General features: G+C 39.5%; 1 protein-coding gene and 1 pseudogene across 1 annotated transcript; one reads left to right on the top strand and one right to left on the bottom strand.

Moving 5' to 3' along the window:
• Positions 1 to 12,331: 12,331 nt before the first annotated feature.
• On the bottom strand, positions 12,332 to 13,045 carry LOC141500771 (ATP synthase peripheral stalk subunit OSCP, mitochondrial-like; annotated as a pseudogene).
• A 31,259-nt stretch (positions 13,046 to 44,304) lies between these two features.
• On the top strand, positions 44,305 to 62,808 carry BST2 (bone marrow stromal cell antigen 2). The gene is made up of 5 exons (XM_074204236.1): positions 44,305 to 44,909; positions 45,642 to 45,717; positions 48,890 to 49,004; positions 50,167 to 58,556; positions 62,367 to 62,808. The coding sequence occupies exons 1-3, from the start codon at positions 44,679 to 44,681 to the stop codon at positions 48,988 to 48,990; spliced, it is 408 nt and encodes a 135-aa protein (XP_074060337.1). The 5' UTR covers positions 44,305 to 44,678; the 3' UTR covers positions 48,991 to 49,004; positions 50,167 to 58,556; positions 62,367 to 62,808.
• The last annotated feature ends 9,281 nt before the right edge of the window (positions 62,809 to 72,089 follow it).

Genomic DNA, 72,089 nt, shown 5'->3' with positions numbered 1-72,089 from the left:
TGGGATCTCTTTCTCTGGGGGATCGGTGGATTCTCTCCATTTCTATTTTGCCCTCTGCTTCTAGAATATCAGGGCAATTTTCCTGTAGTGATTCTTTGAAAATGATGTCAAGGTTCTTTTCCTGATCATGACTTTCAGGTATTCCAATAATTTTTTAATTATCTTTCCTAAGTCTGTTTTCCATATCAGTTGTGTTTTTCAATGAGATATTTCACATTTTCTTCTAATTTTTCAATTTTTTTTTTGGTTTTGAAGTATTAATTCCTGATTTCTGGTAAATTCATCAATCTCCCTGAATTCTATTCTTTGTCTGAAGGATTTGTTCTCCTCAGAGTTTTCTTATCTCTTTTTCCATCTGGCCAATTTTGCTTTTTAAAGCATTCTTCTCCTCAGTAACTTTTTGAACTGTTATATCCATTTGACCTAAGTTGGTTTTTAGCATGCTATTTTCTTCAGCATTTTTTTGGATTTCCTTGACTAAGCTGCTGACTTCATTTTCATGTTTTTCCTGCATCTCTCTCATTTCTTTTCCCAGTTTTTCTTCTAACTCCCTCATTTGATTTTCAAAGTCTTTTTTGAGCTCTGTCATAGCCTGAGCCCAATTTCTGTTTTTCTTAGAGTCTTTAGATGCAGGAGCTTGTGCTTCCTCTTCTTCAGACTGAGTATTTTGATCCTTCTTGGGCTCATTTGCAAAATATTTCTCAAAAGTGTTCCTCATTTCTCTGCGTGCTCATTTTCCCAGCCTGGGCCTGGTTTTGGGGTGCTTCCTGAGCCTTTGGGACACTCCCACAAGGATCCCAGTGTGTGAGGCTCTGTCCTCCCTCCTGGTCTGTGAATGACCATATGTGCCCCCCTCTGCCACGGGCTGAGGTGGGGGGGTGGCCTGCTGTTATATGGGGGGGCCTAGACTGCGATCAGGATCTGAATGTGGTCAGAGTCCCAGAGTCCTGTTCCAGGGGTAGAGGACAGAGCTCTGCAGTCTCTCTCTCTTCTCTCCCCTCCCTAGGTTCAATGGGCTCATACCCTGGGGGCTCCTGCTTACTGGCCCTGCCTGCTTCTGTTTCCTGGATCTGGACTGCCTTAGCCATGCTGCTCGCTGTGTGCCCTGAGGGCTGGGTTTCATGTGCTCGCTGTGGCAGATGTCCCCCCACTTTGTGCTTGGTGCTCCCCGGGGTGTGGCTCAGGAGACTCCCCCTCTGCTATGAGCCTCAGCTCCCAGCACCCTGGGACTGCCTCCAGGAGGCTGAAGTTCTTTTGCTCTGGCGGGCCACCCCTCTGGTGGGCTGCCCCTCTGACCCCAACCCCGGGGAGCAGAGCCTTTCTGCTCTTTTCCAGGTTACCTTGAGTAGGAGAACTGCCTCACTGGGTCCCTCTGTGGGTTCTGTCTCTCAGAAGTTTAGTTAGAGTCTTTAGCTTATGAGTTTTATGAGAGAGCACCTAAGACACTATCCTTTCTTGTCACCATCTTGGCTCTGCCCCCCTTGCCATCTTGGCTCCAAACCCCCCCCACCCTGACTTAATCTTAATGATCTTAAAAGGGAGATTTTTATGACAAGATTACTCTATTCCTCTGAAGTCCCATGACTTCTGTAAATATGTCTATGATTTGAAGAGTCATGTGTAATTGAGGGACTTCCCTTGAAGGATAGCCCATTAACTTTGTGTGGTATAAGTCAAATTCTGACTGAATTTAAAACCATACAGGCACAAAAACCAGAGTTTGATAGTTTTGGTTATGTTCTAATCTCATTAGTATAATGATCATTGACAATTCAGAGAAAAGGTATGATTTTTTACAAGTTTAAAACACCTTAATAATCTTAACAATATCAAATTGAAAATGGTACACAGAATAATCAAAAAACATCTTTCCCTGCCTCTCTTCCCCATCATCCACTAATTTTCCCCAAAAATGGAAGCTATAAGCAAATGTAAACAAAAGGGAAGAAATTTAATTGCAGTGTGGAATTACAATTGCTTTAGTTTTCTACTGGATTACTTTAGACACCAGAATCTTGAAATTTTTTATGCAGACTTGAATTAAAACTATCAGAAACTTCATTTAAATGAAGGCACTAAATAACTTTAGATATGACTCCTATCTACTATCATTTCCAATCAGGTCTGGAAACTGAGAAAGAAACATCATAGCATAGTTGTATTTTTGGAAATGTTTTGTTAAGCTTAACAATTTTGTGTTTGTGACCATCTCTCAAACTGGTACAATAGTAATAACTTCTTTATCCCAAACACTATGATTACCAAGGATTGGTTCTAAGTGTAATTCAAGAAAGTCCAATTTTGGAGAAATGAAGAAAATCATTTGGAGAAAGTCCAGCTCATTTCCATTGATCTCATGCTGTTAGAATAGAGAATCTCTTCTGACATTAGCAATAATGTTAAGGATTGAGACACATCATTTGTCTACTACATTAAAAAATTAATTTGCTTGAAAAAAGAAAAAAGACTGGTAGTAAAAAAAATAATAAAGGATGACTATAAGGAAATTAAAAGGGGACATATGAAAAATAGTGCTCTAAATTAATATTGATTGGAGAAATGCAAATTAAAACAATTCTGAGGTGCTACCTTATACTTATTAGATTGGCCAATAGGACAGAAAAGGAAAATGATAAATGTTGGAGAGGGTGTGGAAAATATTAAATATTAATGCAATACAGTGAACTAATTCAATCATTCTGTAGAGCAATTTGGAACTGTGCACAAAAGGCTTTAAAACCATGCATACCCTATGACCTAGCAACACCACTATTAAGTATGTATCCAAAAAGAAATATAAAAATGACCTATATGTACACAAATATTTATAGTAACTCTTTTCCAGTGGCAAAGAATTTGAAAGTGAAGGGATGTCCATGTACCATTGATGTCCGTGATAATGATGATGATGATGATATTTGTCCTTTATTCTCAAAGAAAACCATGACATCAGAGAGGTGATACCATGATAAGCACATGAATCAGATTTGAGTGAGAGGGTGATATGCTAAGTCAACAGCCTCACTTTCTCCTCCACAGACCTCTGTGTCCAATAGCCAGATATGGAACAGGACAACTAGAGATGGCCCTGGATGTGAGGCAGTCAGGGTTAAATAATTTGCCCAAGGTCACACAGCTATTAAGAGTAAAGTGTCTGATTCTGGATTCAAACTCTCATCCTCCTGACTCCAAGGTCAGTAATGGTTGTATCCAGTGCACCACCTAGAAAGTGAAACTGGTGACTTAGCCTGGCGCCCCTCACTCAAATCCAATTCATGTGTTTAAGATGGCATCACCTTCCCTGATGTCATGATCTTGTGATTGGGATTGCATATTTTTGTGCTATAAAAAATAATCACATCAGGCTGCTCTCAAAAAACCCAGAAAGATTTACAGAAGCTGATATAAAAGTGATCAATACTATGTAAAAAGTAACAGTCATATTATGCAATGATAAGTTGTGAATGACTTAGCTATTCTCAGCAATATGATGATCCAAGTTAGCTCTGAAGGACTTATCATGAAAAATGTCCAATGAAAGAACTGATGGCGTCTAAATATAGATTGAAGCATACTTTTTTATTTTATTTTTCTTGGGTTTTTATCTGTTTTCTTTTATAACATGACTAATATGGAAATATATTTTGTATGACTATATATGTATAAACTATATCAAATTGTTTGCCTTCTCAATGAGGATATGGGAAAGGAACAAAGGAGAGAATTTGGAACTCAAAGTTTATAAAAAGTGATAAAAATTATTTTTATATGTAATTGTAGAAAAATAAAATGCAAAAAAAGGAACATTTTACTGGTATGGGGAATAAAAGGCCAGAAAGAATAATCTTTCATACAATAAGATGAAATCAGTGAGTATATACACCTTGACCCAGCAATATTACCACTAGGTCTAAATCCAAAAAAGATTACAAAAAAGGATAAAAATCTTACATGTACAAAAAAGGATAAAAAACCCACATGTACAAAAATATTTATAGCAATTTTTTGTAGTGGTAAAGAATTGGAAATTGAAGAGATGCCCATCAATTGGGGAATACTTGAATAAATTGTGATATGTGAATGTGAAGGAACAATATTGTTCTATAAAACATCATGAGGTATGGGACTTCAGAATAGCCTAGAAAGATTTGCAGGAATTGATGCAGAGTGAACTGAGCAGAATTGAAAGAACATTATTCACCCTAATAGCAACATGGGGTAATGATTAACTATGATGGACTTGTACATTTCAGCAGTATAATAATCAAAGACAATTCTGAAAGACTTGTGATAGAAAATAATCTCCATATCTAGAGAAGGAACTGTACCTCTAAATGCAGATCAAAGCTTACTATCTTCAATTTTTAAAAGCTGTCATATGTATTTTTTTCTTTCTATTGCCTTTTTTCTCCATTTGGATTTGATTCCTCTTTCACAACATGATAAACATGGATCTAAGTTTATCATGGTTATACATGTATAACTTATATTAGACTGCTTTCTGTCAGGGGAAGAGAGGGATGGAGAGAAATGTAAAACTCAAAACATTGCAAAAAAATTATTGTTAAAAACTACCATTGCATGTAGTTGGAAAAATAAATAAATAAATATTAAAAAGAAGGAATCAGTGAGCCAGACAGTGTTTTATAGTACAAACATTAAATTTTATAGCTGGAATATCCAAACTTAAAGAAATCCTAGAACAGAGAATGTCAAAGACCATAAAAGATTTTAAAATGTCAGTCTGATTAATGGGTGAAATGGAAGATTCTTGAGCAAAGAAGTGATAGAGTGAGTTTTATGCTTTACCAGTATCATTATGGCAGCTGTGTAGATGGATTGGAAAGGGGATGGGGAAAAGTTAAGTGTCCAGTTAGATTGTTGCAATAGAAAATGAAAAGTCATTAAGGCCTAAAGAATCACAGTGGTCATTTGCTTGGAAGGAAGAAAATGGATTATAGGATACTAATTATGGAATTGGCACTAATTACAGGGGAGTAGTCAAGAATTTAGCACATCTCTAAGGTTGTAAAGGTGTGTGATCAGGTTAAGAGTGGGGTAGAACCCTCAAAACAATAAGTGAATTTAGAAGATGGGCAGGTTTAGGGGGAAATATAAGGAATTTTGCATATGATATACTGAATTTGAGGTGCTTCTAGGATACCCACCTGGAAGAGTACAGCAGGCATCTGGTAAGTTCAGTGGGAGACTGTGGCTAAATGTGAAGATCTAGGAGTCATCTTAGTGGGCAAAAAGAGGGAGATAGACTTAGTGACCTTTCAGGATTTATCCTATGATCCTATCACATACAGGCACACACAGAGACACAAACACCAACATACCTGGATAAAGGCACACACATATATGAGATAAGAGGTCTAGAAAGAACATCCTAGAACATTCAATCACTGTCTCAGCAAGAGACATGGTTAAGTATGTCTCCATATGTGTACATTCATGTGTGTAACATCTACCATTGCCCCCTCCCAGTCTAAAACCTGGAAGTCTAAAAGAGAGGAGATCACTAGGAGTTACACTCTTCCTTTTATCCCCAGACTCTCCTCTTCTCCCCAACCTCAACTACTATGCCACTTTTAGAGAAACTCTGGAAAGGATTACATTGGAAGTGATCTCAGCTTCCTTCTTTTGGAGGCAGCATGTTACATTGAAAAAAGTTCTTAGTTTTGACTCAAAAAATATAGGTTTAATTCTTAATTCTGCTATTCCAAAATTTTGTTTTCAGCAAAATGTGTTACTTAATCTATTTGGACCTCAGTTCTCTAATCTGTAAAATGAGGCAGATGGACTAGAAATTACTTCTAAGGTCTATGACCATCCCAGACATGAGCTCAAGGCCCACACCCCTCCTCCAATAGAGGAATTCACATTTGGACTATTTCTCCAAATATTCTTCAGCCAATAGCATGCAGTGGAAGAAAAGGTCCTGCTTTTTTCCCAAATCCCACAGCTTACCTCTTCCTTACTCAGAAGAAAGAGCCCTAGGCTAGGACACAAAACACCTGTCTTCTAATCTTGATTTTGCCATTGACACCCTGTGTAAAATTGGAAAATGAGTGCTAGAGAGTCTATGGTGTTTCTGTGTAGCCAAAAGAGGGTTCTGCATGCTGCTAACCTGATCCTAATCATAATAAGCTCCAGATACTAGGCAAGATTGCATCCACAATGGTATTTAATCATCTACCCCATGCCAGAGAAAACTCTGGGAAAGATCAAGTTCTCTATGACTCCCAGAGAACAGATAACTACTTTCCCCCAACTATGCCTCTTTTGATTACCAGCTGCTTGCCTCTGTGTCAGAGATGAGATCAATATAGATATATCCTATCAGAATAACATCTACTCCAGGAAAACTCCCTTAATCCATTGCATTTCACTGAGCTCTAGTCACAGGAACAAAAGATAAATGAGTTAACCAAGAGAGCAACCAGAAAAAATACATGGAGCTTCTTTACCAATAGACACACCACCAATCAACAAAAGGAAAAAAAATTACAACCTACTTAAACTACTCTGTGGCCACTTCCTAAATCAGTTCTCAGTCCCTGACCACCTGAAACATTCATATTAGTTCTCTGAGACTAGAAATTTTAGGAAAGTCATAATTTATATGTTTTAGGCTCACTGAACCAGAAAGGAGCTCAAACAATAAAATACAATTCCAAAATTGCAATTCACAGCTGTCACAATCGAGTTAGTGAAGGAATTCAGAAAAAACAAAATCCTCTTCCTCAAGACATGAGGTCATGGATTGGGAAGGATGGGAACCCTTAAAGCAGCTTATGTTCCTGTCAGCTCTGCTCAGACAATACCTCCAACCAGCTCATTCCTGTCTCTCACCTCTTATATCAACTCCTGCTCCAAAGCATTGCAGTCTCATTGAAGGAACATAGTGTATGAGTGGAGTGGTCCCACTCTGACTCAACTACCATCTTTAATCCTCTCCTTCCTCTGTGTTCTTGGTGGGGAATATGGTATCCTTATTACCCTCTGAGAATATAGATTAGTGCTGGAATAGTGTTGATCCTAGAAACCATCGAGCCCAATCCCCTCATTTTACAGAAACTGTGGCCTCAAGAGTGTGCAGGACGAATTTACCCACTTAAATAAAATTCGGAGATTTCTCAAGATATGAAAATTCTTATTCAATTCTTGAGAATCCGACCTCACTCTGCCTTAAAACAAGGAGAATGAGGTAAAGGGACATGAACCATAGGGGCAATATATATATATCCTAACACTATCCCCCCCTCCACTGACCCATCCTCATTAGTTAGGAATGTGGTCTTTACAATCTAAGTTCATAAACTAATCTAAAGAAAAAGCATATAATTCAGAGACAGGTTCCCCCGCTCCAGGACGAGGAATGTAGAAACATCTGGACTTCAATCCAGATAAAGACAGGGTCAGTTTATTCTTTACATTTTGGTCAAGGTAACATTAAGTTGTTTGTCAGGGGAGGACAGACAGAAGAGACAAAACACAACTATTTCTAATCTATAATATTCTACTGAAGAAATCTCAGCTTTATCCCATTGAAGAGCCAAAGTGATTTGCTCAAGGGCATTTAGGTAACTAAATGTAGAGCTGGGGTTTGGGCCTGGTTCTGCTCCATTCCCTTTGCTCTTTCCATTCTACTATATTGCCTCTTCAATTTCTTTCACAGACATTTGGTTTCATCACTACCACATTCAGAGGATTCATGAATGGAGGTCAACTCAAGGAGGGGAGCCTGACACCCTCTTTTCCCCTTTCACCCACATAATCATGGCATGAAGAACCAGATTAAAGGGAGTTAGCAACATGAGAGCAAAATACAAATGAATTGACTCTCCCACTGAATTAACCCTTTCCTTTATGCCCCTCCCCTGGGTCCTCATATCTTTTTATTGTAGAGGAAACATCAGTAAGAAGAGATAAACAGATAAGTTTCACTAAAGGAGATGAAGGTCTTTAAAGTCGCCTTGGGTGACCTCAATACCAATCTCTGGACCTCAATACCTTCCACAAAGATCCAGCAGAGTATTTAAGTATAACTTTAATAGAAGTCTTAAAAAAAATCAAATAGGAAATGGGAAAGAAATTCCTACAACTCAAGGAAGGAACTATTTCTGTTATTTCCACTCCTTTGTTACTTCAAAGACAGGATCCTGCCTTCCTCTCCCTCCTCACTAACAGAAATCTGCTTACACATGATGAGTCTCTCTCTCTTCACCCCCCATCTCTCTATATCTCTCTCTGTCTCACACACACACACACACACACACACACACACACACACACACACACACACGAGTCCCAGAAAGGCCTTCAAGTAATGAATGTTTTCTCTTTCCCTGAGCTTCTTCAGTATTTGGTTTACAATCCCCCTCTCCAGCCCAACCCCTACCCTTAAACTTAATGACTTCTATTGATGTTTCCCCAGGTCCCCTGGTCTCTCAACTCACCAACCTGCTTGATTTCCACATCCATACCTTTCCACTCAGCCAGACAAAGGGATGGTCACACACACTGGTTCTCACCAATGCCCATGAGTGCTCTTTCCACTCCTCCATGTGCATTCCTACTCTCTCTTCACTCTCTTTCTTGATCAGTCGTAGCACTATAGTTAATCATTTTGAATATATCTGATCTTCTGCTTTCAAATTCCTTTCTCCATTGTCCTATCACCATTAATTTCCTGTCAAACCACAACCCTAGTAATCTCCACCACAGATGGTATCTTTATTTTCATGTGTTGCTGAACATCTTTAGAGAAAGTCACACAATGATTCTCAGTCCTATTCATAACTGAGTACCCCATCACCCCCCACAAGGACTTTAATATATATTTAGACTAGTCCTCAGTTTTTCCACTTAGGGAACAAATGATGCCAATGACCAACTGAAATCTTTCAGACCTATTAATTCTCCCCAAATTTATGTCATATACTATCAAACTACTTTGGTATCAATAATTAAAAGAACATGCACATTATAGGACTCTAGAAATAGTCATTGATTTTGATGTATTGATTCTTGTGTGTCTCTTGAAAAGGGAAAATAGAGAAGAATGGGAGAGTAAGGAAGAAAGATGCAATTAAAGGAAAAGAAATGGGAAGAATAATATAAAAGAATAGAAACCCAAAACTGGAAGATAACTGAGGGACTATTCTGTTTAACCTCACCTAAAGGAAAACTCCCATGTGACATTTTCAACAAATGTGCATGAAGCTTTAACTTCCAATGACAGGGAAATCATACCTAAAAAAGCAGTTTATTCAGAACTTTATAAATTGTTAAAAATGAAAGGGGCCTCAGAAATCATTTAGTCTAACATTCAGCTAAAGTTTGAAGGCAAAGGAAAGAGAACAAACTGAAGGGACAAAGAATAAAGATAATGGAGAAAGAATGAAGGAGAGATTGGATATGGAAATTAGTACAAATTTTCCTTATAATTGATATAAATTGTTCTTATTGAACATAAAAAATGTTAGCTCCACAGGTTATGCTAAAGATTTATAATTTATATGTTGCTTATATATGATAATTAAAAATATAGTATCTCATCACAACCCCTTTGCTCCCACAAAAAAAAACAAAAAGAGAAAAAAAGAAAGAAAATATAGTACCTCTTCAATAGAATATAAGCTCTTTGAGGGCAGAAGCTAGTTTGTTTGGGGTTTTTTTTTTGTTTTGCTTTGTAGAGAAGTCCCTAGCAAGTAATAGGTGTTTGATAAATGTTGCTGAATGAGATTGAATTGAATTGGTTTAGAAACAGCTTCTGAGGACAACTTGAAGATCAGACTGAAGGAACTGGCGCAGTTCTGTAGAGACAAAGTTTCCTGAGGGACGCACACATGTTCAGCATGGAAAGACCTATCCAGAGTCCTAGACCTCTGCAACTAGGGGAAGCATGAAAGACCCCTCTGTTCTAATCAGTTCCAGGTTTGGACAGCTGAAATTTGATTGGTCTGAGCCCTGACCTAGGTCTAACTGAAACTGATGAAGCTGTTCTAGACCATGTTGGACTCTGATTTCTATTATAATAATTCCAACAATATCTATTTCTGTCACTGTATTATGAAGCTAACAAAAGCTTCCACAAACATGATCTTATTTGATGCTGACAGAAATGCTGTAAAGCAAAAAATTTCTGTTGAGCTTGGAATTGAATGAATTATCTGGTTCTTCTTTGAGGGACCTTTAAATTCCAGCAACATACTCCAATAATAAAGTAGGCATCATCTTCATTTATGACTGAGATCCAGAGAGAAAAAGAAATTTGTCTAAAATCCTAGGGCTAGTCAAGAGAAGTTGACTCTGAGTCCAGGGTTCTACCCATTGTTCTGCACTATCCTCCTACCTACCAGTCACAATAGGGGTGAACTTTCAGCTAGATTCAGGACTGGGTCAGATTGAGCTGGGTTCTGGGATGAGTTAGGCAATGATTTTTGTCAGGACTGGACTTGGAATAATTTCCCTGAATTTCTGAGAAAGAACAGGGTCCATCCCCTCTCAGTTTTCTCCCTTCTTCTCATTTTCTACCTGCCCCCTAGTAGCACTTACATTACAACAAGGATTGATTTGTTTAACTCTTCTTCTGTCTTGGATCATTGGCAGGAAGGACAAAGAAGGGAGTAGCAATCACCCCAAGGAAAGGTGGGGTGGTGACCTCAGACATGATGATTAATGTCTCTGGAAAGCAAAAATAGGTTCGCTCTCTCTCTCTCTCTCTCCTGACCTGGAACAGGTGATTTATGAGACTAGACAGGAGAAATATTTACAATTTCTGAGACTTAGAGGTTGAATGCCCTCAGCTCCTTGTTAGAAAAATCATAAAATTGTCTTTCCAATCCCTGAGCATTTCAGCTCCCTGTGGGGCAGGAAATACTGGCAGAAAACTGCCTAACAATGAGAGTTGTGCAACAATGGAGCCATATATTCAAATCCTGAGACCTTCAAATAGACAACTATTATCTAGATTGTTGTAAACAAAACTCATGATTTGGATAAGGGTTGGACTAAATATCCTCTGAGGTACTTTTTAGCCTCTGAATCTATGAATATATTTCCATGGAAGAAGTAAATTCCCCATCACTGGAAATCACCAAGCAGAGACCAGATGTCCATTTGTCAGGTATAGAAAAATTCCTACCACCTAAGAAATGTTTCAGATTTAATGAAATACAAATGGACTGTTCCATAGTTAGTAAGTTGAGTCTTCAAGTTAGGACTGTATAAAAACTTTTAATGATAAAAACAAAGAATTTTTAATAAAAGAATCTGAATCAAATCTCACTTCTGCCATATAACTTCTTGGACCTCAGTTTCCTCATTTGGACTAGAAGTATCTTTAAATTCCTTTATGACACATGACCTTTGGGTTTCTTTCCATGTCTAATTGTTCATGAAAATCAATTTCCAATTTTGGGACAACTGCTTCAAAGTTGAAAGTGCCCCTACATGCACTTCTTTCAACCCCTTGCTGGGTGAAGAATCTTCTGTACTCCCTTCTGGGGTCTGAGACAGATCTTCTGTGAATAAGCACCATCATTCTTTGCCCAAAGAATAAATGGAGACCAATCCTCCATCAAAAACTCCATTTAGGGAAATGAAGATGTACTTTAATAATTCATATTAAAAAGCATATCCAGAGAAGATTCTACTCCTCTTTTCACAAGAGGGGGCCAAAGCCCAGAGAAATGAAGATCTTGTCTCATTACACACACACACACACACACACACATATGCATATGTATATAATTTATAGGCCTCCTTATAAGTCAAAATAAGTGTAGCATTCTTTTTAGTAGCAAAGCAGTCTTTAGCCAATTAGCATTAAATGTCTACTTAATATTTAATCATTTAATAAAAATCTATTATGTTTGATATGCTGTGATAACCACTAGGAACACAAAAAAAGGCAAAAAACAGTCCCTGTTCTCAAGGAATGCACAGTCTAAGGAGGGGGGAGGAGACAACATGCAAACTACTATATACAAACAAGATGCATACAGAATAAATTGGGGTTTGTCTCAGAAGGAAAGTACTAAGATTAAGGAGATCCAAGAAAGACTTCTTTCTTTTTTTAATTTAGACAATTTTATATTATAAGTATATAAGACAGATTTGTGACAAAAATCTAGTAAAATTTCATTCATAAATCAGAGGGGTTTTTTTTTGCTTTGTTTGCTAAACCAGAATCACATTGGCTTTACATAACAGAGATTCAAGGTTATTGGCATTTCAAATTTCAACTACATTAACACAAAGAAAATTTCCAAGTACTTTATTGTTTCCACAATTTTTGGAAGTTTCGTTGATGAACTGTGGGGAAATGCTGCTTTTAAATAGCTTCCTTCATAATCCTGCTTAGCTTCTGGATCTTGGTTCTTGAAGACATATCAACATATTTCTCTCCTATACGAACAATCATTCCTCCCATGATTGAAGGGTCAGTCTGAACTTCCATTTTCAGAACCTGACCTTTACTCAGGAAGCTGTTCAGGACTGTTTTTAATTCTGAAAGAGTTGCATCATCTAAAGTAGATGCAGTAGTAACTGAGCACTGTACTTCTCTACAATGCACACCCATCATGGTAGAAAATGCTGAAATGACTCCTGGGGTACTGTTTAAGCGACTATTTTCAGCAAGCAATTTCATGAGGTTGGTTGTGATGGGGGAAAACTTTTCTTTTGCTATGATTTCACTTAGGGTTTTTATCTTAACAGAACGTTTTATATGAGGATTCATAATAGAGCCAACCATTTTGGGATCCTTCAAAAGGGTTGTTACTCTGAGTAATTCCTTTTCTACCACATCCAGTTTATTCTGCTTAGATGCAGCAGAAAAAAAGGGCAGTGGAATATCGACCTTCTAGACCATACATTTGAATTGGAGGCCTGACGAATTTAGCGAATGGTCTGCCCACTGAAGTGGTGAAGCAGCGTACCTGCTGGATCATCCCGGCCGCACCGGGCGCAGCCATCTCCTCCTGTGGCCGCTGTAGGTCAAACAGGATCCCGGCGGAGGGGGGAAATGAAAGACTTCTTTCTTAAAGGAAACCACAGAAGCCAAGAAGCAGAGATGAGAATTCCAGACATGGCTGACAATCAGAAGGACATTCAATCAGAAATTGGATTGCTGTGTTCATCTCTACAATCCTAAATGTAGTCCTAACCTCCCCTGCACAATTCATTATTTCAGGAAAGCAGTAACCATGTTTCAATTCACTATGTTTAGAGTACCACCTAGCAGTCTGATAGAGCAACCAAGAAAACAAATGAAACTTCTTTCTTCAGAGGTAGTTATTTCCTCCTATGACATATACCCCCTTGTATTAGATTGACTCACATTCCCTGAAAAATTCCAAAAATAGTCATTTCTAAGGGGTGGACAGAGGCTTGTGGTTTATATGCTAGCAACAGCTGATAGATTGTAATACACATTTGAAACTTTTGGCTAAAAAGTACTAAGATTGAAACTGAGAGAGTTGCTTGTGTAGCAAAATAGGGGAATTAACAGTTGCAGACCTAAAGACTTCAGAGGAAGTATAAATTCACATATTAAGAGAGAGTAGCAAATACATGGCAACTTGATCACTAATACATAATAAACTAATGATACAAAAATAAGGTGGGGTTTCAACTTTTAGTTGCACAGAGGATCCTATTTAATGGAAAAGTGAAAGAACACACAGCAGAAGGAAAGGATGATTCAGGGATACAAATTCAATTTGAATAAACTGGTTGAAGAAAACTGGGATTTTTAGCACAAGAAAGAGAAAATTTAAAGGAGGCATAAAGTGTATCTAAGAGAAAGGGAAGAGATTTGGAATGTAGTCTAAGCTGTCAGATCCTATCATTATGTCAGATTTTTTGGTTTAATTATTTTTAATACAAAAGACTATTACTTGGTAGGAAGAGGGCCCCATAAGAGGTATATTGGGAAATAACTGGTAAAAAAAAAATAGAATCCATCAATAAAACATTATTTAAACAGAAAGAAGTATCGCTGTATATAAGCTCAGCTCCCCAGAAAGTGTTCACCAAAATAAGCAAAGGTGGAATTTTAAATTCCCAAATGACAAGAGCATGATAAATTTCTGCCTGCAGAGGGCTCTGCCCTGTTCACATTTCTCACAAGAGATAACAATCATAAGAATGGCCATAATAATAACATCCATGGTATTAATACTAAAAATAATGTCTTGAAACCTGAAAAATGTTGTTTTCTCTCTCCTGGTGACTCTCTGTCTCTGACCAATAGGTTTTCTAAACTGGAATCTTCTATCAGATAACTCTTTACACTTTCCCTAGAACCTTCCAAATTTCCACATTTCCTGTCTGGAAGCTCACAATCCAGAAACTTTTATATTCCTAATCAATTGTTAACTTCTTGCCCATAACCTCAAGGCCTAGAAACCAATCAGACCCACCTAAGAAAGAGCCCCTACTTGCCTATAAAGCATCTGTCCTGCCCCATGAGAGGATGTCATTACCAACTGTATGTATGGTGAGCAGAAAAATATAGATCCCAAACTGAATCACCTCTCATGATATGGCCCCCAAAGCCCTACCAGAGCTGAGCTAAATGAGCTATTCTAAAGAATGAACCCAGGATCCTGAAGGCTTCATAGATTCCTTCCTACTCTCATGGAAATCATCATGCCCAAGTCTGCCTGGAAACATCCCTGACTGGCTCCCTTCCCTGATATTCTTTGAGTATACAGGTCACCGAACCAATTATGGAGTCATGTTGGTTGAAGAAGGAATTTGTCCCAATCCCAGAGTTAAGGGTTGGTCAGCTGCCCTTGCTTGTAGATGTCAGGAACTTCCTAACATAAGGCAAGGTGGGTACTTGGCCTACTGCTTAACTTCCCCTATGTTTTCTGCCTCTAGTTTCTTTGGGCTTCTCCATAAGCCACATGGTCTCCCCTCTATGACCCTCCCTTAAACATGGCCAGCAAGCAAATAGGTGTATCACTATCAGTATTGACTGACATCTAAAACGTTTCTAGGTCAGGTTCTGGTATTCACATTACCATAGTGTTTTTAGTTTTACAAAGTACTTTCCTGTTATAGGGAGCCCATTTGGCAAATAGCATTTCCAATGGCAATAATGCATGATCCTATATGGGATGATGAAGACCCCTACTCGAATTGACTACTCAGAGGCTTCTCAAAGTTCAGAGCACAGTGTCATTTTTATTAGAATCTTGCAAGAAGCTGGCAGCCCCTCCTCGGGCACAAAGGAGACACCCAGGGTTGGAGGCCGCCTAAAAAGCGTTAGCAGCCAAGCTTTATAGGCAAAAACCACAACCCCCCCCCAATTCCTGTTGACTTCTAAATGATTTGGCTTGAGCCTTGCAATAGCGTGGGGGATTTTTGTGGCAGCAACCACTTCAGCAATGACATCTGCTCTTAGGAGCCAGTTTAGTAAACTTAGGCCCCTGACCTACTTTTAGAAGGGGGCCTGTTGACCTACTTTTGGGGATTGTTCTTTCTTCAGACTGAGAGACCTCACTTAACCCACTCAATCCCCCGTCCTGTTCATATTTGGAAGGTGCTAAACATAAGGGAATTTAATTACTGTAATCAGAAAGAGTAAGGTCACACACGAGGTATCTTGTGTCAGAGGGAAATAATAATTAATTTAATGCTAATCTAAAATATTTCTAGAAATATATTTTGATTTTTGATATTTGAATAATTTGATCATACATTAATAAAATTAATACATTACAGGGCTAAAGAATAAAGTATCGGATGAAGTGCTAAGCGTCATCAGTAATGTAACCAAACAGGTGCAACAGGGAATATCTTTGAGTATACAGATTGCAGAATCAAGTGACAGATCATGGAGCCACAATTGGTTAATGAAGGAATTAGACCCAACAGCAGAGTTAAGAGTTGTTCAGCTGCCCTTGATAATAGGTGTTGATGACTTCCTAACTTAAGTTAGAAACATCTAACATTGAGGTTTATTGGAATTTGACAAAAAGAAGGGAGAACTTTCTAGGCATTGGAAATAAAATGAGTGACGATATGGAGGCAGGAAAGCATGAGGTATAGAGAGAAATTAGGATCCAGTTTCACTAGAGCATACTGCTTGCTGTTTCTACCACAACACAAAAGATAAAAATCTTATCAAGTGGAAAAGTTGACCAAGAACAAGGGTTCTTACCCTATGGTTCATCAGATGGTTGGTGATTAAATTTCAAGGAGTCCATGAACTTGGATGGAGGAAAATAATGTCATCTTTATTTTCACTAACCTCTCATTGAAATTGAGCATTTCCTTCAATTATGTATATGGACAACAAGCCACAATATTATTAAGCTTCACCAGATTGCCAACAGAGTATTTTGGGATACCCTCCCAAAAAACAAATAAGAGCTCCTGGTTTGGAAAATATGTTCCTGACCTCTTGAGGTGGTCTCAAAGGAGTAGGCATTGGCATTGAAGTCTTCCAGCTTCATATGTGGATAGTGAGTTCTGTAAAAGCAGAGGCAAGATGACCTCATGTGGATTTTATAAAGAAATTTTTTGATATGGATAAACCTATTGCAATGCAAATCCTAAAGCAGATGACCTGCTCTTCCAACCTAATAAGAATCTCATGAGGAAAGCTTTTTATAAACCTTTAAATCATAAAGAAATGAAAGAAGGTGAGGTTTATAAGCGTAAAACCCCATTTGGGATCACTCCCCACAACTCACATGAGAAACAGAATAGGGGAACCATTGCTAGCTATTCTAATGTTTAAGTTGGTTATCAAATTATCAATTATTATATAACAAATTCTAATTTTCCATTTAATATGTAAATGATATAGTTTTGCATTCCCAAAACTAACAAAATGGCATGAGATCAGGAAATGGTCCTAAAAATGTCATGGTCATTTCAATTTTCCCCAGAATTTCTTTCCATCTTCACAATCCCAAGAAAATAATGGTGGAAAAATACATGTTATTTTATCATGACCTCAGAATTATTAAAGTTTGATTCAATGCTTTTTGGTCACATTCCTTGACAAAACTAAATCTCCCCTTCTTTAAAGGCAAAGAATTGTTCTTCCAACTACTTGGTTTCTCTTTCACATTTTTGATCCAATTGCTAACAGAGACTTTATCACCTCTCCACTCCCTATTTTTAAAAAAAAGTAGACCTTTTAGGGTTTTTTTAATCACATTAGTTCCAAATATATCTGTACTTAGCAGTGAGATGACTGAAACAAAAAGTACAGATTTTTTAATGTAATTCCAGCTTGTTGTCCAGAATGATTAGACCAATTACCTGCTCCATCAAAGCACCTGTTTTTCAAACACTTTTTCAATCCTTTGTCATCTTCATCAATTTGCTAAGTGTGAGACAAAGCATCAGAATTGTTGAATTAGTTTTTCTTTTATTATTAGTGATTGGAGGAGGCCTTCACATGCTGTTAATACTTTGTCATACTTTAGGGAAATGTTTGTTTCATATCCTTTGAGTACTTATCTGCTGGAGACCAGAGTCTTCCTGGCTTTCTTCCAGATATATTTCTTCTATCTGGTCTTGAAACTCCTCCTCCTCATCATCATCATCATCATCATCATCATCATTATTGTTATCATTATTATTATTGTCATTAACCGCAATCATAAATGTACATTATATAAGGAAATGATGGGAATTATGCATCATCACTGCAGGTTTTAAAAACTTAGGATCTACTAAATGCTTAGTAAGAATGACTTGATAGGGGATGCCCATCAATTGGGGAATGGTTGAACAAGTTACGGTATATGAATGTTATGAAATTCTATTGTTCTATAATAAACTCTAGAGGAGCATAGAATGAATTACAGGAGCTGATACTGAGCTAAGGGAGCAGAATCAAGAGAACATTCTACACATTAGCAACAGCATTGTGAGTTGATCAACCTTGAGGAATGCAGCTCCTCTCAGCAGTTCAGAGAGCTAGGACAACCATATAAGACCAGCTATGGACATTGCTATCCCTATCCAGAGGAAGAAAAAAAACCTTCAAAATCTGATGAACACCACATTCACTTTTTTAAAAATTCCTTTTATATATTTTCTTCCCTTATTCCTAATTCCTTTTACTGAAAATGACTAATCTGCAAACATATTTAACATAAATGTGTACATACAACATTCACCTGACTGCTTGCTGCTGAGAGGAGGGAGGTGGGAAGGGAGGGTAGAAGGAAATTATGTAACTTAAAAATATGCATTATGCATATGGATGAATGTTGAAAAACTTTCAAAACATGTATCTGGAAAAATAAAATATCAATTAAAAAAAGACCTAATAACTAGAATTCTATATCAGAAACTCACTATTTTTCACAAACTAACAAACAATAAATGCCTTTATTACAAATAAAGTCTCAAAATATCCTTGAAAATATAACAAAAAAATATAGAATGAGATTGCTATCACCAACTCAGCAGCTACCCACAATTGCCCTGACATAATATGGATCTGGAAAAACCTAATCACAAGGTAGCTCCATGGAGCCATGGTGTATAAAGCACTGGATTTAAAGTCAAAAAAACCAAAATTTTAAGCCAGTCTCAGATATTTACTAGCTGTGTGATATTGGGTAAGTCACTTAAACTGTCTGCCTCAGTTTCCTCAACTATAAAATGGAAAAATTTTATACAGAATAAAAAAATCTGTAAAATGACACTTACTTCCCAGGGTTGTTATCAGGATCAAATGAGATACCTGAAAAGAACTTTCAGAATTAAAGTGCTGTGCAAATACTGTTATTCAGTCATTCAGTCACATCTAACTCTTCGTAACCTCATCCACCACTATCTTTCAAAATCTCTTCAAGTTCATGTCTTTTCTTTCCACGATACTATCTATCCATCTTATCCCTTACCCTTTTCCTTTTGCCTTCAATCTTTCCCAACAGAATGGTCTTTTCCATCATGTCCTATCTTTTCATTATGTGGCCAAAGTAAGTTTCAGCTTCAGTATTTTACTTTCCAATGACTAGACTGAAGTAACATAAGTATTGACTGATTTGATCTCCTTGCTATCCAAGGTTACTCTCAAAAGTCTTCTCCAGAACCACAGATCAAAGACTTCAATTCTGAGGTGCTCAACTTTCCTTAAAGTCCAACTCTCATAAACATAAAAACTTCTGATTTTGACTATATGGACCTCTGTCAGCAAAGTGATGTCTCTACTTTTTAGTATGTTATCTAGATTTTCTATAGCTGCATTCATCATTTGAGCCCAAGAATATAAAATCTGACACCACTTCCATTTCTTCTCCCTCTATTTTCCAGGAAATGATGGGACCACTTGCTGATATCTTTACTTTTTTATGTTAAGCTTCAAGTCAGCTTTTACATTTCACTCTTCTCAAAAGGCTTCTTAATTTCTCTTCACTCTCTGTAATCAAAGTGAAATCTATTTCACATCTGAGATTGTTGATATTTCTCACAGCCACCTTATTTCCAACTTTTGATTCATTCAGACTGGCATTTCACATGATATACTCTTTATATAAGTTAAATAAATACAGTGTGACAATATATAGAACATTCCTTGGCATTGCTCTTCTTAGATTGAGACAGAAACTGATCTTTTCTAATCCAGTGACCACTGTTGAGTTTTCCAAATTTGCTGACATTGAGTACAAACTTAAACATCTTTTGGATTTTAATTAGTTCTGATGGAATTTCATAATTTCCACTAGCCTTATTGCCTGTTATAATAGAGATCTATAAAAACAACTAATCAAAAGACAGTTAGGTGGTACCATGGAGCATAGAGTCCTGGTCCTGGAGTCAGGAAAACCAGAGTTTAAATTCAGTCCAGTCTCAGACATTTTCCACCTGTGTACCCCTGAGTAAATCACTTAAACTGTCTACATTAGTTTCTTCATCTATAAAATGGAGGTAATAAATAATATAGTGCTTACCTACTGGGGTTGATGTGAGAATTAAGTGAGATCATTTTTTTTGATAAGGCAATGGGGTTGTGACTTGCCCAAGGTCACACAGCTAGGCAATTATTAAGTGTCTGAGGTCTGATTTGAACTCAGGTCCTCCTGACTCCAGGGCCGGTGCTTTATCCACTGCGCCACCTAGCTGCCCCTGAGATCATATTTTTAAAGTCCTTTGCAAATTTTGAAATGCCTACATTCTTTGAAGGCATCCTTGGAATAATCCAGTAGTGATAACATGGGGAGATATATATATATATATATGTATGTATATATGTATTATCATATCCTGTTTCCAGATGTTTGATTTCTTCTTCTATGTTTTCAAGTTTTTTCATTGCATGTAGTATTGAGATGATGATTATTAGGTATGGTGACAAATGTACATCTCTCAGTGCTCTTCCTCAATTGTAAGTAGCTGTTTTACTCATCTGTACAATACAAAGCAAACTATTAATGAGAGAGAGAGAGAGAGAGAGAGAGAGAGAGAGAGAATGAGAGAGAGAGAATGGGGGTGCCTAGGTGGCACAGTGGATAGAGCACCGGCCCTGGAGTCAGGAGTACCTGAGTTCAAATCTGACCTCAGACACTTAATAATTACCTAGTGTGGCCTTGGGCAAGCCACTTAACCCCATTTGCCTTGCAAAAAAAAGAGAATGAAATCAGAACAGTGATTTGTCCAAGCACTCTTTCTATCTAACATCCATCAAAAAGGATGAAAATAATAACAGTATAAATACTATTAGAATAGGTGATGTGTAATTCCTTTACTTTATGAAATACTTTACACATATTAATCACTTCATTTGATCTTGACAACAGTACTATGAGGTGGACGATTGTTGTTCCCTCCATTCACCTTTTATAGAAGAGAAAAGTGGGGCAAGATAATTTATATACCTATGTTCACATTCAGTAAATGTCTGAGGCAGGATTCAAACCCAGGGCTGCCTGCTTCTCAGTCTTCAATTCCTCACACTTTTTGACTACCCCATCCTTCCTCTCTCTAATGATTTGGAGAATAAAGCAATTAGAGACTGTGGACATTTCTAGCACACACGTTGCTGCTGTCTCATCATTATTGTAAAGTCATTTCAGTTGTGACTGCGTAGTACGAGTGCCACTTAAATTTTGGAGATCTCTCAAGATATGAAGAGAAAGTTTTATTCGTTTCTTGAGGAACAGGCCCCAGTCAATTTAGAGAGAGACTGAGGCAAAAACAAAAGACCCAAGAATCACATTTATCATAACTCGATTCCCCCCGCCACTGACCCACCCTCATTAATGAGGAATATGGTCTTCACAATCTAGACACAGCATATAATTCAAACCAAAACCAGATTATCCCTTCAGCCCCAGGAATTGAATGGACATCCAGACTTCAACAGATAAGATGGGGTCAGTTGATTCTTCACCAATATCCCAGAAGTTGCTTTGTCAAGGGAGGAGGGGCACATAGTTAACTGTTTTCCAATCTATAATATTCTACTGAAGAAATCTCAGGCTTTATCCCACTCAGTCTGGAAGGCCATAGTTGAGGAAAGGGACCTAGAAAGGTTCTAGGGACCCTCCTGGTTAATAGACAGTTGTGAGAGAACTCACATAGACAGAAATCTGCTTCAGCCAGCCTTTATTTCACCCAAAGCAGTGTAGTTAAAAAGCAGAATCTTGCTTATTGACTGCTTAAGGGAGTGTAGGTAGAGATTAAATGGAGAAAATTTGAACCTCCTGTCAAATGATCATAAACTGAAGTCCTCTGGTTATTGAGCTTCCCCTTGGAGGGGGAGAGGTAAGGATAAGCTAAGAAAATTTCTGTTCTTTGTTGTCTTTCCTAGAATGGAGGGAAAGAGCTACCTCCAGGTGCAGAGATCATTAGCAGGGATGTGTTAGGCTTGGAAGATAAGAAGGACAAACAGCTAGGGGAGGTATTTTCTCACATTGAGGTCAGTCTGCAAAAAGCTTGCTTGTGCCAGTATTTTTCCATCAGAGGCCTTTTTTCACCCAAAAAAAACTCAATTCTGCATTCTAATTTTAGTTAAACCTAACAATATGTTCTTCTATTTGCTTAGTGATTCTCTCCCCAAGTCACCTGAGTGTTGATGGTGGAGCCATTCTCTTACCTGAGAATCTCTGATGATCATCCTATAAAATCATCCACTGGAGAACCATCACTTGGGTAAAATCAGAGTTAGATGATTTCCTTCCTTCTGTCTGAGACTTTGAAAATAGGGAACCAAGGAATGATTCCATAAAAAAATCATTCAGACACAATTGAGGAACATAATGAATATACCAAATTCATTACATTTCCCAGGTATTTATTTGGATTTCATTGCTATAAACCATCCAAAGAAGTTGAGATTTCACAATGCCCAGGAGCAGCCTGGTTGTCCTTAGATTTCTAATCCCTTATTTCATTAATTTCAGTTCCACTTTAAAACAACAATGTGAATCATCTTTTAGGGTCAGAGGAATTTAGGAAGATTAGAATATCTGTGTTGTATGAAAGAAAAATCATACACTATCTTCTATATTTTAGGTAAATGTGTACAGAGATGTTTTATTAAATTAATTTAACATTATTGTGATTCAATCATTTCTAGCTTGTGATAGGAATGCTCAATCTGCCATAACCCACTCCATAGCCTTGGACATGTCTCTATTCCAATTTGAGTTAAAATTTATAGGAATCTTAAATAAGGAAAAGGCCACAATGTGTTCATATACAGTTTGGGAGTAAACATTCTGGTACAATAGTCAGTATTCCACTAAAACTATTAAACTGTCGGATTTCCTCCTTCATCACTACCCTCTAAAACTGAAAAGCCTACATTCCTATGATCCTTAATTCCTCTTGAAGCTCCCTTCCTGACACCCTGGACATTTTCCACCATATCAAAGTATCCCAAACATCCTAGAAGTTCATAAGCATCATGTGATTCCCTCATTTGATTACTCTATTCCTTCCAGAACCTCCATTTTTAAGGAAAGTACCTTGTTTACTTTTTCACTCCTCTCTGACCTACACACCAGACTACCTGGATTCTCTCCTCTATGGTGTGCAGGCATCCCTTCTCCTCCAGAACCACTTGGGTTCACTGGCCAGAGCACTAGATAAGGGGCAATCAGTATTAAGTGACTTACCTAGGATCACACAGTGGTTCTTGTCCTTCATTACCAAAGACAAAATGACATCACCATTTTAACAAATTACACTGTGTCCAACTGTGACTGATCAGCCCAATACAAGCTCGAAATGCTCTGCCACAGGCCAGACAGAAATAGTCCATGTGATCACTGGGGTGAGTACTCTAAACTTAGGGATGTCACGTTTCCTTTAAGCTGCTTCAATTTTGCCCTTCTCATAGAGAGCAGCACCCTCAATGCCATGCTGGATGGTCCTGTTCAGAATAATCTAAGTCTCTCAGGCTGCACAATCAATTCTAAAGTTCTTTTTTGGGGGGGTGGGGGGGATCCAAAGCAATGATTAAGTGACTTGCCTAAGGTCAGACAGCTAAGGAAGTATTATGTATCTGAGGTTGGATTTGAACTCAGGTCACCCTACTACAGGGCCAGTGCTCTCTTCACTGGGCAACCTAGTTGCCCCCAATTCCAAAATTCTTAAGAGAGACCTTCAGGGTGTCCTAGTATTACTTCTTCTGATGCCCTTGTGAGCACATACCCTGTCTCAGTTCTCCATAAAAAAATAGCTTTTTTGGCAATCATACATCCGGCATTCTAACAATGTGGTCCAGAGCATTGTAGTTGCACTCTCTGTAGTAATGTTGGAATCCTAGGCAGTTTAGCTCAAGAAAGGACCTAAGTGTCTGGAATCTTCTCCTGCCAGGTGATCTTCAGAATATTCTTAAGACAATTTAAATGGAAGCAATTCAGTTTCCTGGCGTGGTACTGGTAGAATGTCCAGGTTTCACAGGTATATAGCAATGAGGTCAGCATAACGGTTGTTGCACCTCAGCTTCAGAGACTGCAATGAGTGCACAGTCATTTGCAAACAGATCATGCACCAACTTTTCTCCATTTTTGGTGTTGGTTAACTGTAGCCTTTTCAAGTTGAAGAATTTGCCGACAGAGCAGTATCTGATCTTGAGGCCTTGTTTATCCAGAGTGAAGGCATTTGACAGCCTGTCTGAAAACATCATGCAAAAAAAAGCATGGGAGCAAGGACACAGTCTTATTTCACTCTATTGGTGACTGGGAATTTCGAGAGTATTATCCATTATCCAGAACCCAGGCATGAACACTGTCATGGAACTGGCATACAATACTGATGAACTTCTCCAGGCAACCAAATTTGGACATAATTTTCCATAAACCCTCACAACTGATGATATCAAAGACCTTGATCAGAGCTACAAATGTTGTATACAGACCTCTGTTCTGTTCCTGGCATTTTTCCAGGAATTATCTTGAAACAGGCACCATATCGACTGTTCCTCAACCCTTTCTGAAGCCACACTGGCTCTGAGGGAGATGACCATCTTTCAGGTGACAGACCAGCCTATTGAGAAGGACTCTACCAAGAATCTTACCAGCAATGACTAAAAGAGAAAAACCCCCCATGATTGTCACAGGACAATCTATTCCTTTTACCTTTATAGAGATGGATGATTGAAGCATCCTTGAATTCTTGGGGAATAACCTCTTCATGCCATATAGCCTAGAAAATTTCAGCAATGATCTCCCCACCTTGTAGATCTCAGCTGAAACAGAATCAACACCAGGTGCTTTACCATTTGAAAGATGCCTAATGCCATTCAAAACCCCTTCTTCAGTTGCATCTTCAGCTAGGAACTGATTGACTTCAACTTGAGGTAAACAATCAATGGTTTCTGCATTGATTGATGATGATCTGTTAAGGACACTATGGAAGTATTGTCTATCTCTCTAGGATCATGTCCCTATCATTGATCAATATGGATCCATTGGCACTGAGTAGTTAAGATGCGCCATAGGTCTTTGGCCCATAAATAGCTTTCTGAGCATCAAGAAAGCATTTTGATTTGTTTCTGTCTGCATAAAACTGAATTTTGTCTGCCTTCTTACTGAGCAAAGAGTCCTGCATCTCTCTCTAATCTTCATTTGTACTTTACTTTTGATGAAATTAAATGCTTCCTTTTTAGAAATGGATAAACTATCCTGCTGGTAAACCCTGTGGAGTTCTCACTTTTCATTTACCAGCTTCTGTATTTCTCCATCATTTTCATCAAACCAGTCTTGATGTCTGTATTTTGGCCCAGACGAGCAAATGCAGTGCCAAACACTAGATCTTTGAAAGCTGCTCAATCTTTTTCTGCTCCACTATTGCCAGCTGTGTGGTGGCTCAGTTTTCCCTCCAGACTCCTGCCCAGAGAGACACTCTAATCTCTTGACATTAATTCTTCTAGTAGTCATTTTGCCTTGGAGCTGCCACTTTAGTTGAAAGTGAATATTTAGCTTAGAGAGGATGTCTGTGGTCAGTCTAGTACTCTACATCACACCTTGCCTTTGTCACTCTCACATCCTGTGTAGGAAGTGTTCAAGGAAGACTAGTACCTTTGGTGTGAGAGCTTCTGAGCCCTCTTCAGGGCTGCTTCCAACTTTGATGTCCACCTGAGCCACCTAACTCTCACCTGTGGCTCCAAGAAACTTTTGCATGAACACCCCAATAAACCATTTTGGCAGGCAGGCTAAACCAGGTTGGGGATGACCAAGGGAGTCTCAGACTCATTGATGAGTTGTGGGGAGTGTCTAACACAAGCATGTGAAGTCTTCCACTGGTGGAATGGGCAGATGAGAACACTTCATTCCAACAGCCTTGAAGTCAGTTGAAGCAGGTACTGAGGAGCACTTAGAGCTTGGTTAGACATCAAAGATGCCAAGGTCATCCACTGCAACTAGAGTCATCACCAGTTGTCTTGACACTGTCTTGCCACACTGGATCATGAAGACTTTGGAAGAGAGAGTGAGGTAAATGACTTTTTGCAACTCTACCTCACTTAAATCCAATTTACTCATGCTTCAAAGACATCACCCATACTTTACCATTCATCAAAGTCTTATGGTGACAGGCAAGTGACAAAGCAGCTGGTGTGGTTACACTGGAGCTGAAGTCACAACCCTGTACATTGGCAGCCCAGGGTATAGTGTCATTTTCTCACTGGAAGCAGCAATGAGATTCAGCAGCCCCCTGGGTGACTGAGCAGTCCTTTTAAGGATTGCATTACTCACCTCTTGGTGTGAGGAAGGTCCTAGAAAAGGGGCTAAAAATTGTCTGTTTACCCAACCCCGGTCTGATTACCACAGCAGGCAGGGATCCCACAGTGCAGTTGAAACACAAAAAAATTTACAAAATCTTCTTCCAAGAACATTCCACTCACTATTGGTGCATGGAACATGTGCTAACTCAAATACAAAACAGAATTCAATAGACCTGAAAGACAAACAGCTCTTGTTGCAAGAAAACTCAACAAGTATCATATTGAAATAGCAGCCCTGAGTGAAAAAAGACTGGCAAATGAAGGGCAGTTTACAGAAGTCGGAGTTGGATACATGTTTTTTCTGGAGTGGCCACAGGGAAGAACACTGTGAAGCTGGGGTAGGTTTTGCAATCAAAACTAATCTAGTTGGGGCAGCTAGGAGGCACAGTGGATAGAGCACTGGCCCTGGGGTCAGGAGTACCTGAGTTCAAATTCTGCCTCAGACACTTAATAATTACCTAGCTGTGTGGCCTTGGGCAAGCCACTTAACCCCATTTGCCTTGTAAAAACCTAAAAAAAAGACCTAATCTACTCAATATTCTTAAATACCTACCAAAAGTAATGAATGACAGAGTCATGACAATGAGATTGCCAATTCCAGGAAAATGTCATGCCGTCCTCATCAGTGCCTATGCTCCCCCACCACGACAAACACTAATGAAGTTAAAGAAAATCTTTATGAAGACCTGGAGACCCTTATCATCAATGTACCAAAAGAGGTCAAGCTTATAATTCTGGGTGACTTTAATGCTAAAGTAGACTCAGATTACAAAACATGGTAGGGAGTCCTTGAGAGGAAGTTGGAAACAGTAACAGCAATGGTCACCTGCTACTGAAGACTGAGTATCTCATGACCTTCTCATCACAAATACTGTCTTCCATTGACTTAAATGCAATAAAACTTCCTGGATGCACCCATGTAGCAAACATTGACATCTAATAGACTATGTAATCATAAGGAGAAGAGACAGACTGGATAACCCAGTAAGTATCAAGTGTCTGAAACCAGATTTGAATTCCTATCCTCCTCCTTCCAGAGCTGCTACTCTATCTACTGCATCACCTAGGTACTCTGTAATCTTAAGCATTTCTGAATGAAGAAAAGAATATTTCCCTTTACTGGGGTCATGGCACCATGACCATGTCCTTAGCTTATTGCTGTTGTTCATTTGTTTCAGATTGCCAAACTCTTTATGATCCCATTTAGGATTTTCTTGGCAAAAATACTGTGGTATTTTGCCTTTTTTTATTCTACAATTCTTTTTATAATGAGGAAACTAAGACAAACAGGATTAAATGACTTACCCAGAATCTAACTAGCAGGTATCTGAGAACACATTTGAACTCAAGTCTTCCTGACTCCAGTCCTAGTGATCCATCCACTATGTCAACTAATTGAAGCTCATTTTTTGTTATAGGTTTAATTTCCACCCTTGCTACTTTTTCCTGAGATCTTAATTTTTTTATTTTTATCTTCTACATACTTTCCTAAGGGGAAGAGTAGGAAAAGGTTTTTAGATAGAGATATATTTATTTCTTTATATTTTCAGTTGAACTAAAAAAAGGAGGTTTCTAATATGCTTCCACAAGGGAGTTAACATGAATCAAGTAAGTTGTGAATATTGTTGGGAAGATATTCACACCCATAAGACTAGATGGAAACCACAGCCAGGCACTAAGAAAGAAAAGGCAACTGCCTGCATGGTCAGAGCATCTGTGATGTTCCTTAAATTGGTAACTTGGTGCTTAAAGCACCATCTGGAAGCTTGTCTAGATATAGCATCCAAGGGAATCTTTCAAGGAAAGCAAAATTCTTTCTACCATATAGGCAAGGAATGTGTCCCCCAAATGATAGTAGCTATTTCAATATTATCCATTGATGAGAAACTATTATAGTAGATATGACCAAGGTCCTGTTATACTTGAATGGTATAATTATCAGACAAGGATTCTAATAGTAATGAGTATAGTTCAAGGGCTCTGAAACTTGAACTTGAGTATCTTTTCTAATATTTGATAATTAGTTTAAAATTTTAGTTTCCTTTGTAATCCTTTGTATTTTGTTTCATGCATTTAAATACAATCTGAGAAAGGGTTCATAGGCTTCCCTAGACTTCCAAAGTGTACACCAGGGTGACACCATGATTCACAGAACACTAGACCTGAAGTCAGGAAGACTTCTTCCTGAGTTCAAATCTAAGTTCAACTCTTTGTTGCAGGGCAAGTCATTTTACCCTGTTTGCTTCAGTTTCTCCATTTGTAAAATGGAACAGTACTGGAACAGTAAATGGTGAACCACTCTAGTATATTTTCCAAGAAAACCCCACATGGGGTTGGAAAAGATTGAACAAGACTTCAAAAGAGGTCCATTATACTGAACAAATGTAGTAAATGTGCTCATTGACTTCCTTTGATTTGACTCCTTAATTAGTGGGGTGGTACAACTGGAGCTCATTCAGGGTGCTACCCATTTTTAACAAAGGCAGAAATTTATTCTATTATTTTAATTCCCTCTTATTATTTTCATGTTTGTCTTGGTTGCTTGCTTAGGTGACCACTCCAAAGTGACTGATCAACCACTCCTGTAATTAAAAATCTCCAGTAGCAGCAAGGCTCTGGAATTCTCTTGGTCAGAAGCTTCCAAAACCCAAGTAGAGTCACACAATTCAATCAGTCACATGGCCTTTTGAGTATTTGATATGCCAATAGCTTCTTCCAGCCTGATCACTGTCACCCCTCATTCCCCAGTTTTGACTCAAGTAATGTGGTTTGTCATCATCCACTAAAATCCCTGAAGGTTAGGGGAAATGATCCAGCCCTTGGAAGTCATAGGGATCCAGTATACTACAATTGAGACATATGGGCAAGTTGACCAGCATTCACTATTGTGAAGAAACTCATGATGGGAACCAAAGCCTTGGGCTGGAAATTTAGAGTCCAGGTCCAGCCCAGTCTTATCTGGGTCACAGGATCTTAGCAACCTAAGCTCACACCTGGAGGAGACTTTAGAGGTCATCGGGTCTACCACCTCATTTTATGGATGAGGAAACTGAGGCAGAGAGATTGTACATGTTTGTAAATTTCAGGCATAATCTGAATTAAGGTCCTCTCAAATTCAGTATTCTTTCCATTATACCACAGTATCTCAAGAGGAGACTATTCTGATAAGTAAAAAGAACTCAGGATAGTTGAACTCTTCTTTTGCCCTCTTTCCCATCTCCTACTCTCAACCCTTTCCTTTTCCATCTCCCAAAAAGGACCAGAAAATTTAAACTCTAGACATTTCCTTTTATTTTAAAGATTCCAACCTCTAGCCCAACTCCTCATCTACTTTTTCCAAGAAACCTGTCCCCAGTACTACTCCATCTCTGGACCCTTTCCCCCATCCTCCCTTAGATCCTATCCCCTCTTCTCCTTCTTCTTCAAATAGCCCCTTCTTCCTGTTTCTTTTCTCTTATTCTACACCCTGAGACTTTAGAATCAGATGGTAAAGCAAACAGAGCAGCCTTGAATCTCTCAAGTTCAATTATAATTCCAGAACCTGCTCAGCTCCACATCTTGTCCTTGAGCTTCAGAAAACAACACCAAGAGCCAGGGCTTAGGAGACAACAAGAGGTCAGAAAGTACCTAGGACAAAAACAGGAGGAAATTAGGGCAAAATTGTCTCCCCTACTCCAATTCCAAGTCACTTCTGCTCACTCTCTAGAGCAAAGATCCCTATGTCAGGTCCCCACCCAACCTCCAACAAAGATGGAGTATACCTAGGACTATTTGAATGGCTGGATTTTTGCAATAAATTTGAGGTGGGACCAATATCCCAAAACTAGCCTTTCCACATGCCCCCATTTCCTCTCTTTTATTTACCCACCTCTGTTGCTGCAACCCCATACCCTTCACTGAACACCCACATCCTTTGGTTATTGAACCCCACTATCTCAATAAACCCTCTCTCTTCCTCACTATTACCTACTCACCCACCTCTTACCGAATTCCTATCCCCTCTGAATTTCCTCTCAAACTTGAGGTAAGGCTAATTGCCATCATTGCCAGGACAAATCTTTCCATAGGCCCCCATTTCCTACCTCATTTTCACCTCCTCCTATCATCTCAAATTCATCGCCTCATTTAGTCCTCATCTCATTTATGGATAGAATCCATTCCTTTCATTTAATTTCCATTCATTTCACAGAGCTCCCAAGTTTTTTGCTGAATTCCAACCCCACACACAATAAGACTCTATCTCTTCTCTGCATCCCCCACTCCACATTGATGCCTCAATCCCACTTTCTGAGGTCTTATTCTATCTCATTATGTCTTGAACCCTTACATTGGACGCCCATCCTCCTCTCTGAGCCCTGTTGTCTTGATAAGACCCATCCCCCTTACTGAAACTTCATTCATTTCAACTAGACTTTGTCCCCTCCCTGAGTGCCTATCCCTTTCATCCCTGACCAATATCACCTACCTTGCTCTGGCTGCTTAGGGAAGCAAGGCAATGGTGAGAGAGAGACCCAAGAATAAAGAGTAGATCTGAGGATCAAGGAATGCTGAACTTGTCTCTCCTGACTTTGCCTTTTCTCTGGAAGATAAAAGGATTTGGGGAGAGGAAGTGGGGAACAGATGAGGAATAATAATCAGAAGTGCTCAGGAACCTAATTATAGATGACCTTTCCCCACAGGACTGGGAAAGATTTCCCCCACCATGCCAATCACTATAAGCATAAGGCCCCATGGTCTCCAAGAAGGGCTCCTAACATAGCATTTTCAATCTCCCCATCTTAAGCCCCAGGTGACAAAAAACAGTCAAGGCAAAACTGCTGCCCTCAACAATATTATAATGGATTCCTCTATTTCTTTTTTCTTTAATTCTCTTATTAACTCTTTGTCATCTGGCTTCTAACCTCACCATTCAACTGAAATTGCTCTTTCCAAAGTTATTAATGATCTCTTGATTTTCAAATACAATGAGCTTTTCTCAATCTCTTTCTTCTTGACCTCTCTGTTATACTTTCAAAGTCCTTCAAAACCTAGTCCCTTCCTACCTTTCTAGTTTTTTTATACCTCTCTCTTCAATAGTCTCACCAAAAAAAATCCCTCTGGGCTGCACATTGACTTATAAAATTAATGTTATTTGTGTTGCATTTTTACTTTGTTAAACATTTCCCAATCACATTTTATTCTGTTCATGCCCTTTGGAGTTTTGCTAACCGTAAGCTCCCTTTGGACAGTGAGCGTGATAGACAACCCGAAAGTATAGAGAATTCCCCTTATCCCAAGGCAAAAAATATTCCCAAATGTTTCTTACTTTAGTGTAACATTTTCCTTATTAGACTACAAGTTTTATCAGAACAAAAATTGCCTTTCTTTAATCCCAGAAACTGTCCTGGCACTTAGAATGAGACTTTAAACATAAGGGGCATTCAGATGTATTTGAAGATGAAAAGGTTCATGTAATGTGATCTTCAGAATTCAGATTGTTTAGGCTGAGGAGGACATTAAAAGAGAGACTATCAGAGCTGAAGAGCTGAAGGCAACCTCAGCCCAGAAAATATGGGAAGAACCTTGGAACAACAAATCACAGAACATAAAACTTAGAAAGAACTAGAAACAAAGTCAAGAGAAGTGTACTGCCCAAGGGCTCATGACAAGTTAGGAACAGAATGAGGATCTATTTCATGCAAAGCCTCTAGAGTCCCTTGTACATGAGTTCCAGGTCTGTATGGATAAACTTCGGGGATAGATTTCCCTTTCTGATATATAGATCTTATAGCTAAAACTCTGATTTGGTGGGGCAGGAGGACATGGAGGCAGAGAGAGGCTATCCTGGGGTTTGTGCATTTGTCCTAATTCAGCCACAAAACAGGAAATCAATCCTCACTCTTCCCATATCTCTATCACATACCCCCCCCCCAGGAGTATAGAAGATTCTTGGCAACTCCATCTAGAAATAAATGTGTTCCTTAGAAGCTAGGATGACCCTGTCCCTAGAAGTCACCTAACCCAAGAATAATTCTAGAGAATTCTGAGTCACTAATCCACAAGAAGTCTCCACTGAAGAAAGTCACTAGGGACAGCATTGGGCTAGTACTGACCTCTCCATCTGCAGGGCTGCCTCAGCATTCCTAAGTTTCTCAGAAAAATCCAAATTTTCTCCTGGTCCAGGAAAGAAGTGAGAAATGGAAGTTAATGAGAACTTCACCTCATCCCCACCAATTTGGTGCCATGGGAAAGGCCCCCAAAGCTTCTTGGACCTTCAAACTTTCATCCCCAGTGCCTGAATCTGCTCCATTTGCAAGTCCACTCCCCAGAAGTTCCCTTCTTAGGAATTCTAGAGAAAGAAATTAAGATTCCCTGTGACTGCCCATCAGGCCCAGAGAAGGGAAGGAAATATGAACTTTTCCTTAAGACCTGCAGGGGACCTTAGAGCTCATCAGGTGCAGTTGCCTCACTAGACAGATTTATGCGGCACATGGTGGCAGAGCTCATACAGATATCTGGGTCTCTGGGGAAGCCACATGTCATAGTGGGAAATAGTCAGGCTTGGAGTCAAGGAGACTGAGTTAGGATCCTTCATGACCACTATGCCTAGCTACTTCATACCTGGGCAACTTTGGGCAAAGTCCTTTACCTCTCTGATCTCTGCTTCCTCATAGACAAAATGAGGAGATCAGATCAGACTTGGAATTCTTAGTCTTGCTTGTATTGTCCCTACCTTTGGCCATCAGTCTGATGAAAGCCAGGAAAGGATGTGTTAAAATGCATAGAATAAAAATCCAAAGGATTTCAAAGGAACCCAATTTCATTAAAATAGTTATTCAAATATTAAAAATAAACAATTTTTGGACCCAATGATTAAGATCTCTAGAATAGATGTTTTCTACGATCCCTTTCCAACTCTAAAACCTATGATCATTTCTACTCTCAGTCTAGAATTAGGGTCCAGGGGTACGTATCAATCTTGCTGGAAAATCTGGGACTAGGGGCTTGGGGGAGTCAGTCTGTACTTCCCTCCCTCTCTGCCTCCCAGATTCAATCCCTAAAATTTTTCAGTATGGGTCCTGAGACCCCCCGCAGTGTGGTGGGAAAAAGGGGGGAGCCTCTCCAAGTTCTCCTCCCACACATGGGTCTCTTACCCTTCAGCTCCTGCAGCTTATTGAGCAACAAGTTCCTCTGGGATGTCAGGTTCTTGTTCAGGTCTCTCTAAAGGGAAGGAAAAGATGTGGGAATGGATGCGGTCCAAGAAATAGCTCCCTTTGCCCTCACATTCCCCAGTCCTTTCTGGGGCTAGCTTCCAGTTTCACAGCTGCTCTTAATTGGAAAGGAAGGCATGGAAGCAAGGGGCCGCAGGGAGATAGGGAGCCTGGAAAGGAGAAAAAAAGGCAAAAGTGAGGACACAGGGAGGTAAAGCAAGCTCAGATAAGGATAAGTGGAGGAAAGAAAGAGAGATAAGGGGAATGAGACTGAGTGATGAAAACAGAAAGGCAAAAATTAGTAAGATGGCAGAGAGATGGGGAGGAGCAGATTCAAGGAAGAGGACATTAGGGAGGGGGAAGAGAAACAGAGAAGAAAAAAACAGATGAGGGACAGACAAGGAAGGGGGAGCAGAGAGATAAGGAAGTGAGAGACAGGAAAAGGAAAATATAGAAAGGTGAGGGAAATGAAAGAATTCAAGGAGGGAAGATATGAGAGAAGAGGAAAAAGAGAGACAGAGAGATATGGAGAACTGGGACAGAGGTAGGCAATTCTTTGGGCTAGAAGTCAATGACTTTGTGCAAAGATAGCTCTAGCCTAAAATTTTGGGCTGTGAGAAATTGCTATTTGCCCAGACCTCTCCTATGATTCCTGTTCCTTGTAAGTTCCTCTAACTTAGGATTCTTGAACCCACTTCACTCCCCAGTACCAAGACATTGTTACAGTTCCTTCTGGTCTCCATCTCCATTTGGCTTTTCTTCATTACATCGACAAGGACCAGCAGAATGAGGACCAGAGATATGATTCCCAGTTTACAATCTCTATAGCTTCCCATGCTGCTCTATCCATTCACACGTTAGGAAATCTTGTCCTTCTGGCCTACGTGCCAGTCCCTAAGATCACCAGCACTGGTTTCAAAATGACTCTGATTTTGACTTATTAGCATACATCCCCTTTGCAAACAAGGACAGAGAAATGTCATTGGATAAGGGTTCAGTCCAAGTTTGTTGGGAGATTTTGCAACCTGCTTACAGACTGGTTCGTGTGTGAGCACCTAGGATCAAAGGCCAAGTGATAGAATCAGTTACAACTGGGTCCAGCATAGAAAGGACAATGGTCAGAGTAGAGAAGAGGTCATGGCTATACCTCACTCCTTCTTCTAGAACTATCTACTTTATAAAATACTGTTGACAACCCTCTTCTCTCTCTGCTCTGATTTTTTGTGATACTTTATTCTCTTGGTTCATTTACATTCTTTCTACTCTTCATTCTCTTCTGCTGGCTTATTATCTACAACACACTTCATAACTGTGAATATTCCTCAAGGTTCATCCTAGATTCTCTTTAGGTTACCTCATCAATCTTCCATGGGATTAACTATGGTAAAAGGGAAAACAGATTAAGGAAGACAGTGGTTAAAAGGTTTGAGGGGGGAAAGGATAAAAAAAGAAAAAGAAGAATAAACAGAAGAAAAATGAGTTGAAGGGAAAAATACATGCGAATGGGGTAAGTTCACTCATGAAATGAAAGTAGATAGCAGAAGGGATTAGAAACTAGAATTCAACAATATGTTGCTTATAAGAGACACACTTGAAACAGAAAGACACCCACAAGGTAATGTGTGTCTCATACAATAAGGTTAAAAAGACAAGGATAGTCATGATCTCAAACCAAAAAAAATCATAAATAGATATAATAAAAAAGATGATCAGAAAAACTACATTTTGCTAAAAAGATTCCCTAGACAATGAAGCAATACAAAAAAAATTTATGACAAATTTTTCTGATAAAGGTTTCATGTCACAAATATGTAGAGAAGTGAATCAAATTTTTGAAGATTACAGTCATTCAAAACTATCTATATCATATGAAAAAAATCTTTAAGTGCAAATTTTAAAACTCAGGTACCATCTCACACTTATAAGAAATGGCAAGTTCTTATGTCCAAGGGCAACAAAAATGAGCATACCCTTAGATCCAGCAATACCACTACTGTAGTATTTATAACCTGAAGAGATGATGAAAAAGGGTAAAAACATCACTTGTACAAAAATATTCATAGCAGCCCTACTTGTGGTGGCAAAGAATTTGAAATCAAGTAAATGTCCTTCAACTGGGGAATGGCTTAACAAACTGTGGTGTATGTATGTCATGGAACACTATTGTTCTATTAGAAACCAGGAGGGATGGTAATCCAGGGAAGCCTGGAGGGATTTGCATGAACTGATGCTGAGTGAGATGAGCAGAACCAGAAAAACATTGTACACCCTAACAGCAACATGGGGGGCGATGTTCAACCTTGACGACCTTGCTCATTCCATCAGTGCAACAACCAGAGACAATTTTGGGCTGTCTGCAATGGAGAATACCATCTGTGTCCAGATAAAGAGCCGTGGAGTTTGAAAAAATTTCAAGGACTATTCCCTTTAATTTAGAAAAAAAACAGACATCTTATTGTCTGATCTTGTTATCTCTTATACTTTTTGTTTCTTCCTTAAGGATGTGATTTCTCTCTCATCATACTCAATATGAATCAATGTACAACTTGGAAACAAAATAAAGACTGACAGATTGCTTTCTGTGGGGGGGGAGTAAGATAGGGAGAAAAATTGTAACACTCAAAACTCAAATAAAATATTAAAAAAAAAAGAAATGACATGTTCTGAAGGTAATGTCAGAATATAATGCACATTAATGAATTTTTGGTGAAGTAGTGAACTGGTCCAAGAATTCTGAAGAACAATTTGAAATTATGCCCAAAGGGCTATAAATTTATATATACCCTTTGTCCCAGCAATACAGCTACTAGGTTTAACAAAAAAGATTAAGAAAAAAGGAAAATGATCTATACGTACAAAAATGTTTTTATCAGCTCCTTTTGTGGTCACAAAGTATTGAAAATTAAGGAGCTACTCACCAATTAGAGAATGACTTGTAAAGTATAGCATATGGTTATGATGGAGTACTAATGTGCTATAAGAAATGATGAGGATGGGGCGGCTAGGTGGCGCAGTGGATAGAGCACCAGCCCTGGAGTCAGGAGTACCTGAGTTCAAATCCAGCCTCAGACACTTAATAATAATTACCTAGCTGTGTGGCCTTGGGCAAGCCACTTAACCCCATTGCCTTGCACAAACCTAAAAAAAAAAAATGATGAGGAGGTTTTGGGAAAAACATGACAAGAGCTATATGAACTGCAAAGTGAACTGAGAAGAACAAGGATGCACAATAGTAGTAATCTTGTAATGATGATATCTGTGAAGGACTTGACTTGATATTTATAATGTATCCAATCAAAATGATTGTGAGATCCTCTCTATCTTCATTCAGAAGCTCAGAAGGAGCAGAGGAGGCAGGTTGGTAATAATAATAGTCCACAATGGAGATTTGACAAGAGGGCAAAGGAATAAAAAGGGGAGAAGATAGTGTGGAATTGAAATGGCTAATTATTGGTTGAAAGTTTGAGAACGAAAGGGAAGTCAGAACAGGAATAGTTACTTGAGAAATTACAAAGGTAAGAAGGGATAATAAGTCTCAAAGAAGGCAAAGAGCAAGTGACAGGAAACAGGGAGAGGGAAAATGATGTGAAGTTCTAGTTAAATGGGGGAATGGCTGCGTTTCTAAATAGGGAAGAGAAATATGATAGGGAATGAAAAAACTTAATGTATGATTGTTCTTATATATAGTATAGGGTCCCTATTGGAGATAGTCATGATGTGTATCCCTTAAACTGTAAAAGTCATAAATAATGTAAATTCCTTAAGCAATGAAAGCCATGATGTGGGTTTTCCTAGCAAAGCTGTTTAGCAGCAAAGATCATAAATAGCATGGGTTTCCTAGCAAAAGTTTCTATCAATGACAGTCATCATCATCATCATCATCATCATCATCATCATCATCATCATCACAATATGAAATCCCTATGGATTAAAGTAACGAATAATGTGAACCAAGATTAATGTATGCCAAAAGAAAATACACAAATTGGGGCATGACAACTGTGACCAATATAAGGCCTTGCATATCCTGGAACTCCAGTCAAAACAGAATTAATGTGGCACTCAGGTGTCTGGGATCAGAACCCAGTGATGAGCAGATCAAACCCAAAAATACTACCCCAAAAAAATCAGCCAGCATACTCTATAACTCCTTCTCCCTTTGTCTGATTTCTATAATTACCACGGGGGGGGGGGGTATCTTTAGAAATTCCAGTATGTTGTCTAGCCACCACCCCAGATTGTCCCACTATGAATTTCTCACCTTGATTATTAAATACTTATCTAATTGGGAGGCTAGGTGGCACAGAGGATAGAGTACCAACCCTAGAGTCAGGAGTACCTGAGTTCAAATCCAGCCTCAGACACTTAATAATTGCCTAGCTGTATGACCTTGGGCAAGTCATTTAACCCCATTGCCTTAAATAAAAAAGTTTTTAAAAGTAAAAAAAAATACTTATCTAAACAATATGGAACTCCCCAGTCTCTTTTTTCAGAATCAGATTGAACTTCTTGTTTGGGGGACCTTTGTATATCCCACTGTAGGAGGATATGGATAAATATTTTTTGTGGTGGCAAGGAATTTGGTGGACAGAGGAAGAAAAAGAGAAGAAGCAACTGTCCGTTGATTAGGTTATTAGGAATGGTTAAACAAGGTAAATATGGTGCCTGGGTGTGATAGAATGTTACTTACCAAAAAAACAATAAATACAATGAAGAGAAACATGAAAAAAACTTAAATGGATTGATGCAAAGTGAAGTAAGCAGAATCAAGAAAACAATATATATATATTGATATATATAAAGTAATTAAACATTTACTCTGTGTAAAGTACTCTGCTAAATGCAAGACATACAAATCAAAAGGTAAGATATTGAGAAATCAATAGACTCTGTGACCTTAGGCAAGTCACTTAACCCCACTGCCTTACAAAAAAACAAAAAAAATCAATAGAGAACCACTGGAGTTTACTGAATGAGGGATGTGGGAAAGGAAGGGATGACAGATCAGATCTGTGCTTTCAGAAAATCAATTTGACAGCTGAAAGGATGGTGGATTGGGATACAGAGAGACTTAGGGCAAGCCAAGTCACTAGAGGACTAATACAATAGTCTAGGCATGAGATGATGAGGGTCAGAATCTGAGTAGTTAGTGTTTCAGAGGAAAGAATGAATCATCTTCAAGATAATAGGATTTATATAACAAATCAACAGGATTTGAAAATAGATTGGATAGAGGAAGTGAGAGATAATGAAATGTCCAGGATGTGAGCTTGAGGGAATAGGAGGATGGATTGCATCCTGTGATATATGAAAAGTTTGAGACATAATTTATGGGTATTTAATATTACCTCTTATTAATTATTCCTAGTAGATAACTAATAAAATGATGGTCATTTGATTTTCTCTCATAAAACAAGGATGAATCATGGAAGCTGTTATCCTTGGAAGAGTGGGTGTTCCCAAGAGGCAGAAATCAACTCTGATTGATTAACAATTAATGAGAATGAGGGTGGCTAGGTGGTGCAGTGAATAGAGCACCGGCCCTGGAGTCAGGAGTCCCTGAGTTCAGATCCAGCCTCAAAAACTTAATAATTAACCTAGCTGTGTGGTCTTGGGCAAGCCACTTAACCCTCATTTGTTTTTCAAAAAAACTAAAAAAAAAAATTAATGAGAAGACAGATATTATAATGAGAGGTGGGCCTATTCTAATGAGTAGCTGGATATATTATTCTAATCATGTCAGAGATGAAAAGAGATTCATCTCAAGCCAGACCATTCTAGAATCTGTGCAAAAGGATCTATTGTCCCCTCAGTCAATGAATAGTGAAAAATGATGAAATAAAAATTCCACCTAGGTAAGATGATCTTTGTAAGGTCTTCCAGTTGGGTAAAACAAGAAGCATGTACATAGAGATTTTGGACACTCTCATCTATAAGCAATATCGTTCACAAGGACTGGGCTTTGAATGATGGAATAGGAAAGGAAAAAATCCTAGGTCTTTCCATTATTAATTGGTTATTAATATAAGAGAAAATAACCATTTCTCTCATCTCTAATAGGAAGTGGGGCTTAGAGAGTTTAGTTTTGGACATGTTGAAGTTAAAATGTCTACAGGACAGAGGAAGTTGGTGTTGTGAGATTGGAGATAAGTGGCAAAGCAATAATATGAGAATCATCAGCATAGATTCAATAATTAAACCTATGTGACCTGATGAGATTACCATGGGAAGTAAAGAGAAAAGGACTCAGGATAGAATCCTGAGGTATAGCTATGGTTAGAGGACAAAATTGAGAAGAGAATTCAGCAAAGGAGACTGTGTAGTAGTAATATAGGTAAGGGGAGAACCAAGAGAAAGTGGCGTCCTAAAAACCTAAAGAGAAGAGATTATGAAAGAAGTGTTGTAAATGAAAAAAAAATTATTCTTCCTCCTTTAGGAGAAAGGTAGTTTGTCTTACAAACATAGATATTACTAGAGAAGCATTTGCAAGCTAGGTTTTTGTTGTCATTTTTTAATCTCCCATTAAAGAATTCTTAATCAAAAACTAGTGCACACAACTTTCTACAAGCTATCTCAAAACTCTTAAATTTGTGCCCTAAGCAAAGGTGTCAGAGTTTCATTTTTCCCTTCTAGAGACTTCCCCTCTAGTGTGAAAGATACCTTTATTCTCTTAAAGAAATATTCCCACCAAAGTGAAAGATAACCTTAGCTAGCTATTTCCCCAAAAGCATGGAGGCTCACTTATTTCCTAAGAGGGACCTACCAGAGATATCCTTCCCCCACTAATATGGAGACTTACCTTAACTCGGATGGATTCAAGATGGAGGAATGTGACCTTCAAGTCAGCATCCCCTCTAAACTCCTGGCTGGATCACCAAATGAAATTAAGATAAATTGAGACACAAAATTCTGAGCACATTCAATTTCCAATAAAAAGGATCTCCCAGCTCTTCAGCAACCTAAAAGACATTAAATGAAGGTAAATGGAACATTTTTACAGGTAAAAAGAGCACCCAAAAACTAGAAAACAGGGGAAGCTAGGTGGTGCAGTGGATACAGCACTGGTCATGGAGTCAGGAGGACCTGAGATTAAATCTGACGTCAGATACTTAACAATTACCTAGCTGTGTGACCTTGGGCAAATTACTTAACCCCATTGCCCTGTAAAAAAAAACTAGAAAAAAGCATCAAAGATGGGAAAAATTTTATGATCTGTTACAAAGTCTGAAGTATTGCATGTATGCATGGGGAACAATATGATTAACTAGAAATCAGTTGTACAGGGCTTCCTTCCATCTTGACACTATGGAAAACTTAGCGGTGTTCAACCTGCGTGGCTAATTAGCATCTCAACAATAAAACCATATTTCGTCAAAGGACAATCAGTGTTGCAGAGATAACAGACCAGACTCCTGGTATCCACTTGTATTTTTCAAGAATAACAGAAATTGGGGCAGCTAGGTAGTGCAGTGGATAGAACACCAGCCCTAGAGTCAGGAGTACCTGAGTCCAAATCCCACCTCAGACACTTAATAAATTGCCTAGCTGTGTGACCTTGGGTGAGTCACTTAACCCCATTGCCTTACCAAAAAAAAACAAAAAAAGAATAACAGAAATTTCCTTACTATAAGAAAAGAATGGTGATTAGCAAGAAAACTGAGCTTCTAACTTAATTAACTCAGAATTTCTGAACTTAACTCAGAGACAAAGAAACATGACTTGGGTAGTATACAAAGCGTTGGCAGTGATACAGAATAGACCCAATTACAAAAATGAAGGCTATCAATCTGATTTTTCTCAAGAAAAGGAAGTTTGAGGGGGGATGGGAATATTTGAAAGACCTGGGGTGGGGAATGAGACACTAAGTTGATAAGGTAGTTATAGCAACAGTGAGGGCCCAATTAAGGTTGTGTAATATAAATTTGTAGTAGACTGTCATAAGAGTTATGTGATTTTCTCAAATTTAATTAATTAGCACTGTGTAAAAGCACAGTAAGTAAAGGAGTAAAGGCATCAAATAGTGAGAGTGATCCAAGGCTGAGACTTGGCAAAACATGATCAGTGATATAACGGGGTTAGGGATTTGAGAGTGGAGTTGAATTGGTTCACCAGGTGGAAGGGGAAGAGAATGACTACTACAGTGGAAATGGCCTCAAAGATCTTGGGGAGTGGGGTGTCAATAAATGAAGGTCACAATATGGACAAAGAATAGGATTTTGTAAGGGAAGAGAGGAAGAGATGAAAAGATGGCATATTTGTCAGTAATGGCAAGATCAAGGGTATACACCAACTTTGTGTGTGGCTGAGATGGAGTAGAAGAATAGCTTGTAGGAAGTAAATAGATTGAGGAACTGAGTGGTTAAGATATTTAAGGGAGAGCCAATATGTATGCTAAAGCCCCCTCATATGAGGGCAGGAGTTAGGAGGGTACAAAAAATTGGGAACCAAGTACTAAACTGAGAAAGGAAAGGAATATGTAGGCAGCAACTATCGGAATTTTGATTGGGTAAAAGATATAGATTATGGGGTAGCTAGGTGACTTAGTGGATAGAGCACCAGCCCTGGAGTCAGGAGGACCTGAGTTTAAATCTGGCCCCCAAAACTTAATAATTACTTAGCTGTGTGACACTGGGGAAGTCACTTAACCCCAAAGCCTTGGAAGAACCAAAAAGAAGGAGGAGGAAGAAGAAGAAAGAAGAAGAAGAAAAAGAAGAAGAAGAAGAAGAAGAAGAAGAAGAAGAAGAAGAAGAAGAAGAAGAAGAAGAAGAAGAAGAAGAAAAAGAAGAAAAAGAAGAAAAAGAAGATATATGTTGTATGGATCATAAAAGATGGAATTTTATTAAGTGATAGGACAGAGGGAGTTCTCAGAACCTGCAATGGGAACCAAGGAGCATTCTACCTCCCCTAACTGAACCAACGGGTTCTGTGTGTGACCAATGAGCTATACACAATTTTTGTGCCCCACCCACATGATAGTATAACAGTATGACTATTATTATTCACTGATAGAAAAAATATATCATAATGTAAATGATCATGGAGAACATTTCCAGTACTGTACTTTATTTCCCATTTTGCTCAGGACCAAGAGCATTGTTCCTTGGATTACATTTCCCTGAAGAAGTTACAAGTGGGAGCAGAGACAGAAGGGTAATCTGCAGTAATATGAAGAAGAAAAGTGATGGAAGGAGGAGCATCTCTAATGGTTCTGCCCCTGAAAGTTGTTAGTGTTCCTATGCCACTGTGTAGGATGCTTCAAGAGGTAGCTGGTCCTGAAACCCCATCTCTCAACTTAGGTCTCTCTCCTCAGGATCCACTAAGACAATTCGCAAGCCACTCTAAAAAAATGAAAGTATCATCCTGGCCCTAGAAGTTTCAGAGTAGAGTCCTAAAGGACATTCCTGTGATGCCTAGAGGGAAGCAGGTTTTTTTAGAAATGTGCTAGAACTGGAAAGAAGACCTGAGTTCAAATCTCACCTCAGACACTTAACTGTAACTTGGGTAAGTCAACCCCTATCTGGCTTAGTACCCTCTCTATAAAGTGGAAACAATAATAGCACCCACCTCCCAGAGTTGTTAATGAGGATAAAATATTTATAAAGCACTTTGTAAATCTCGAAACCCTAGATAAGTTCTAATTATTATCTCAGAAAAACCCCAGATGGTAAAACCACAATTCCTGAATTGTAGCTGAGAGACCTCTGAATCCACTATAAACATTTGGAGAGAAACCTAAGAGAAGATAAATGGAGAGTTTAAAAAAAATAAGAGAGAAAAGACAAGCCCCATACTTTTGAATGGCTAATAAAAGTCCCCAGAACCATAGGTAATGGGGGGAGGCTGACAACATAGCATGTACCTTGATTTCCAATATCTGCACCTCCAGAAACTGATAAGAACAGAAAGATCATTCTCTCTTTTATTGACAAAAGCCCCTTCCCCTTTTTCTCTTTTCCCTTTTCCCCTTCTTCCCTTCCTTCTGTTAATTCCCCTTTTTCTTCCCCGCCCCGTCCCCCCCTCCCCTTTTCCCTTTTAATACTTGAAAGGTAAGGTAAGTTTCTTAACTTAACTGAGTGTGTCTAAGTTAACTTTAAGCCAAGTCCGCTGAGATGAAGATTCCGGTGGTTCTCACCTCCTCCCTTCCTCCCCTCAGTTTGTTATTGTTGTTCAGCTATGTCTGATTCTTCATGGCCTTATTTGGGGTTTTCCTTGTCATTTCTTTCTCCTTCGGATTTTAACAGATGAGGAAAGTGAGGCAGACAGGGTTAAGTGATTTGCCAAGAGTCAATATAGCTAGTAAATAACTGATGCCAGATTTGAACTCAGGAAAATGAACCTTCCTGACTCAAGGCCTGGCCCTTTATTCATTTAATCACCTAGACACCCCAATTTTAATCCATCTACCCACCTCAATTTCTATTTTATGACTTCATTGGATAAATACCTTGATTTACTATCCATCCATGATTGTCTTTTGTGTATTAAATATTCAGTGAGAGGGAGCTAGACTGGTTCAGAGAAAAGTAATTTGTTATCCTCTCCCTTTTAGAGAAATTGGGGTGGGGAAGTTAAATTTATTCTGAACCATATCATAACCATAGACAGCTCATAATGTATAATATAATATATTTTTATCCCATTGCCCCTTTTGGAAATAGGAAATTGGAAAAACAAAAAGTTAGACATGGGCCTTTTCCTGTTTGGCAAAAGGTGAAAATCCGAGCCTCTCTTCGATGAAACATACCCTTTCATAACTCTGTACAACTATCTGCCACTTGGCAGATGAACCTCAGTGAACCTGGTTGAACTCTGGCTCCAGACCAAGGTTTCAGCTCTACCCCCAGCTTTGGAGAGCAAGAAATGAAGAAATGAAACTAAACTTGTTTTCAAGAAACTGAAACTGATAGAAGACCACATTTCTTTTTAGGACTTTTTTCCCCAGTCCGGCTTCATTTGAAAGCTCCTACTGGCCCAACCCTCAGTCCCAAACCTCCCCAGGAGGGGACTCACCAATCCCAGTTCCCTCCACATATGGTAACTGCTTATTGAGGCAGTCACTGACTGCCTGGGGAAAGAGGAGCAAAGAAGCAGAGCAGGACCCAAATGATTCTATCACTTCTCCTGTGACCCCAAACCTTGTCCAATAGCAGATTGGCAAATCTCTGAAACAACTTGGGTGGAGCTCAGGACAGGGGATTTTTCCTCTCTGCCTTGCTGAGAAAGGGGTCTTGATTTTCAGATTGAATTTGAGCCATCAGCACATGGATCACTTGAAGAAATCATGCATTATGTTCTTAGTCATCCTTGGAGGTCTTCTGTTAATAGTACTGGTGGTCCTTGTGGGGGTTTTCGCGTTTAGGGCCAACTCAGATGCCTGTCAACAGGGCTTTAAGTTCCAGAATGAAAGCCAGTTACTTCAGAAGAAGCTGAAGAAGAGCCAGGAGAGCTTCACAAAGATGGAAGCCCAATGGCAGAGCTGCAGCAATACCATGGTACTGGGGGCAGGGGGGCTGAGGGGTAGAGGGCCAAAAGAGAGAAGGAGAGAAATCAGCAGTCACAGGGAGGGGCCTAGGAGTCAATGAGCAGGAGATAGAAACAATTTCTTTTAATTCAGTATTTTAGGTTATGAATTTGTCTACATTAAAAACTTCTTCTTGTCTCCCAAATTCCTGTCTCTGTTCCATTCTCCACATCTCCTCTTCTCCTATGTCTCTCCTCCCTGAATCTCTTCATCGGTTCCCCATCCCTCCCACTCTCTCCCTTCTCTGCCTCCCTTTTCCTTATCTCTTCAGCTCCCCCTTCTTGTCTCTGTTCCTCATCTGTTTCTTCTTCCTTTCTTACTCTCTCCCTAGCTCCCTGCTCCTTGAGTCGTTTTCCTATCTGTCTGTCATTCTGTAACTTTTACCTTCCTGTTTTCACCAGTCCCCCATATCCCTTATCTCACCACCTTCCCTCTACTATCCCTTTGCTGGATGCCCTATGTCCCCATTTATGTCACATGTTCCTTTCCCAGGCTTCCTGTCTCCCCATGCCCCCTCTGCTTATCTAGGTTATATGCCAATTTTCTCACTGCCTCCTTTTCCCATCTATTCCTCCCTCCTTCAATTGACCTTGGAAGCTGTTCTGAAACAAGAAACCAGTCTCAGAAAGGACTGGAGAACGTGGGGGCAGATGAGACTATCTCCTGAGCCTGGTTCGTTCATATACCTTTTTCCTCCTCTTAGAGAGACCTGAATAAGAATCTGGAGGAAGTGACATCTATTAGAAACTCATTGCTCATTCAGTTACAGGAGCTGAAAGGTAAGGGGCCTGTGTGTGGGAGGATGGTGAGGAGAGGTTCCCCTTCTCCTCACCACTCTGGGAAGCATCTTGGAACCCATATTGAAAAGGAAGTTTCAGAAACAATAGTAAATGACTATAGATCTGCAGTTTGATAAACACAGGAAACTAGACTGAGAGTAGAATGATCATAGGTTTTTAGGACTGGAAAGGGTGCAGAGAAAACATCTACTCCAGAAGTATTGAACATTGGGTCTATGAGTTAATTTTTAATATTTGGATAACTGTATTTCAATGCAAATGAGTTCCTTTGAAATTTTGTGTGCTATATTTTATGCATTTTAACACATCCTTCTGAGAAGAGAGACTCCTGGTCTTCAGCAGATAGATGGCCAAAGGGGAGGGGGACCATACAAAAAAAACTAAGAGTCCCAGGTCTGATCTGATCTCCTCATTCTACCCATGAGGAGCAGAGGCCAGAGACATTAAGAACCTTGCCCAAAGTCACCCAGAGGGGGCGGCTAGGTGGCGTAGTGGATAAAGCACCGGCCTTGGAATCAGGAGTACCTGGGTTCAAATCCGGTCTCAGACACTTAATAATTACCTAGCTGTGTGGCCTTGGGCAAGCCACTTAACCCCGTTTGCCTTGCAAAAACCTAAAAAAAAAAAAAAAAAACAAAGTCACCCAGGTAAGAAATAGCCAGGCAAAGTGATGGGGAAGATTCTTCAGGCTCTCTGATCCCAATGCTGCCCCTTTTCCACTATTACATGTGATTTCCAAGGAAACCCAGGTTTCTTTATGGGCTCTGCCACCATGAGCTGCATGACTGGGTCAGTCACTTGAGCTCTAAGTCTCAGTTTTCTGATCTGACAAGTAAGGCAATTGCACTGGATGAGTTCTAAGGTTCCCAGAATGTCTTAAAAATCCCTGTTTTGGAGTGGCTAGGTTTTGCAGTGGATAGAGCACCAGCCCTGGAGTCAGGAGTTCAAATCTGAGTTCAAATCCGGCCTCAGACATTTAATAATTACCTCGCTGTGTGGTCTTGGGCAAGCCACTAAGCCCCATTGCCTTGCAAAAAAAAAGAATCCATGTTTCCTTCCCTTCTCTGGTTTGATGGTTAGCCACAGAGGGATCTTAATACCCTTCTCTAGAACTCCCTATCCCAGTGATCATTTCCTAAGAAGGAATTTTCTGGGAAGTAGACTCAAATACAGGGAATTCAGGCCCTGGGGAAGAAAATCTGAAGGTCCAAGTGGCTTTGGAGACCTTTCCCATGGCATCAAGTTGATGTAGATGAGAATAGTAGTGAAGGAGTTTCTTCTTTTCATTGTTTCCCTCTCCCTTTCTTTCCTGGGCCAGGAGAGAACCAGGATTTGACAAAGAAACTTGAGAAAGCTGAGGCAGCCCTGCAGATGGAGAGGACAGTACAGATGTAGAAGGGTTGGGCTCTGCTGCCCCTAATAATTTCCTTCAGCTGAGACTTCATGTGGATCAGTGATCCAGCACTCTCTTGAATTCTTCTAGGGTTAGGTGACTTCTAGGGACAAGGTCATTCTATCTTCTAAGGGACACATTTCTTTCTAGATGGAGTTGCCAAGAATCTTCTACTTCTTCTATAGGGTAGAGATGTAGGAGTAGTAAGGGTTGATTTCCTAATCTGTGACTGAACCAGAACAAATGTATAAGCCCAGGAGAGCCTTCCAGTTCCCCAAAAACAGAATTTTACCTATATGATATATGGAACAGAGACCAGCTGGGCCAGGAAGGGAAATCCATCCCTGAAGGTTATCCATACAGACCTGGAACTCAGGTACTAGGGTCTCTGGGGCTTTGCATGAAATAGATCCTCATTCTGTTCCTGACTTATCATGAGACCCTGGGCAGTTACACTTCTCCTCTTGACTCTGTTTCCTCTATAATATGATGATGATGATGATGATGATGATGATGATGATGTTTGTTCTCCATTCTCAAAGATCATGATATTAGGGAGGTGCTGCCACAAGTAAAGGAATTGAATTTGAGTGAGGGGGTGCTATGCTAAATCACCAACCTCACTTTCTCCTCCAGAGTCATTTGGGTTCAGGACCAGATATGGATCAGGGCAATGGAGATGCCAGATGAAAGACAATCAGAATTAACCTTGCCTAAGATCACACAGCTAGTAAGTGTCAAGTGTTTGAGGCCAGAATTGAATTCAGGTCTTCCTGAATCCAGGGTTAGTGCTCTTATCCACTGCACCACCTAAAACATGAAAGCATTAGATAAGAAATCCTCTGTTTCCTTCCAGCTCTACCATTTTGATTTTTTTTTCTCTTCCACCTCTCTCACTTTACCTTCTGTGCTCTACAATCCTTTCCCCTTATGACCTTTTTTGACTTCAATTATAGGGTCCTTTCCATTTTTGATGTGTCTTCTCAGCTCAGACAGTCTGTATTCTAAGGCTTCCCCACCCCTCCACAACCCCAGGGCCCACTCAAACATTTTCTATCTGTTCTGATGCCTCCTTCTATCTGTTAGTATTCTAAGGTTCCCACCCTACCTCCATTCTAATCCCCACTCATTTCCCAGCTTGGACATTCTCTGTTCACTCTACCACTAAAGGCTATCCAAAATTAATTTTCTCTCCTTCAGGAAATGTTTGAGTGTCATTAGCTTTCAGTCTCATACTAGGTGCTGGGAGAGTTTCTGGAATTAAAGACAATCTCTGTTCTGATGAAACCCATAAAATAGTAATGTATAGGATTCACTGACAATAAAAAAAAACATTTAGAAATTTTTTCTTTGGGGAAAAGGAGACTTTTCTACTTTTTGGGCTTATAGCTATACCATGACTCTCCTCCAATACCACAAATTTTGGAAAAGATACCATGTCATGCAAAGAACTATTAAGTGGCATAGCAAGAATTGGTAACACACTAATTACTATAATACTATTAGGGGTAGGGAGCTACTTTGACCATCTCTTCCCCACCAAGAATTCAAGATAAGGGAGTCTAGGAATAGTATGGTAGAGATGCATCTTAGGAATCCCAAGGTCTTGTGCTCAGGGTGGTGATAATTCAAAAGATCTCTCCCAGTCATGTGGGAAGAGATCAGAAATATTTAAGCCCTCTAGAGAAACATCCCATTGGTTCCTAACTCTGACTATCCCCTTTCTGTTCATTCCTCCAACCCACCTTCATCTTCTAGAGGAAAAAAACAGCTCCAAAGTGACAAGTTCAGCACTTCCTGGCCCTCAGATCTACTCTTTACTTCTGGGACTGGGTCTGGTCACTGCCTTGCTTCCCTGAGCATACTGAGTAAGGTAAGTGACATTAACCAAGGATGGAAGGGATCTCAATAAGGTGACTCGTGGAAGGGACAGGGACTCAATGAAGTAGATGAGGGCTGAGGAAGGGAGATAGGTAATAATGTGGGCAACTGGGGCTTACTGTGATAATGGAGCTCAGTGAGGAATATGAGAGCTCAAAGAGAGGAGTTAGGGCTCAGTGAGGAGATTGGAGCCAATGTGAGAGTTAAAAATGCAGTAAAGTAAGATAGGACCTCAGAGAGAGAAAGACTGAAGGATTCATGATGAAATAAGAACCTAGAAAGGAGATGAGGCATGAAGAATTGGGACTCAATGAAAGATTTGGGGGGATAGGTCTGAGAGCAGCAAAGAGAAAAGGGAAAGAAATGAAATAAGACTGGGGAAAGGCTAACCCTGGCAATGGTGAGAATCCTTGTGAAGCACAGTTTGACACATAACCCTACTTCAAGGAAAAAAAATCCAAAGAGGGTGATGATTCAATATGGGAGAATAGGTAATAATGAGGGAGATGGGGGCTTGAGACTATGGGGCTCTATGGGGGGTGGGGTTCAGTGAGGCAAGATAGAACCTCAGAGAGAGAAGGTGAAGGATCCTTGAGAGTAAAGAAGTGCAGTGAAATGAATAGGGACTCAACAAGGAGGATGAAGAGCAGCAAAAGAGATGAAGACTCCTTAAGGAGTTTGGATTTTGGCAAGATAAATAGGAATGGGGAAACAAAGGGGAGTGAAGAAAAGAGAGGGGATTCCCAAGTATATGGAAAAGCTAGCCCTGGAAATAGTGAGATTTTTCTGGAGGGGAGAATTTGGACCCAAGTATCTCAAGATTGGAAGAAACACTAACAATCCTGAACATACCTAGCTATGTATTCTTGTTAGGGGTGGGGGTGTGAAAAATACTTAGTAGGTGGGGCGGCTAGGTGGTGTAGTGGATAAAGCACTGGTTTTGGAGTCAGGAGTACCTGGGTTCAAATCCGGTCTCAGATACTTAATAATTACCTAGCTGTGTGGCCTTGGGCAAGCCACTTAACACCATTTGCCTTGCCAAAAAAAAAATACTTGGGGGCCCCATAGACCTAGAAAGTAAGCAGAGGTGAGTAAGAATTAGGAGGGACATGAAAGGTCTCTCTGCCCTGACTTCTTCCTGTTTTCTGTCCTAGGCACTTCCTAACCTATTGGAGACTTCTAAACCCTGGTTCCTGGTATTAGTTTCCTGAAGCTCAAGGAAAACTGATCCAGAGCAGGAATTCTGTTATGGTCTTTTTATTCCCAGTTGAACAGTTTGCTCTCACCACCTGATTTTAAAGTCCTAGGATACAGAGTGGGCTCTGAGGAAGGATGGGGGGAAGGGCTCTGATAGGAGCAGGCACTGGAGAAAGGGTGTGGTGCCCTTGATAGAAATAGGCATGGGCTAGGGGATGGAATTTTTAAAATAAAAGATGATCATCACTTAAATTTTCTTATCTTTTTGGGGAGATAGGGGAAGGAAAGAACTGAAAACAGGAGATAGGAGAGTGGGCATGGTAATGGTTGTAGCTTTCCTCAACCCTTGTACTATCCTATCAATATATAGTCTCCTCTTGGAAGGCTTTGAGGCAAAATAGAAAGCCTACTCAATTTAGACCTGAGTTCAAGTCCTATCTCTGATTCTTACAAATATACATAGCCTTGGGCAAGTTATTTAACTTCTGGGGGCCTCAGTTTCCATATCTTTAAAATAAGGGGGTTTGGACTAGATGATTCCTAAGGTTTTCTCCAACTGTAGACATAAGAAGACATAAGATATATAGACATATCTTATGTCAAAGAAAGAGGTGGAGTTAAGATGGCAGAGTGAAAGTATTATTACTTGCCACACCCAACACACCTCTTTCATGCCAATCCAGAAAATGTACCAGAGGGAATTTCACTTGAGAAAACTGTTTTTAAAAAAATCCCAGTGAGATATTTTTCCAGCTCAGAGCAACTTAGAGAAATAGAAAGATCTACCTGGGACAGGGGATGGCTAGGAATGTGAGATGGCAATGAGGCTTAGAAGATAAGATTTTAGTACCCAGAAAGAGAAAGGGTGCAAAGACATAGTACCAGGGCAAGAAACACCACAGTGGGAAAAACAGCTCAGGTCATACCTGAACTATCACTGGATATATGAATGGCTGCCATTTACCAGCTTTGTTACCTCTTACCTAGTTTTGGGTCACAGATCCAGCGTGGTGAACAATCACAAGTAGGCTAGTACTAAGCCCAGAATTAATTCCAGAAAAGTTGTTGGATATTTCTGATCTCAGGAGTAGAGCAGTGATTCAGTTCTAACTTTGCCCAGTGTGTAAGCCTTCAGTGGAATAACCAGAGCAGAAGACAAAAAGCAAAGAACAGCCAAGAGTTCAGTCATTCAGAGCCTGTAGAACCTCCCAGTAGACAAAATGATAGAGTCTAAGAAACCCAACTATGCCTCTGACAGGTGAAAAGCAACTCTGAGGGGTGAACAATTGATGAGGGAGTGGGCATATTAATGAAGAGGTGGTCTTCAGTTCCTCCTACTGAGAATGTGGCTTGATTCTGAGGCTCAACTTCCTCCAGCAATCTGGATAAAGAAATCCATCTTTATCCAGATTACTCTGGTTGGTTTTCTCCTTAGTGAGTTAGGTTATTCTAAACTACAAATCTGTTTACAGATACTGTTACTAAACAGAAGTAAGGTCTTCTAACTGAATGAAGTGTCCTGCCCAAGATAAAGGAGCATGTTCCTTCAGATTTGGGGCAATCTCATCTATCAGCTATGTCCTTCAGAGACTGACTGACTGGTTTATAGAGATTAATCCCTGAATGAGGAAATAAGAAAGAAAAACCTAGTCCCCGATTTAATAATAATTATTAGTAATATAATAGAAAAATAATATCTTCTTTCAGCCATTCTAGAAAAAAATGTTTGTTTGAAGTTTTCGTCCTTCATTTTCAAAGAAGACCATGACATCAGGGAGGTGATGCTATGATAAGTAAAATGAACTGGATTTGAGTGAGGAGGTGCTCTGCTAAGTCACCAGCCTCACTTTCTCCTCCAGAGTCATCTGGGTGCAATGGTCAGATATGAATCAGGATGCCTGGAGATGGTCCTGAGTGCAAGGAAATCGGGGTTGAGTGACTTGTCCCAGGTCACACAGCAAGTAAGAGTCAAGTGTCCGAGGATGGATTCGAACTCCTGTGTTCCCAAATCCAAGGTCTCCACTGGATTCAAACTCTATCCACAGTACCACAGAAAGCAATATCTAACTATAATCCTGTCAATAAAAATTTATTTGATGCCTACTGTATGAGAGACACAGGGTACTGGGAGTACAAAGAAAGGCAAAAATATTCCTTATCCTAAAGAAGTTGACAATCTGATAGAAGAGAAAACATGCAAATAACCATTTATAAACAAGGTAAATCTCCTGAAGATAAACTCAGAAGGAAGGAACTAGTATTAAGAGAGATCATGAACATCCCAAAAGGTTACTAAATTTTGCTTATTCTTTGAGTCAGTAATACCCCTAGTCAACCTATATCCAAAGAAGATGAAAGAAATAAAGGATTCAGAAATTCAGAAATATTTAGAAGCTCTTTTGTGGTGGCAAGGAACTAGAAACTAGAAGGTGCCATCAGTTAGGAAATTAGATGAGCAAACTATGATGTATTAATTGAATGGAATGCTATTGTGCCATAAACAATTAAGAAAGGGTTGGTTTCAGAGAAACCAGAAAACACTTTTATGAATTGATAAAGAAATGAGTTAGCAAAACCAAGAAAACAATTTCTACAATAACAACATTGTAAAAGACAAAAAAACAGAAAAACTTAAGAACTCTAATCAGCATCACTAGCCAACCACCATTGCAGAGAACCCATAATGAAACATGGTAGCCACCTCCTGACAGAGAAGCTCAAGATGAAGAACAAGATGGAGGTCAATGGAGGAATTTTTTTCCTTAACTTTGTATATTTATGGGGTGGCTAGGTGGCACAGTGGATAAAGCACCAGCCCTGGAGTCAGGAGTACCTGGGTTCAAATCCAGTCTCAGACACTTAATAATTACCTAGCTGTGTGGCCTTGGGCAAGCCACTTAACCCCATTTGCCTCGCAAAACCTAAAAAAAAACTTTGTATATTTGTTACAAGGGTTTGGGGTTGTTGTTTGTTGCTTCTATGAAGGAGGGAGAGAAGTAGAAAGGAGAGAAAATAGATTTTTTCATTGAAAAAATAAAATTAAAGGAATTGAAGGAAAAATAATTGAATAATAATTGAAAATAATTGAATAAATAATTGAAAAAATTGAAAAAATAATTGAAGGAATAGAAGCTGATGAGATCACCAAATGAGAGTACAGAAAGAAAAGAGAAGAAAGCCCTGGACAGAGTCTTAGGAAATACCCAGAGTTAGTGGACTAGTCAGATGAGAAGATAAAGTTGCTTCTGAGATAAGAAGGAAGAAGAGGTACTGATGTGTTCAGAGCAGGGACAGCTACCAGAGCTTTCGGTCCAGAAAATTACTTACCAGAACACATGAATGACAAACCTAGAGGAAAGGCGTATCTAGGATGCCACCTGGTGTTCATTCAGATACTGCAGTCTGAGGTAATCTAAATTTTCTTGCTATGATACTTAACCCCTGTTAGCTCTCAGTAGAGATAAGAGGGGAAATGAAGTTAAAGTAGTATAATGCACATTAGCTACCTACTCAATGTCCCTGGCAATCTCTAAGACCATAAGTTACAGTTGCAATCTGCTTTATAATTTCCACATCTTGGAATTCCTTACACTGGTCACATCACAGTTCCCTCTATTCTTGTGAAATCACAGGCTTTTTTCATCAGAAAGAAAACTGGAAGAAGACCATGATTGATTCAGAACTGACAATTCAGAGTTAAAAAGTTTAGCATTCACTGTCATCTGCCTCAGGGAGATCTGTCAGTCTCTTGAGGCAGATTAGTAGCCTCTAAGCTTCATTTGGGGGTCATAAAGATTCCACCATGACCCCCACATTTGGAGACAGAATAGAATATTCCAGGTGCTTCCTCTTCTATCTCCATATCCCATAATTAGAGTGTTAGAATGGGTCTCTGTCTCTGATCCCACCTACATTTCAACACTCACTTAGATGTACCATAATAATTAGAGTCTTTATCTAGTAAATGTCACTACTTGGCCATCAGAGATGGCTTTCAGGAAAACATAGTCCAAAAAATTCCTCCTAGCAATAATTGTCTCAGGGTCCAAGAATAAAGGGGAAAAATGTCTTAGAAACACTTATCCTTTATCATACCTACTACAATAAATTTTCTCAGTCAATAGATAAAATAATTTATTGTCAGGGAGGGAAGGAAAAAGATATAGGGGAGTCTGACTATTTAAAGTCCAGTTCTTAGGAAGACTTAGGTTGACTGATGAATATCTCAAGAAATTACTGGTAAGTAAGCCTGCTTACCCAAAAAAGAGTGGTCCTAGGGTCCTTTCCCCTTTCTTATTAAGATGAGGAACCAGTATCCTGGATATTGTTCATTAATACTGAAATATGACAACAAATCATATAATTGACTGCTGAGCCCTAAATTAATGTACATGCAAAAGATTTGAATAACTGGCTCTTTCCTGGCAGCTTTTTATTCAATAGGAAAAAGATCCACCACAGACCTCTGGTTTAGGGTGAGAGAACCTTGAGTTCTCTCTTTCTCTCCTCTCTTTCCCCACCCTCCAACATTCTTTGTCTGTGAGTGAATGGTACTATGCTTTCCTATTCTGTCGGGTTTATTTTTTGCTGACCTTAGATGAATGAGTAAGTGAATGAATCAAAGACAAAAAGGACCAGATTATAGTATAATGAGCCTTGGGGGGAGTAATGGCAGTCATCACTTTAAATTTGAGCCTCTCCCCCCATAATTTAAAGTGGTGGAGAAAAGTGGTTTTGGTGGAGTCTTCCTAAATATTCTTCTCAGTAAATATCCCCTTGTAAAGGTATATTGTTGCTCAATCATTTCAGTTGTATTTGACTCTCTGTGATTCCTTTCAGGGTTTTCTTGGCAAAGATACAAGAGTGGTTTGTCATTTCCTTCTCCAGTTTATTTTACAGATGAGGAACTGAGGCAAATAAAGTTAAGTGACTTGCCTAGGGTCACACAGTTATTAAGTGGAGAACATCAAATTTGAACTCAGGTACTCCTTGACCCCAGGGCTGGTGCTCTATTCACTACACCATCCAACTTCCCCTTCATTGCATTCTGAGGAATATGAGGAGATCTTCATAGTATGGGGATTTCTCATCTCATTAGTTTGTGGAAAATATTGAACTTCGGATATACAACTCTAACCACATAGTTACATCTTGTAAGACATTCAGTAAGTTTTTTAGCCTGTAGTAATATGTTGCATAATTCCCATCATTTCCTTAAATAATCTGCCATTGTAAGAACAATACTAATATTAATAATAGTAATTAATTATACCATATGTAACTAATAATACTAAAAATAATGTGATAAGAAATAGAACAGAGGAGTTAAATCCAGGAATGAAACAAGGAAGATTTTGATCTCCAGTAGAGAGAAAAGTGTCAAACAGATCTGAATGTACTTATCTATGTGATTGGTATGTCCAGCACCATAACCAACCTTCACTGGCTGCCATGACAGGTTGCTAAGCATATCTGTTTACAGACACACTGATCAGAGATCTTTATTGTTCCCAGCTCATTCAGGTATTGAGGCCAGCTCTCCTTTAACTGCCTTGAGGTTGAAAACCAATTCTCCCCTAGGTGCTTTGGGGTCAAAGTTAGCAGTTTTCTTAGGTCACAGTCAAGCTAGACACTCCCTCACTGTCCCCAGGATCCAATCCCCCTTTGGTGAGAACTTCAATGATCCACACAAACTTCCTAGTATCCTCACTTCTGTATTCAGTCCATTAAGTTTCTCCTTAATCCCTGTCATTCCCCCCATCAACTAATCAAAGAAACTGTCCTTATCCAGATCAATGCATTAACCAGAAATTATGAAGCAACTTCATCCTGCCTTTCCAGGTTTTTAATGAATTACTCCCTTTCACATCTACTTCACGGGTCCAGGCAAAATGACTTTCTGGCTATTCCTCACATATCTTCTATCTTCCATCTCTGTTCCCATGAAGAGGCTTTGCACCAGCCTCCAACATTTCCTTCCTACTGGAGTCCATCTCTGATCTCCTCAGCTGATAGTGCCTGCCAGCATAGATGGATTTGGTATATAAGACTGATGAGTAAGTACAAACTCCCTAACCTATTGAACCTAGAAGTCACCATATCATGGTCCTTACACCAGAAAACTAGTGCCTTTCTTCTCCAGAGCTGTATGGTTACATTCAGATGACATCTACTCCCCTGTTTCCCTCCCCCATCCCCATTTTCCACTACAGTTCTTTTTCTGGGAATAGTAAATAAGTCAATAATAGAATTGCTTAGGGAACAATCAGATGCTCTGTGACTCCATTCATATCCTAATGATTCCTAAGACCAAAACTCTCAGTTTACTCAACTGTAAAATGGGGATGATCATAGTGTCCACCTCCCAGGGTAGTTATAAGGATCAAATGAGAGAAGATTTCGCCAGTCAGTCCCTATCCTTAAGCTGTTCACTTACTCCCCCCAATCCCTCACAACATATTCCCCACAACTGTTCTGAGGACTGAGGCTCCAACTCCCTGGAGACTCACAGTATTCCTTGGGCTGGACTGGGATGGGGCCACTATTGTCTGGAGAAGCAGGAGGCTGAGCTCTTCTCTCCTGGAATATTAGGAGAGGGTTCCGGTTTCTCAATGGGATAAGGAAGTGGGGCTGGAGGAGGAAAAGCAGGAAATCCGGAGCAGGTTCCGAACAGACTCAGAAGCAAGGAGGATGTTGCTGCCTAATTTGTTCATTCCCTCAAGGGGATGGGGAATGGACTTGGAGACTCAAAAAGACTTCAGGAGGCCCAAGAGTATTGAAAGGAAATAGCAGGGGAGGCTAGGTGGCAGTGGATAGAGTCAGGAGTACCTGGGTTCAAATCCAACCTCAGACACTTAATAATGACCTAGCCGTGTGGCCTTGGGCAAGCCACTTATAACCCCATTTGCCTTGCAAAAACCTAAAAAAAAAAAATAACAGAATAGAAACAGGCTAAGAATGGAAGGAGATGGTGAAGAGTGTTGAGGAGTAAGAGAGGGGGTTAGATGTTGGGGAGGAGGGTATTGGAGAAAGGTCCAGGGAAGCTTGGCTGGGATTTGGGGGGAAGATTTTGGGAGAGAAACAAGGATCTTGGGGGATGACTGAAGGCAAGAGTTCGGTGCTTATAGGCAGAAGTCCAAGGTTGTGGACATAGAAGGAAAGTGTTAGGAGGGCTGGGATGAAGTCCAGGAGTCCCCACAGGGTTTAGAAAACAATCCAAACAGAATATTGAGAATGTAGAGGCTAGGAGGCTCCAGGAAATTATAAATGCCTTTGGGGAAAGAGGGGAAGACTGTGAGGAGGGGTTTCAGGAGAGGCTGGAAGGAGAGAGATGTGAGGTGGGGCAAGCATCCAGGTCAGAGTGTGGAGAGGATCGGGTTAGGTTAGGGGGATTGAAAGAGAGTCCTCGACAGGACTGGAGAAAGGGGAGGGGTTTTTTAGAGGAAGAGAAGCTGAGGGTCCTGAAGGGTCAAAACGGTAGAAAGAGAATGGTCCAAGGAGAGGAGGTCCAAGGAATCCTGACAGGGGAATCGATGGGACAAGGGAGAATCGGGACTTAGAGCTTGGCGGAGTTTAGAAATCTTTCTAGTCCAGCCGGCTCATTTTACAGAAGAAAAAACTGAGGTCCAGAAAAATGAAACCACTTGACCCAGGACTTAGGAGAGATGGGGGTGGCAGAGAAAGGGGTGAGGAGTAGCAGAGTCTGCGGGCTAGGATCAGGGAGCAGGAGGGGGGAGGACCGGAGTGAGAGTCGTGGAGCTGAAGCCGGGACTGGAGAGAGGGAGCAACACTTACGGGCCAGCGCGTGGGATCCCAGGTAGGCTGAGGCGGCGAAGGAGGGCTGGTGGATGGGGAGGATCTACCCAGACTGGAAGGACGAGCTATTGTCGGTCCTCTGCGGCGCGGGGCTCTGCCTGCGCGTCCGCAGTGCCTCCCCACGCCACCAGAGGGCGCTGCCTCCTCGCAGGTCCGCCCTGGACCGGCTGTCGGAGAGTCTGTTTCTAGGGCGGTGGTGGAGGCGAGAGCGTTAGCCTGGACCCCCAGACTCGGGAGGGACCCGCTCCAGCCCCTCGTCGGGATCAGGCATCAAGGAGAAGAAGGGCAAGGAGCCAGCCGAGAAGCTGCCGGAGGGGAGTTAACCATCATTATGGGCTGGCACCTTTCCGAAGGCTTCACAAATTGGTACAAGTGGTGCCAGTCCTAGCCCTCCTGACAGAAAGCGCAAAGATGGAGCAGAGGGACCCTTGGGCACTGTGAGCTTTGGAGAACGTTTTAAGTGCGTTATCTCATTTGAGCCCGGATGAGTTGTGGATGTATCTGAGGGCTAGAGATCACCACACCCCTCAAAGTGAGTGTCAACCTCTTATTCCATTGGAGCTGACCCCTTAAATGTCCTAACTTCTGTGAAGGCTCCAGCACCCTTCTGATCTGCCCAAGTTGCCATTAAATCCTCACTATACTCAATGGAAAGGGCTCCTATTTAGAGAGTGATCCACCCATAGCATAACCCCACTCAATAGCTAACATTTATGTAGCATTTTTAAGGTTTGCAAAGCACTTTTGCAAGTTATCTCACTTTCTCTTCACAACAACCTTGGGATATGGGTGCTATGTATAGATAGATAGATAGATAGATAGATAGATAGATAGATAGATAGATAGATAGATAGATCGATCGATCCCCATTTTACTTTGAGGTTAGATGATTTGCCTTGATAAGTATCTGAGGCAAGATTTGAACTCAGACTTTCCTTCCTGGAAGTCTAATGCTTTATCTATTGTAACAAACAGTTTGGGGGGATCTCCCAGCCCAAGTTACCTTCTCTCATAGACGTTATTGCTGTTAAGTATTTTCAGTGATGTCCAACTCTATGACTCTATTTGGGTTTTCTTGGTAAAGATCCCAGGGTGGGTTCAACTCATTTTACAAATGAGAAAAATGAAGCAGGGTTAAATGACTTGCCCAAGGTCACACAGTTCATAAGTGTCTGGAGCCAAATCTGAAATCAGATACCATATGTGCCTCCTTCTCAACCCTGTCCACCTCTATGTATCCAATGCCCTTGGATTTAACTCCAGCAGAGGCCCAAATTCTACCCCAGCTCCCCAGCTGTTCCCTCCACAAATAAAATATTTGTTTTTTTTTAAAAAAAAAAAAGAGGGGAAGCTAGGTTGCACAGTGCTTAGAGCACCTAACCTTGAATTAGGAGGACCTGAGTTCCAGTCTGGCCTCAGAAACTTAATAATTACCTAGCTGTGTAATCTTGGGCAAGTCACTTAAGTCCATTGCCTTGTCAAAAAAGAAAAAAAAGAAAAATACAAAGTAGAAGCTATATAAATGTTTATTATCTTCTCCCTTCCCTAATAACCATGCCCCCAACTGCAAGACCCTTCAGGATACTTACCCATCCCCTCTTGACTGCCTCCAAGATCCCCAACCTCCCTTCTAATAATCTTTCCTTTCTAAGCCTAGAATTATGCCCATCTCCCCTCCCCTTTCCCCACCAACTGATCCTTTTCCAATTTGTGGCCGCCAGCCTCAACTTTCAGAACACACATCAAATCCATACCCCATAACAGACCAGTGACCAGTAACCAACATAGTCTACTGCTACACAGCTATCAGTTCAGGTATAAAGTATTAAGAAGGGTTTTCCATGTGAAGCTGACTTCCATATTAACTTACTCTTATACGTGTGACTTAAGTTTAGTGATGTGTTTTCATCAGCCTATTATTTATCAACACCCTGTTCCATCTACTTCATCAGCTCCTCCAGCTAAAACCCAGACCCCTCTTCTATCACTCTGATTCCCCCATCTCCATCACTGATGATGATGATGTTTATCCTTTGTACTCAAAGAAAATCATGACATCAGGGAGGTGATACCGTGACAAACATATGATTTGGACTTGAGTGAAGAGGTTCTGTGCTGTCATCAGCCTCACTTTCTCCTCCAGAGTCATCTGGGTACAGTGGCCAGATATGATAACTGGAGATGCCAGGCAATCAGGATTAAGTGACTTGTCCAAGATCATACAGCTAGTGTCAAATGTCTATGACTGGACTGTAACTCTCATCCACCTGACTCCAAGGTCAGTGTTCTAGCCACTGCAACACCTAGTTGCCTGTCCCCACCCCAGACTCTTACTAAATGTTCTCTTCTCAGGCTCACACTCTAGAAAACTTAGAGTTTTCATTGGGTCTCCTGCACCTTCTGGACAAAATTGTCCTTCTGGCTACCTCTTGATCTGCTTCTTCAGTTCATATACCTGGACACAGGCTACTCTCTTTGATTCTGGGCTCTCTGTCTCTTCTTCCATGTGTCAATTATCCCAGCACCAACCTTCCAGGAGTTTCCTATTTCTTTTTGCTCCTTTTTTTTTGTCTTTACAAAACAATGTCAGAGCTGAAAGGACTTCTGAGAACCCTCCAAGCCTCTCATTTTATAGAGGAAGAAACTGGGGCCCAGAATGAGGAAGACATTTGTAATCTTGTCACTTAATTTCTCTGTGCTTCCATTTTCCTCATTTCTAAAATTGTCGGAGAGGAAGGGATGCAATCAGAGCAATCAGAATTGGTTGTGAGGATTGATTGCATTTACAACTTGCTTTGCATGCTACTGAGTGATTAATAGATGCAAGCTATTAACCTAGACCTAGAACCCCAATTCTTCTAGGCCACCCTGTCATGCTATTTCTCTTGAAGTTGGAATTCCCAAATCCCCAGTTCTGTAAAAGTCATTTTCTCAGCATCATCCTTCCATTGCTGTCAGGGATAGCAGGACATTTATGTCTTGCCTAATTACCCTGTTAAGTCACTGACAATCTCACTTGATCTTTGAAGGACCCGTTGTTACTAGGAGGCATTAACAGGATGGTGGTTGTGCTATCCTCAGTAGTTCCACAAATAGTAAATGAATACTTTCTACCATTCAAGTAGACTATTCAAAATGATTGCACCATTCTCATCATCACCTCACTCCCAGCACCTTCACCCTATCATCACCACATCATCTTTATGACTGTCATTTATCATTACCACTATCATCATCATAATAATACCTGATATTTATAGAAAGGATGTAGCATGGTACAGTAGAAAGAATCCTGAATTTAGAGTCCCCAGACCTAGGTTCAATTCTTAATTCTGTCACTGATTACCTGGGTGACCCTTTAGGTAAATCATTTAACTGCTCTGGTCCTCAATTATCTCATCTATAAAATGAGGGGACTGGACTAGATGATCTCTAAGGTCCTTTCCAACTCTAGATTTATGAGCTCTGATCTTACAATGTTTTTAGGTTTCCAAAGCATTTTTCAGATAGCTCCTCTGGGAGCAATGTATTCCTATAAGAAGAGTAAAGAACATTAAAACTTGGGAGTGAGTCTAGAAAGGAAAACTAAGGACAATAAAGGACTTTCCTCCTCCAGTTCTGTTGGGGAAAGCTTGGTCTCCCTTTGTGATTTATCATCCATTTCATTCTCACAAACATATGTCTTCTCACAAAGTATATGTCTTCTAAATTTCTGTTCTAGATCCTATTCCTTCCAGACTCTACGTATTCCTCTTTTTGCTCTATATAGTCCCATGAGTTCAAATATCATCTCTATCCTGATCCTCCCAAAGCCATAAATATCCAGGCATAATCTCTCTTCTTAAGGTCAGTTCTACGTACTCAGATGCTTGCTAGACAACTCCACCTGGCTAGCCCAGTGGTATCTCAACCTCCTTCTGCCCAAAGTGTCATTTTTTTTCTTCCCCATATCCCCTCCCAAAAAAAAGTTCCTTTAAGTTTTCCTACTTTTATTGAGATCATCATCCTTTCAGGAATTCTATATTTTAAAAAAATCATCTTTGACTTTTCCTAATCCTTTACCTCCCATAACCCATCAGTTGACAAGTCTGATAGATTCGATAGATTCCAATTCTACATCTCTTTCTTCTGTCCTGATCAGTGACATCAGCTACCACACTAGCTCAGACCTTTCTCATTTCCTGCCTGTGAGCCCCTTGGAGCAGAGACTTTTTTACCTCTTTTTGTAAATCCCCCCCCCAGGACTTAGTGTCAGCACATAATAGACACTTATTAAATATTTGTTGATTGTTGATTGATTTATTGAATGATTGATGACTCTCCTTCATGTATTCTATTCTAGCCAAGCTGTATTATTGGAAATTCCTCAAAATCAAGATGAAGTTGCCCAAACTCTGAGGTTTCACCTCAGAACCATCAGATTGACGAAGTTGACAAAAAAGGAAAATGACAAATGTTGGAGGAACTGCTCTGTTTGTAGAGCTATGAATTGGTCCAGAAATTTGTCACAACAACCAAAAAGTTATGCATATTCCTTGACCCAAGCAAGACTACTATTGGGCCTCTTGTCTCCATTTTGGAGTTTTGGGGGAAAAGATGCTGGAGAGGTTTTCCATTTTCTTCTCTGTCTCATTGTATAGATAAAGAATTGAATCAGACAACACCTCCAAAGAAATCAAAGGAAAAGAATCAATGCATTCCAAAATATTCATAAAAGTTCTTCATAGTAATCCAAAAATATAATTCCTCCAAATGGAGAATAGACATGTCATATAATAAATGGAATTATAGTTGGTTCTTTTGTTGATCAGTTATTCAATCTCAAAGCTTTTTGTCTTTTCTATAGATTTTTATAAAATGTTCTCTTCATTTTGTTCACTTTACTCTGTATCACTTCATAAATGTCTTCACAGTTTCCGATGAAATGATCTATTTCATCTTTTCTTCATCTAATATTCCATTAATATACAATTTGCTTAGTCATTCTCCATTTGGAGGGATTACATGCTCATTCACATGATTACACAGCATGCAATATTAACTGACATTTATATAGTCAGTGAATAAACATTTTTAAACACCTTTTACATAATCACTTACTATGTGCTAGACGCTATACTAAGGGCTAGACTTCTACAGTTTGCAAAGTACTTTCCATATATCTCATTTGATTCTTACAGTAACTCTATGATATCACAAGAATTATTGTCCTCATTTTACAGAAAAGGAAACTGGTCTAAGATTTTAACTTACTTATCCAAGGTCACACAGTTAACAAATTAACAATATTTGAACCCAGGTTAATCCTGACTTCAAGATCAAGTCTCTGTCATTGCCTTCCTGGTAAGTATCAGAAGATGAAAAACCAGACTTTTCCTGAAGGAGAAAACTTTCTTATATTGCTCCCATTCTAAACAACATAGAGAAATAATGTTAGAAACACAATAATTTCAGGAATTAAAATCCAAAGAAAGTGTGAGTAATATATCCCTGACCTCATAATTCTATACACAAAAGTACAAAATATAGGCAACCAAAGTGACCTAAGATGCAATTTTTGACTTCAGGGTTATCAAGGAACATGCCAGGTCTCTAAAGACCTGGTTCTGGAAAGGCCATTGAAAGGGATGAGATTAGTAAGAACTGAGTGGACTTGTACATGTATTAAGAAGAATAAACAAAGCAGATGCCCACTGATCAGGGATTGGTTAAATGAACTGTGGTACTTGAATGCAATAGAATGCTGCCCTAAAGAATGCTAGTAAACAGGCGAAGAAATAGTAGGAACCATTTGGATATAGATTAACAGAGAGAGAGGGAGAAGTGATAATGTTGAAAGAACATACTACAAACTCTTCATTCAAAATGAGAAAAGATGAGAAGTTCAGGAAACATGGTAATAATAAACCTGTCATGATCTAGAAATGATAGATTTTCACTATCTGGAGATATGCTGCGTGTGTGTGTGTGTGTGTGTGTGTGTGTGTGTATCTTTTCTCTCTGACTCTGTGTCTCCAAGTCTATCTCTTTCCCTATGTTTCTGTCACTTATCTTTTCTCTTTTTTCTATCTCTTTCTCTTTCTGTGTGAATGTTTCTGTATCTTTTCCAACTCTATGTCTCTATGTGTTTCTCTCACTCTCTTCTCTCTCTGGATCTGTCTCTATTTCTATCTGTCTGTCTCTGACTCAAGTGTATGTCTCTCTGTGTTTCTATGACTTTTTTGTCTCTGCATATGTATTTCTACCTCTTTTCTCTGTTTCTCTTTACTCTTTGTTTCTATATCTCTATGTGTATTTCTGTGACTCTTATCTCTGTGTATTTGTGTTTTTCTTTTCTTTCTGTCTCCATTTCTGTCTCTCTTCACTCTTTATTTCTGTGTCTCTCTGACTGTGTATATTTTTGGCTCTCATCTCTGTGTTTCTATGTCTCGCTTTTCTCTTTGTGTACCTTTCTCCCTCTCTGTCTCTTGTGTATTTTTGTATATCTCTGTTTTTTCAGCTCTCTCTCAATCTCTCTGTTTCTTTGTGTATATGTCTCTTTCTCTGCCCCTTTCTGTGTCTCTAACTCTTCTCTCTTTCATAAATTGGTTGGTGCTAAATATTTCTTTACTTACCTTAATGATAAATATAAGCTTCAAAAGATGGAGAAACCCATAGAACCTGATTCTCAGGAACAAAGAGCAACTGGTTAATGAAGTAGACCCAGTGAAAGTCTTCAATGCTGACACTATAAAGAGAGGAGAGGAAATTTTGATGTAATCCTTACATTACCCAGATAAGTGGCAAAGGGGTTAGAGGCCTAGAACTGGAATCCAGAAAACCTGAGTTCAAATCCAACCTCAGACACTTACTAGTTGTAAGACTCTGAAAAAGTCACTTTACATTTGTCTGTCTCAATTTCCTCGACTGTAAAATGGGGGGGGGGGGGGTTACTAATTACACCTACCTTCTAGAGTTGTTGGGAGGATTCAATGAGATAAAAATTGTAAAGTATATGGCACATATCAAGGGAATATTTAATAAATGCATGTTTTCTTCTTTCCTTCATCAGAACTTCCTAAAGGGTCAAAGGGGAAGGAAGAAAAGAAACACTTTCCCTCAGAGTGGGATGTAGTTGTCCATTGCTGACTTCATACTTGTGTTTTATATCTGAATCAATGAGAACACAAGAAAGAGAAATTAAGATTTAAGTGTCACAACTTCTGCATTTTATTAATTAATTATAGACTCTGGAACTACCAAGACAGACCAAAGGTAAAAGCATCTTTGCACTGAAAAGTGAAAGGGTGAGAGTAATTATCAGTGGAGTGGAGGGGGCCTTGTGGAGAAGGAAAAAGAAATAGCTCAGATTTGATCCCCCTCAAGCCAGTCTATATTTTGTGGGGGGAGGGGGTATTCTGTTTACTCTTAAATAAGAATATTTTATTAATGTATAAAAAAACATTATTTGTACAAAAAGAGAATAAATAAATATTTTTTTAAAAGAGTATGCACATGATGACCCTTTGATCCAGCAGTTCCACTACTGGGTCTATACCCTGAAGAGATGGTGAAAAAGGGTAAAAACATCACTTGTACAAAAATATTCATAGCAGCCCTGGTTGTGGTGGCAAAGAATTGGAAATCAAGTAAACGCCCTACAATTGGGGAATGGCTTAGCAAACTGTGGTATATGTATGTCATGGAACACTATTGCTCTGTTAGAAACCAGGAGGGATGGGAATTCAGGCAAGCCTGGAGGGATTTGCATGAACTGATGCTGAGTGAGATGAGAAGAATCAGAAAAACATTGTACACCCCAAAAGCACCATGGGGGTGATGATCAACCTTGATGGATATGCTTCATTCCATCAGTGTAAAAATCAGGGACAATTTTGGGCTGTCTGCAAAGGAGAGTGCCATCTGTATCCAGATAAAGAACCGTAGAGTTTGAACAGAGTTCAACGACTATTCCCTTTAATTTAGAAAAAAACTGCTATCTTATTGTGTGATCTTGTCTCTTATACTTTATGTTTCTTCCTTAAGGATATGATTTCTCTCTCATCACACCCAATTTGGATCAATGTATACCATGGAAACAATGTAGAGACTGACACATTGTTTTCTGTGGGGGCGTGGGTGGGTAAGTAAGATGGGGGGAAATTGTAAAACTAAAAATAAAATCTAAAAGAATATGCACATGAAAAAAAAAAAAAAAAGATTTGATCCCCCTCTAGTGACCAGAGCTGGTGGTTCCATCTCAATTAAAACATAGAGGAAAGAGTTGTTAGCCTACCACCTGGTGGCTGATTAGGATATTGAATTCTGAGTTACTCCAGTCCCCAGACTAGATTTTATCTGAAGGGACAGCTACTTTTCTGAATGTTTGAAGCACAAGAAAAAGACAAATGAAACAGAAATGTTGAATGGATTGTAAGGAAAAAATATTGAAGCAACTTCTCTGATGCACTTATGTTAAAGAATGCTATCCATCCCAGACACAGAGCTGATGTTTTCTGAACATAAATTGAAGAACAATTTTTTTTCTTTATCTCTTAACTTTATTTTTCTTGAGTTTACTCAAGAAAAAAGGAGGGAGATTACGCTACTTGTATAACAAGACTATTTTTAGTAATGTGAAAATAAATTAATTAATTAAAATAATAAAAAAGAAATGTCAATAGGCATAATCTGACATGTACCCTAGATTTCAGGAGAGCAGATTTCAAAGAGCTCAGAGGAAGGAGAGTTGGGATGACATGAACCAAAATTCTAGAGAGGAAGACAACCTAGGAAAGATAAAGAAGCTCTCAACAATTAAGACCCCAAGGCAGATACAAAAACAATTTCAATGAGAAGAAAGTGGAGAGAGACTGTCCAGAGAAAATGATATAGAAATATATATCAACCAAATAAGGCTTTATAAGAAATCACTTCAGAAAGGATTGATTGTAATGGACTTGTTCATTTCAGTAGTACAATAATCAAATACCATTCTAAAAGACTTGTGATGGAAAATATCATCCATATCCAGAGAAGGAACTGTGGAGTTTAAATATAATCAAAGTTTATTATCTTCAATTTTTAAAAGTTGTCTTGGGCATTATGATTTTTCCCTTCTCTAATTTTTTCTGTTTCAACTTGATCCTTCTTTCACAACATGACTAATATAGATCAACATTTAGCATGGTTGTACACGAATAGCCTATATAAGATTGCTTTCTGTCAGGAGGAGAGGGGAGGGAAGTGAGAGAGGGAGAAAAATATAATGGTCAAAATCTAGGAGGGAAATGAGTGTTGAAAGCTACCACTGCATGCAGTTGGAATAAATAAATAAATAAATAAATTGTTGTTTCCTGGAAAAAAAATAAAAATTAAATTAAAAAGAAGCTAATATCAAAGATGGAAGCAAGATGATGATGAAGGAACTCAAAAAAACCACAACCAATCTTATAGAAATGATGATGATGTTTTGTCCTTCATTCTCAAAGAAGATCATAACATCAGTGGAGGTGATGCCATGACAAGCTCATGAATTTGAGTGAAGGAGTGCTGTGCTGGGTCTAATGATCAGCTATGAATCAGGGGGCAACTAGGTGATACAGTGAATAAAGCACCAGCCCTGGAGTCAGGAGGACCTGAGTTCAAATACAGTCTCAGGCACTCAATAATTGCCTAGTTGTGTGTCCTTGGGCAAGTCAATTAACCCCATTGCCTTAGATAAATAAAAAATTTTTTAAAATACCTTAAAAAAAGATATGAATCAGGATGACTGGAGATGACCCTGGATGTGAGGCAATCAGGACTAAGTGACTTACTCTAGGTCACACAGATAGTATGTGGAACTCATGTCTTTCTAACTCCAAGGTCAGAGCTCTATCCACTGGGCCTCCTAGCTGCCTTACTAGCTTGTAGAAAAAGTTTCAGGAGCACTAAAGCTAATGAGAAGAACAGACACATTTGGTTAAATTTAAGGATTGAAGTAAGGAGAGGACTGTTGTTCTGGGGAGAGAAACTATGAAAATGAACACCTGAGAAAAATCATCTTTCATTTTGCTTCTATTTCTCTCTGCCAAGGAAAATGACTTATGAACCAGAAAGATCAGAGCAAAAATGGTTAATAAGATGTTAAACCCCAAGATTAGTCAGGAGATGGAATATCTAGCTGCCTTTCATGAGTTCATCTTACCAGAACTAAATAAACTATATCCTAGGGGACTGGACAGACTGCTATGTGAATGATGAACCACCACCAGTGACCAAAAAATGGAAAATGAGAAAGGTACCAGAGGACCAGAAATTGGAAAATTTCTGTGGTATATGTGTTGGAACAATATTGTTCTATAAGAAATCATGAGGGGACAGCTAGGTGGCACAGGTGGATAGAGCACTGGCCCTGGAGTCAGGAGAACCTGAGTTTAAATTCAGCCTCAGACACTTAATAAGTACCTAGCTGTGTGACCTTGGGCAAGTCATCTAACCCCATTGCCTTAAATAAAAAAGAAAAAGAAAAACATTTTTTAAAAAGAAAAAGAAATCATAGGGGATGGGACTTCAGAAAAGCCTAGATGAATTGATGCTGAGTGAAATGGGCAGAACAGGAAGAACATCATATACAATAACAACATTAGGTAATGATCAACTTATGATGGACTTGTTTGTTTCAGCAGTGCAATAATCAAAGACAATTCTAAAAAAACTTGTAATGGAAAATACCATCTATATCCAAAGAAGGAACTGTGAAGTTTAAATGAAGATCAAAGTTTTTTGGTCAATTTTTAAAATTTGTATTTTGTATTATTTTTTTCTCTAATGTTTTTTCCTTCCATTTGGATTTGATTCTCTTTCACAACGTGATCAATATGGATCTATGTTTAGCATGGTTATACATGTATAGCCTATATTCAATTGCTTTCTGTAAGAGGAAAGGAGGGAGGGAGGGAGGGAGGGAGGGAGGGAAAAATGTAAAACTCAAAGCCATGCAAAAGAAAATAATTGGTGAAAACTAACATTGCAGTCAGTTAGAAAAATACATAATTAAAACATTTAAATTTTTAAAAACAGGATGACATATGATCATTTAGAAAAGGAAGTGATGATTACAAAGAGCTAATGTAGTGTCACCAGAAATAGGTCATATCAGATTAACATCATTTCCTTTTTTAATAGGTTTACTAAACTTAGTGAACTTAAATATATAGCTCTACATTTACCTAGATTTTCACTATACATTTTAAAAATTATTTTTTGTTATCCTTGTGCACAAGATGAGGTTTAGACTACATGCAAGGACAGGAAAGTAGATTTAAGACTAGTTGTATGACCAAATATAGTGAATTAATAGTTAAATTTGGTTGGTTGCTTGGCTGCTTGGTTGGTTGTTTGGTTAGTTGGTTCTTGTCCCTCCTTATTGAAGACAAAAATGACATCATTAGGTTTGAGACAAATTACAGTGTGGATGACAGTGGCTGTTCAGACCAATACAAACTCAGGATGTTCTACCACAGGTCCGGCACAAAAAACCTATGTAAACACCTGGGGTGGGTACTTTAAATTTATAGATGTCATGTTTCCTTTAAGCTGCTTTAATTCTGCCTTCCTCATAGAGTGCAGTAGCCTCACTGATGAGGGCATGCCATGCTGGGTGGTCCTGTGCCATTGTCTCCCAAGCTGTACAATCAATTGTAAAGTTCTTCAATGAGACCTTCAGGATATCTCAAGTATCATTTCTTCTGACCCCCTTGTGAGCACTTGCCCTGTGTGAGTTCTCCATAAAATAATTTTTTTGGCAAGCGTACATCTGGCAATCTAACAACCAGTCCATCCCATTGTAGTTGCCCTCTCTGCAGCAATGTTGGAATGTTAGGCAGTTTAGCTCACGAAAGAACCTCAGTGTCTGGGATCTCCACCTTCCAGGTGATCTTCAGAATCTTCCTAAGAAAATTTAAATGTAAGTGATTCAGTTTCCTGACATGGCACTGCTAGACTGTCCAGGTTTCACAGGTATATAGCAATGAGGTCAGTACAATGGTTCTGTAGACCTTCAGTTTGGTAGTCAGTCTAATACCTCTTCTCTCCCACACTTTCTTTTGGAGTCTCCCAAATACTGAGCTAGTTCTGGCAATATGAGTGTCAACCTCACTGTCAATGTGTACCTCCCTGGAAAGAACACTACCAAAGTAAGTGAACTTGTCCACAGTATCAAAACTTCTCCATTCTCTGTAATGTTCCACATATGGATGGTATGGTACAGGACAGAGCATCTGTGTTTTCTGTGTTCAATGTCAATTTAGGGTGAAATAGTTAACAGAATTTCCCATCAATATGCTATTGGCCCAAACATCATTTGAAGATGATACAAAGCTGGTAAGGAAAGCTAACAAATTGAACAACAGGGATGGCTCCTCTGAAAATATCGAGATGGCTTCAGTCTAATACAGTAAAACTTAATAAGAATAAATGGAGGGGTGGCTAGATGGCACAGTGGATAGAGCACCGGCCCTGGAGTCAGGAGTACCTGAGTTCAAATCCAACCTCAGACACTTAATAATTACCTGTGTGGCCTTGGGCAAGCCACTTAACCCCATTTGCCTTGCAAAAACAAAAAAAAAAACAAACAAAAAAGAATAAATGGAAAAGGTTACACTTTGGCCCAAAAGGTCAGCCTTGTGGTTATAAGATTAGAGAGGTATGACTTAGCATCAGTTTACTCTTACAAGATCTGGGGGTCAGAGCAGACCTGAGAGTAGTAAATGGAAATAATAGAGGTAGATTTAGATTTGGGAAAGCTAAAAATTTCTAACAATTGGAGGTGAAAGGGGCAGTTAGGTGGTTCAGTGGATAAAAAAAACTGGCCCTGGAGTCAGGAAAACCTCAATTCAAATCTGGTTTCCAGACACTTACTAGTTGTGTGACCCTGGGCAAGTCACTTAGCCCCAATTGCCTTCAAAAAAAAAGAAAAAACAATTAGAAGTAAGACAAGTTGAATTGGAGGGGAAAATGAGTTTCTCTTCATTGGTGGACTATAAGTAGAGAGTGGAATACCTTTTTGGAGATACTTTGTCATTCAATTACAGAATCTCAGGGTCAGAACTTTTTGGGCAACCAAATTTTGACATAATTTTCCATAAACCCTCTCACCTGACAGTATCGAAGGCCTTGGTCAAATCTACAAATGCTGTATACAGACCTCTGTTCTGCTCCTGGCATTTTTCCTGGAGTTGTTTGGCAGCAAATACCATATCAACTCTACCTCAACCCTTTCTGAAACCATCCTGGCTCTCAGGGAAGTGATCATCTTCCAGGTGAAAGATCAGCCTATTGAGAAGGACTCTGGCAAGAAACTTAGCAGCAATGACCAAAAGAGAAACACCCCTGTGATTGTCACAGGACAATCCATTCCTTTTACCTTTATCGAGATGGACAATGGAGGCATCCTTGAATTCTTGGGGGATAACCTCCTCATTCCATAAAACATGGAAAATTTCAGTCAGTTTTTGGATGAGCAATGGAACCCCCACCTTGCTGATCTCAGGTGAAATAGAATCAGCACCAGGTGCTTTGCGGTTTGAAAAGAGCCTAATAGCATTCAAAACCTCTTCTTCAGTTGGAACTTCAACTAAGGTCATATCGACTTCAACTTGAGTAATGGGTCAATGGTTTCTATTTAATTAATGATCTGTTGAGAATACCATGGAAATGTTCAGTCCATCTCTCTAGGATCAAGTCCCTATGGTTAATCAATGTGGATCCATCAGCACTGAGTAGTTGAGATGCACCATTTGTCTTTAGCCCATAAATAGCCTTCAGGGCATAATAAAAGCATTTTGGTTTGTTCCTGTCTGTAACATCAGCATTGTACAGTATTAAGCAACATCACCAGTATTGTACATCAGCTTCAAGATGGCATGCATGCCCAGGTTCTGGGTAGTGGACAATGTTCTAGAGATTTCCCAGGCACCAATAGAGTCAAACAAGGATGTGTCCTTGTCAGCCATGTTACCAAATGCCTTCAATGAGGATGAACATGACCTCAAGTTCAGCTACTGCACTAATGGCAAATTCTTCAACTTGAAAAGTCCAGGAC

The sequence above is a fragment of the Macrotis lagotis genome, chromosome X (assembly GCF_037893015.1).
Source record: "Macrotis lagotis isolate mMagLag1 chromosome X, bilby.v1.9.chrom.fasta, whole genome shotgun sequence".
Taxonomy (NCBI): domain Eukaryota; kingdom Metazoa; phylum Chordata; class Mammalia; order Peramelemorphia; family Peramelidae; genus Macrotis; species Macrotis lagotis.
The sequence above is the reverse complement of the archived record's forward strand: the minus strand, read 5'-3'. Positions and strand labels throughout refer to the sequence as shown.

Bases quoted from the DNA above. Each gene is read 5' to 3' on its own strand.
- BST2 (XM_074204236.1), top strand. From the start codon at position 44,679: ATGGATCACTTGAAGAAATCATGCATTATGTTCTTAGTCATCCTTGGA. The intron at 44,910-45,641 runs GTACTGGGGGCA...TCCTCCTCTTAG, and splicing joins AGAGCTGCAGCAATACCATG to AGAGACCTGAATAAGAATCT. The intron at 45,718-48,889 runs GTAAGGGGCCTG...TTCATCTTCTAG, and splicing joins TCAGTTACAGGAGCTGAAAG to AGGAAAAAAACAGCTCCAAA.